This window comes from Neltuma alba, unplaced genomic scaffold (genome assembly GCF_004799145.2).
Source record: "Neltuma alba isolate B1F8T4 unplaced genomic scaffold, ASM479914v2 tig00011573_pilon, whole genome shotgun sequence".
Taxonomy (NCBI): domain Eukaryota; kingdom Viridiplantae; phylum Streptophyta; class Magnoliopsida; order Fabales; family Fabaceae; genus Neltuma; species Neltuma alba.
In genome coordinates this window covers 162,103-234,191 of record NW_021636227.1, presented here as the reverse complement: position 1 = coordinate 234,191, position 72,089 = coordinate 162,103, and the positions used below count along the sequence as shown (strand labels likewise).

General features: G+C 32.6%; 3 protein-coding genes across 3 annotated transcripts; all 3 read left to right on the top strand.

Annotated features, from left to right (window-relative positions):
• The first annotated feature begins 24,002 nt into the window (after window positions 1-24,002).
• Window positions 24,003-27,053, top strand: LOC114715058 (NADPH-dependent aldehyde reductase-like protein, chloroplastic). Its single transcript, XM_028899869.1, is given in 3 exon segments — window positions 24,003-24,426; window positions 26,611-26,901; window positions 26,903-27,053. Coding segments are annotated over 3 exon segments (810 nt in total). The 5' UTR covers window positions 24,003-24,022; the 3' UTR covers window positions 27,018-27,053.
• Window positions 27,054-28,728: 1,675 nt separating this feature from the next.
• LOC114715030 (uncharacterized) lies at window positions 28,729-51,338 on the top strand. The gene is made up of 8 exons (XM_028899836.1): window positions 28,729-28,826; window positions 41,359-41,380; window positions 47,390-47,520; window positions 47,631-47,662; window positions 49,091-49,273; window positions 50,072-50,119; window positions 50,841-50,902; window positions 51,049-51,338. Exons 3-8 carry the CDS (start codon window positions 47,432-47,434, stop codon window positions 51,151-51,153), a joined length of 519 nt encoding a protein of 172 aa, XP_028755669.1. The 5' UTR covers window positions 28,729-28,826; window positions 41,359-41,380; window positions 47,390-47,431; the 3' UTR covers window positions 51,154-51,338.
• Window positions 51,339-56,799: 5,461 nt separating this feature from the next.
• Window positions 56,800-64,924, top strand: LOC114715051 (DEAD-box ATP-dependent RNA helicase 50). The gene is made up of 8 exons (XM_028899856.1): window positions 56,800-57,121; window positions 58,125-58,636; window positions 59,066-59,260; window positions 60,518-60,705; window positions 63,055-63,268; window positions 63,683-63,814; window positions 64,102-64,277; window positions 64,562-64,924. The coding sequence occupies exons 1-8, from the start codon at window positions 56,842-56,844 to the stop codon at window positions 64,797-64,799; spliced, it is 1,935 nt and encodes a 644-aa protein (XP_028755689.1). The 5' UTR covers window positions 56,800-56,841; the 3' UTR covers window positions 64,800-64,924.
• Window positions 64,925-72,089: the final 7,165 nt, after the last annotated feature.

Genomic DNA, 72,089 nt, shown 5'->3' with positions numbered 1-72,089 from the left:
CTCCCTCCCAACTTTCTTATCGAATAACAACAGGTGCCAAGTAATCAAAACAAATCCCAACCGTAAACAATTTTTAACGGCCTTCCTCACACCATACACAAAATAGAGAACTCTCTTTCGTAGAAGGAAATTTCTTTAAATAAATAACACAATTTAGATCCTTTTCAACTCACCTAGAATGTCCTCTACAACTCAGAGCTTGATGAATGAAGCTAATTAATTCAAGAACTATGGCAGTCCAATGAGATTAATTCCAAACAATTGGAGGCCTAACCATCTTTCTAACAAGTATCCTTTGATCATTCCTTCCAATTGCCTCAACCAAGCTGATTACCTTGACTTTTCTCCCTCATCTCATAAAACAAGCTCAACAAAATGTGGCCAGCTGCCTCCCAACTCGTCAAATCACATAGCATTTTGTTTCCTCGCATTGCCTCCTCTATTCACAAAGTCGATGCCCTCCAGTGTCGATGTCTCTATCTCCTTTTTAGATCCATCAAATACAATAGTGCATACTCTCCCCCCTCAAGCTTCTCATAAGAACAGTCATTTGGTTCTTGAATTCCAGGTTGCCATTGCTGGAGGAAGAGAAGACGAACTTATAAAGAGGAGAGAGAGAATTGATTCTGATGTGTTGAGGAAGAGAGGGGGAGAGAGAAATTGACGTAAAGAGAAGGAGGAGGATAGATAAAATTTAAGAGGGTGGTTGTAATGTTTTTAGTGGAAGGATTTTGCTGAGCCAGACCATAACAGGACCCACCTCAGAAAAAGAAACAATCATCTAGACCTGTTAATGGAAGTGATGAAATTGCTATGTATTTTGAAGTTTGTGTATAATTTTGCACCATTTAAAACTTAATAGTGCCAGATGCTCTTAGCAAAAAAATTCATTGTTAAAATTGCACTTTAATCCTAAAATCCAAACTAACTTTTCTTATATCATCTTATTATATTATTATTGTTAAAAATCTTCTTGGGTCTTAAACAAATTTCCAAGATCTCAAATCATGAGATATTTTAAAATTTTTTAGTTTTGTTTATTATATTATATTATATTAAATCCGCCTATGTTGCATAGCCAATCCCAAGCCCGAGTAAAGGAGGAGGGTTGTGTTAGGCCCTCGATGGCTAACGTAAAACTCTGTCGAATCTTTTATGACATAGATCAATGAAGAAATTGTGTTACTACTAGCTCGAGTACAGTGAGAAATGAGTAAGAGCCACTGTATTGTCACCCAAATGTAGTGTTAAATGAGTAAGGGCTACCGCACTCTTATGGACAGAGGTGGCTAAAGAAGTTAGTTCATGAAAACAAGATCAGTTTGGCACTTGGAATGTTGGGACACTGTATGGTAAATCAAGGGAGGTGGTGGAAGTAATGGGCAAAAGGAAGATTAATATTTTATGCCTATAAGAAACTAAATACATTGGAGAGAAGGCCTTCGAATTTTCTAATGGATTTAAACTTTGGTATACGGGAAAGGTAGGCACAAGGAATGGAGCTGGTATTATCATTCATAAGGAATGGAAACAAAATGTGGTGGAAGTCAAAAGGATAGAAGACAGAATCATTTCTTTAAGAATAAGTGTGGAGAGGGATACTATCAATGTGATTAGTGCTTATGCACCTCAAGTAGGAGCAGAAGACCATCTTAAGGAGAAATTTTAGACGGATAAGGAGGGTTTGATTCAAAGTATACCAACCATGGAAAAGATTTTTATTGGCGGTGAACTTAATGGACATGTTGGTAAAGACGCAGGACAATATGCGAGGGCTCACGGGGGTATAGGTGTTAGAGTGCGTAATAATGAAGGGCAAGCTATTATTGATTTCTCTCTCGTGTACAACCTCAAGATTGTTAACACTTGTTTTAAGAAGTGGAATGAGCATTTAATCACTTACAAGAGTGGAACCCATGGGTTGCAGATCGATTTCTTTCTGGTAAGGAATCTTGGTAGAAAACTCCGCATAAATTGTAAATTGATTCCTGGAGATGGCATGACAGCACAACATAGAGTATTGGTCCTTGATGTGCGTATTAAGTGTGTAAAACAAAAGCACCAACAAGTGTTAACCCCAAAGAAATGCTAATCTTATGTGGATAGAAATGACTAAAAAGGTCTAGAAGGTTGCCAAAGCAATCTTGGGTGAATTGAAAGGTTGAGGTTGGCAAGATAAAGAGACGTGGTGGTAGAACAAGAATGTACAAGAGAAAATTAGGTATAAACAAGAGTGTTTTAAAGCGTTACATTTGTGTAATAATACTAAAAATTAGGAAAGGTACTGCGTAGCTAAAAAGGAGACTAGGAGAGCAATGGGAGAAGCTCTTACTAAAGCATTTGAGGAGTTCTATAAGGATCTAGGGACTAAGGCTAGGGAACACAAGATCTACAAGATCACAAAGAATAAAGAAAGAAAAACAAGAGATTTAGACCAAGTAAGATGTATAAAAAACAAAGAAGGTAGAGTTTTAGTTACTGATAGTGATATTATAGATTGTTGGGAAGCTTACTTTTATAAGCTATTTAATGATGGGAGCAAAGGATCGACTCATGAGCTTGAAAATAATAAAGCAGTTGGACCTGATGGTATTCTTATTGAAGTTTGGAAATGTTTGGGTGAAGGTGGGGTGCTGTGGCTTACTAAGTTATTCAATGAGATTTTGCGCTCCAAGAAAATACCTGATGATTGGAGGAAAAGTACCTTAGTACCTATTTACAAAAATAAAAGGGATGTTAAGAACTATGCTAGTTACAAAGAGATTAAACTCATAAGCCATACCATGATATTATGAGAGAAGGTGATGGAACATAGGTTGAGATTGGAGACTTGTATCTCTGAAAATCTATTTGGGTTTATGCCAGGAAGATCGACAATAGAAGCGATCTATTTACTAAGGGGTTTAATGGAAAAGTACCGAAGCCATAAAAGAGATTTGCATATGATTTTTATTGATTTGGAAAAAGCTTACAATCGTATACCTAGAGAAGTGCTCTGGAGAGCCTTAGAGAAAAAAGGGGTGCGTGTCGCTTATATTAAAATCATACAAAACATGTATGAGGGGGTCACAACTAGTGTTAGAACACCAGGCAGTGAGACAAAGGATTTCACTATAAGGATTGGCCTACGTCAGGGATCATCTCTAAGCCCTTATCTGTTTAACCTAGTCCTCGATGTTCTAACTGAGCATATCAAAAAAGAAATCCTAAAATGCATGCTTTTTGCTGATGATATAGTTCTATTGGCTGAGTCAAAAGAAGAGATTATTGCTAAACTTGAGACATGGAGAAGAACCTTGGAATCGAAGGGTTTCCGTTTAAGTAGAAGCAAGACAGAATATATGCATTGCAGTTTTGATAAAAGATAAGTTAGTGCAAGGTCAGAGGTTAGATTGGGAGATCATGTCATTCAAAAAGTAGAAAAGTTTAAATATTTGGGATCAATTATACAAAAAAATAGGGAAATTGATGGAGATGTTAATCACAGAATTCAAGCTGGGTGGTTTAAATGGAGAAAAGTGACAGGAGTTATCTGTGATCGGAAAGTACCAAATAAGGTCAAAGGAAAGTTTTATAGCATTGTTTATAAGAATGGAAATGCTATATGACAGCAAGTGTTGGGCTTTAAAGGAACAACATGAACATAAAGTGGCAGTTGCTAAGATGAGAATGTTAAGATGGATGTGTAGTCATACAAGAAAAGACAAGGAACATATAAGAGGAAAAGTTGGAGTGGTTGCTATTGATGAGAAAATGGTAAAAAACCGATTGAGATGGTTTGGTCACGTGCAAAGACTGCCTTAGGACGCACCGGTAAGAAGGGTTGAGCAAATAGTATGAAGTATTCTAAAAAGGAGTAGAGGAAGGCCGAAGACAGTGCTTAATGAAGTCATTGAGAGAGATCTTTCAATTAACAATCTATCCAAAGATTTGACTTTGGATATGGCTCAATGGCATTGTGCGATCCATGTAACCGGCCCCACCTAGTGGGATAAGGCTTTGTTGTTATTGTTATTGTTGTTTATTATATTATATTATATATGTGTATATATATTTATAATTTACTTTTTTTTATTTACTTATATATATACACACATATATAATATCTTGTGTTATCTTTTGCATGTAAAAGATATTTTCATAATTATTTGTTATTATTTTTTTCTGCTTGCTTCACATTTCTTTTCATCTTTTTTTTTGTTGCCTTTATAATACATTTTATATAATTGATAATTTTTTTATTTATTCCCTAGTCTCTTATTTTTTAACCAAAAAAATCAATGTTTAATCTTAAGTCCTTCTTAATTATAAGGGCACTATTGGTACTAAATTTTAAACTGACCTGGGATGCTACCCTCCTCGCTCCCCTAAGAGGGCCCTCTAATTAAAATAATAACCCTTATCTTAGAATTTTTCTTAAATGACCTGGGATAGACCAAGTCAATAAACCATCTTTTGGAATCATTAAGTATGTCTATGGGTTATTGTCTTTATAGCTGATTGTCAGGAAAAACCTCTTTTTCTAGAACTCTAGATAGAAGCTTTATTTTGTGATTTTCTATTTATGTTTCCATTTGCAAAGCACATTGAAAAACACCCTGGCGAGAGATCCCCTTGCCGCAGTGAAAAACTCAGGTTCATATGTTGGAGCTTTTTTTCCTTGTATGCTTGAGTATGTTTGAGATGAATATGGTGATATAGCATGTTGGCAAATAGTAGAGATGGTAATACAGTCATTTGTGTGATAAAATGTTGATACTACTTTATGAGGAAAACCAGACATACCATAACCATATGTGAATTGTATAACTTAACAAGGAGGTATTGCGATGAGATGTATGATATCAGGTGGTTTGGCTCCATAGAGTGCATTATGGTTGGCATTCTTGGAAAAGGTAGTACACTCTCATTTATGACACTCCTATCCTAAGACAATATACCATAGGGCCGCATACCTAGTACGATAGGAGCCCATTAGGACAGTATACCCCTTTTCTGTAGGAGCCCATGGCCCATAAGTGCATAGCTGCCCATATGTGCACCGCTAACTTTAACTTCCGCATTACATATGAGGGAAGCTAGTAAGGGTCACCGATCACATGATAGGACTAAGCACATGGTTTCAAGTCAGCAAGAATAAGGAGGATATAAGGCGAGAATTGAATTTAATTAATAAACAGTGATCTATAATTATGAATCCTCGCTTGACTTCCTTTTGCTGCTTATTATTCTTGAAGTTAGATATATGTGTCTTGTTGTGGAACTTGATTGTAAATTATAGTCACTTTATCTATTAGTCCTAGATAGCTATCTTGTAGCAACTAGAAATTTCTCCCCCGTGTGATGCATGAATTAACATATATGATTACATCTAAAATTCTAATAAATTATATCATTTAAAGTGGCTCAAGATTCATCTCTTATAGTAGTATGATTTTTTCATTTATTCAAATGGGATTTAAATTAGAAATGCATAATTTAGAAAAAATAGATAAAAATTTGAAATTAATTATTTATTTTTCCATTTAAGCCTATGATTAAATATCATTTAATTATGATGCTTCTTGTTTAATTCAATATATTCAAATCCCAATTGAAATATTATTCAAATTCAAAATTAATTATTAATTTCATTATTTGAGCCCCTAATTGAACTCTCATTTAATTCAATATATTCAAATCCCAATAAAAATGCTATTCAAATCTCATTAATTGAATATATTTGAATCTCATAATATCTGTTTGCCAAATAACTAAACCGCAAGCAGACAAATCGCAAGTAATATAAGAAGTATCGTTCCCTTAGAGACTAAGGCCTAACGAGTTAAAAATCATAATTGTATTCTTGATTAGGTTAAGTAAAGCAAAAGTTGTAAGAGAGTTGTGTAATGAGATCAGAAAACCAAAGATTTAAATTGAAGTGAAATAAACTTGACTTTGAGACAAATAAGGGCCTAGGGTTATTTTTCACTAATATACTTCATAAAACTTGATTAAACAATTCTCAAATAGTAGTTAACAATAAGTTCAATTAGCATGGGGTTCACAAAATAGATTGAGCTTTCTCAAGTCAAAACCAAATTTTTCCAGTGTTAATAAAACATAGCAATCTCTTGCTTTTGTTTGAAAAGGTTGCACTTTGAAAACTAACACCCTTTTTTAGACTATGCTAGGTCAATAGATATATCTCTATTCTATCAACAAACTTTCCATTTAATCGGATAAATTTTCTGGTCTAGCACATTTTTACCCCAGTTCAAGGATTAATTTAACTTTTTCAAGCTTCAACCAATCAACTAATCAATCCAAATAGTGGCTAATCACAAGGAAGCCTTAAGCTCAAGGCAAAAACAACAAAACATTATCATTAACACTAGAGAAAGAGTTAAAACAAGTTTTAATCCATACAATAGATCAAAATAACCCTAAGATTACTATTCTAGCTACACATGTTTAGCAAAAAGCCACAACTATAAGGATAGTTCTCAGACTTTACAGAAACAAAGGAAAGGAGAAGAAGAAAACCAAGAACAATGAAAGAAGAAGCTTTCAATCTCTTGTAACTTCAAGCCCAATGTTCCTAAGCTTCAAAACCTCCAAACCCTAGCAGAGCAAGCCTCCAAATGAACCCAAAGTCGAAGCATATCAAAAACCCATGAGTCTCCCCACATATATGCCCTAATTTTTAAGTTACATAACAAAACGCATAGCTGCGAGGAGGCAGACGCTGCGGCGGATAGGCTTAGGTGCCGTGGCGCCTTACACCAAATAGGAGCTCCTTGAAATAGACCTGGCACCACGACGAACATGAACAAAGGTTGTGACAGATTACACCAAATAGTTGTTTCTTGAGCAAGATTGGCCACCACGGCGGATATGGACAGGCACCGCGGCGCCTCATATTGAATGCTAAGGTTTGTCTCTGTTAGAGCCGCCATGGCGGTTTTCTCCATGCACAGCGGCGTTGGTCTCCTTTTTAGCTTCTCTGCTTCTGGTCTCTCTTCCTTGCTCACTTCGACTCTTTGGTCTTCCCTAATCTCCCAGACTTGGTTGAATCTTTCTTCTTGTCATCCATCTTTCAACTCTTGCACTTACCTACACAAAGAATCATAGAAGTCTTGCACTAATAACCCCCCAATGGCTAGCATGATTCAAAATTCACTCTAGCAGATTATGTTTTCTAACTTTAAGAGAAAAAACCTGCAAAACATGCTTCCAAAAACCCATAAAAGAGTGCTAAAACAAGTTGAATTAGTAGGAATTTTGAGAGGTTATCAATATCATACACGACCCATTTTTTAAACGAATCAGGTATTATAAGTTTTCAAGAATATAGTTGATGATCATATGAAAATCAATTTACTTCATTACCTTGATTTTAATTTATAGGTTTCCTTAATTTTCTCTACCATTCAATTAATTCATACTGTTTGAAATGGGGATGGGGATTTTAATTTCTCTATTTGATCATCCAATTGAATCTTTATTTAATTATAATGCACCATATTTAATTTAATATGTACAAATCTCATATAATTGAATGTTTTTGGATCCATAATGGACATTGAAATCATCTTTTAATTCTATATGCAATAAAATTTACTATTTTAAATGCCCTAATTCCTTAATTTTCTCTATCATTGAATTAATCCACACAATCATATATAATGTCACTCATTTATTGACATTTTAATTCAACGAAAACAATATAGGAAAGGAATGCTAACCAACTAATTTATTGTTTTTGGCATTGTTGTTGGCAATCTCCTTGATTGAAACAAAGTTAAATACATATAGGGGGATTGGTAAATCATGCTCCTGAAAAAAATGTCATTGCATGAAACATAATTCTGCAAGGGTGGTCACAAGTTTTGTAATTGTTGTCATCATTGTCCATGACTTCAAAGTTATCAAATTGGTAAACGCCGCCCTCTACTAAATATTTGACATATCTTTATATCTGTCCTTTATGAGCAACTGAAGTTTCAATCCTATTACCCTGGTTGTATAGAATACAATGAAATGAATTCATTGTAGATATTTTTTTCAATGAACAAAACAATATCATTATTTACTAACCTTTTTGTCGGACAAAATCATACTAACTTTCTAGACATCAAAGGGTGGGGACTTCTTGGTTATTGTCCACTTCCTTAGCACTCTAACAATGATGTACGCCCCTGGTCAGATCGTGAGTAAAGTTCACCACCTATTTTGACATTGGATTATGAAGCTGGGTAAGGACAGGTTCATTGAGCGAAGTGTTAGTGAACAACATGAAAAGAATGATTATTTATAGGAATGTGATTTATTTATTGCTTCAAATGGGATCTCAATCAAAGGACCTTAATTTAGGGGAACAAATGGGAATTTGATTTTCTCATTAATGTACACCATAAAAAATATGACCGCTTTATTGACCCAATTAATGATATCTCGTTATTTTTATCCAAGAAAAATAATCAATTTACTATTTTGTAGTTTGATTGGTTACCTACGGAGGTGAACACGCTTTTTCAGAATATTATATTTTGAATGGTATTAATATAATTAATATAATTTTTAAAATCCATTTCCAATCTAATATAATTAATATACACTATAAAAGATATTATGGTATCAATATCCCAATTAATAAATTCAAAAATTCATTTGTAAAATAATCATTTCATTGCTCGAAGTTTGATTGGTTAATTCTCTAATTAATAAAATCTTATTAATGCATTTGAAAAATGATCAATTTACTGTTTACTTATGGAAAATAACATGTTTTTTCAAAAAAAATTATACTTTGAATGGTGTTAATATAATTAATATAATTTTCAACATCCATTTCCAATCTAATATAATTAATATATGTCATAACAGATATTATGGTGTTAATATCCCAATCAACAAATTCAGAAATCCATTTGAAAAATGATCATTTCATTGTTTTGAAGGTTGATTGGTTAATTCTCCAATTAATAATATCTCATTAATACATTTGAAAAATGATCAATTTACTATTTGCTTATGGAGAATAACATGCTTTTTAGAATATTATATTTTGAATGGTATTAATTATAATTTTAAAATTTATTTCCAATCTAATATAATTAATATACGCCATAAAAGATATTATGGTATCAATATCCCAATCAATAAATTTACAAATCCATTTGAAACATAATCATTTCATTGTTTTGAAGTTTGATTAGTTTATTCTCCAACTAATAATATCTCATTAATGCATTTGAAAAATGATCAATTTACTGCTTGCCTATGAAGAATAACATGTTTTTTCATAATATTATATTTTGAATGGTGATGTGATTTTATCAATAATACACCAAGTAAATTACATTAATTGTGAGATCCGACCTGACCCGACTGAATATCATTTGGGTATTACAAGATTTCTAGTATATAGTTGATTGATAGTTGATACTTGTAGGCAAGGTGGGTAGGGGTTCTTTTAATGGGATGATGTGTTTCACTCTGTTACTTTTTGTAGGTGAGACTAGTAGGGGAGTTATGATGGGGAAAGAACCTAAGGCTAGAGGTTATATGACAAAGCAACCTACATCACACGTCTTTATATTATATTGACTTTTGTTTATTTGTCATTGATGATGCCTCTATCGTTAAAACATTCAATTAAACTAGATCCCAATTAATTTGTAGTTTAAAATTAACCTAGGTCATTACTTTCAAAGAGTAAGTTGTGGGTTTCTTTAGATAAGAATTTAGGTGATGAAAAATGTAATGAAATGGACCTAAACTAAAATACAAAATATTAATTCTAAATGCAAGATGAAAATGTGCTAAAATCTATATGAAAATTAAATTAAACTAAATGAATGCAAATGTAATTTTTGGGGGGGATTTTTTTTAGAAGAAAAAATTAAAATGATAAATAAAAAATTAACCAGAGAGCAAAAAAAGTTTAACAAGTAAAAGTGAGAGGTTTATCTTCAAAAATGGTAGAGGGAATAATTAAGATTTGCATGTAATTAACTTTCATAACCTAAATCAATTAATTGGACCAAAGAAAAGTGATAAGAGAGTTGAATTAATAAGTTTAATTACCTACTTGAAACAAAGGGAACCCTCAATTTTAAAAATCTTTAAACCATTAGAGAACTCACAACGGTATAAGGTTGGTTAATTGAACTCATTAAAACTAATGACAAATAATTCAAGTTAATTTTGAAAATTATCCTTAAAATTATCCAATCAAACAACTAAATAATTTACCAACTAAATTAAACAATTAAGAGGCAAAAGAATCCAAATTTGCAAATTCATACCACATTGATAATTAAATCCATAATGAAAACTCAATTATAAATTCGATTAGCAATGCAAAGGTTCATAAACATAAATTTCAGCAAGTATCTCAGCACAAATAAAATCCAAATATCAATCTAATCCAAGAATAAAAATGATAGCCTAAAACTAAATGGTCTCACAAAATCACAACTTAAAATTATTTAAAACTAAATAATCTCAAGTTCTTGAACTAAAAAGATAAATAGAAGATCACTCTCTTATAGTCTTCAAATGTCAGCTCAAGGCTCAAACTTCTTCTATACTCCTCCCAAGTTGTCTTTCTAACAAGCTTAAGCTTTCATCAAAACAATCTTCCCTCCAAGCTCCATGAAACTCACGACCATAATGACTTGTGAATGATGAGGGAGGGTTTAGGTGGTTAGATGAATGTGTGTCTAAGGAAGGGAATTGATTGGATGGATGGTGACCGAAAATGGTGAGAATGGTTGCTGGGAAAATCCGACGACGTGATACTTCTCTTCTTTTCGACTATGGAATGAGAGGAATATTTTAATGAGAGAAAAGAGATTTTTTTTTATTCAAAACTCAAGCCCATTAGTAATTAATTGACCCACTTGATATTAGTCATTGGATTATACTTGAATTACAAGAAATAATGTTGCACCATTAAATTTCCTCTATGCTCTTTGTTGACCTATAAGAATTTAAATGCATCTATTCATATAGGTTATATTCAAATATAATATAATCTATATCAAAATTAAATATCAGATATGCATTAAAATAAGGCAAGAAATTGCAAAACTTTCTAAAAATCAATCTTTTTAAAATTATGAGACTTATTTCCAAAAAATAGGCAATATTAATTTCAAGCTGAAATAGAAAATTACAAGATATTCATATTTTCAATCCAAATTCTCAATTTTTATGCAAAATCCTAAAATCAATCAATTAATCCAATAATACATAAAAATCCATTTGAACTCAAAATTATCATTTAATTCCTAAATTAATGTGAGATAAAATATATAAAATTTAGGCTTTATCAGTCAGTTAGGACTTTAGCATTCTTTATTCTTTTTGTGGAACTTGTTAACTAAGCTACGGTTTCTATTTGGGTTGCATTTTTAGTTTAAAGTAGATTTTTGTTTAGTGGCTGATCCACAACACCTTTGGCAACTTGTTATGCAGTAAATGAGTGAATCCAATTTGATGGGTTGTTCTATTTAATACTTTTTTTTTCCCCTGTTATCTTAACTATGTTCTTCAAGTACAATGTAAGGTCCTTACAACTATGTTAGTGGTTGAATTTTTTTCTAACATGATTAAGTATTTTGAGATAAGAAGAATTTTTTATAACCACGATATGGTGCATCATTGACAGCTTTACCTTATCCCTTTTTATATTGTGATTATGTGCTAACTAGTGGTTATACCTGAAGTAGGGGTGTTACAGACAACATTCCCATTAGAATATCAATGATCTGAAGTATTAAATTTACAAAAATCCACAAGGATAAGCCCTAAATAGTAATATACAACCTATTAGCATATACACAAAAAGAGGGAGGTTACACAAGTTATGACAGCACCTTAAGCCTGACCATTCCTAAAGTATTAGCACTAGAACTTTCACCTGAAATATAAAAAACTATGAGTTGAAACAAAAACCTCAATAACCAATTTTTTAACTTCTCATCCATATCAATATATGCTAGTGAGGTGTCAAATGAGAGTTAATAATATAATCACAATTATTAATTTAGGGAGGCATCAATGCAATCGCCTAGCCTTATCCCTCGCTATGAGGGACAAAGAGAGAGCTATCCATCATGCATTGATAAAGGCCTTATCATATGATACTAACAAGTAACAAGCTCAACTCACTCGCTAAATTCCCAATCATGTACATCATGCTCAATAATTCAAGAGATAGTCAATCCCATAAAATCACATAATGCTATTCATGTTTTTCATATGTTTCAAAGATTGAATTTTCAAGTCATAAGTCCCACAAGACTATTTTACTTAATATTATATCAACATAATTTTCAAATATATTTAAAAGCATATTGTAAGTTTGATAAACCAAAACTACTAACAAATAACACAATGACATTTATAACAAGTGAAAAATGGTTATCTTTCACTAAAGCAAGGGGAAAAAAATTACTACAATAAGAAACCACATGCTTAAAACACAAATCACAAGCAGTCTAAACAAATAACCACAATTAGTACTAACTAAGTAGTCATTTAAAGCAAATTAGGGATTTTACATTCATCTAACAACCAAAACTCACTAAAAGGGAAACTCAACCAATTCAACCTTAAAGTTAACTTCCAAATATTACAGTTAATTCATCTATACCATTTATTGACCTCAATTTACATAATTAAAAAAAATTCCCAAATTCCATACTTAAGCTTCAACCTCAAAATACCCATTTGGAAAAAAAATCAAGCTCTAATAACAATCTAAATCAATTAGACATCAACTCTAACTCATGATAGCATAACCCAATAATCAAAATCCATTTCCAAACTCAACATTATCATCCATCATCCACTATAAAAAAAAACTCCAAAAATCACAAATCCTAGCTCCAAAACCCTCAAATTCCAAATCCAAGATAACTAAATCTATTAAACACTTAATATACTCCATATAAATATTTAAACTTAACATATTCAGTCAAAAACTCAGCCCATTCAAGAACAGGGAAGAACCATAAATCTCAATTATCTCAATCTTGAAAAATCCAAAAGAAAAGGGGTAGAAAGGATATTAGGATCACTTGCTTGAGACATTGGAACCTTAAAAGCATTTTCCCAGGCTCAAAAAGTCAAACAGTAGTAGAGACAACACCTTCAAAACCTAAGGCAATCAATCACCCCCCCCCCAACGTGTAAGAGTAAACCTACTTAAAATCCCACAATTCTAGCAATAAATGAAAGTTTATGACAATAGAGTGTTTTTCTTTCTTGACAGAGTAAATGTTAAACAATAGATCTCAATAAATTTCTTAGAGATCAATGTTTGCAATTAATTTTTTTCTGTAGCTTTTAATCTCTTATAGTGCTTCCTTTGGTTTTTTTTTTTTTTTTGGCTTTATTCAATACATCTTCTATTCGTAGTCTATCTCTAAAAATGTTCGTTAGGCTCAAAGAATGTTTTCATCAAAGCTTGTGACTGAGATGGCTGAGAGCATTAAATGAAAATTCTCATTGAAACTTGAGTCTGAAACTCTGGTCAAAAAGAAACTTGAGTCTGAAATACTCGGCTCTATTTAGTGTTGTCCAACATCGTCTCTTAATCTTCTCATTGGATATTTGATCTTTCTTTGATGTCCTATAAAGAGTGCTATAAAACATATTCCTAAAAATATTTTTGGACAAGCACTCGTATTAAAATACTTTTATGATTATATTCAAATTTGGTAAAATAATTTTTTCAATATAAAACTTGAATAGAGTCGAAGTTATAAATCACTTGGAATATATCTTCGGTATATTGGAGTTAACCAAAAAAAATACAATGTGAAAAACCTAGTTTGAATCAGGTAAAATCAGAGTCGCTTTTGACTTTATCTTTATTTCAAATACATTTGAGTCTAATACTCAAATTAAAAAGTGAAGCTTTCAAATGAACTTGAATAGACAAAGAGTCAAAAACAACTTTCAGTATATTTTCAATGAACTCCAGTCAAATATTCAAAGAGGCGAAAGACAAACTCGGATAAAGAGCAATGCCGTTTTGACTTGGTTCATACTTTGAACTTATGTGAATTGAATTCCCAGTATTAGTGAAAATATTTAAAACTTATGGACTAATGAAACAACTTCTAGAAAACATTTCATTAATAATTTAGATTAACTCAATTCCCTACAAAAGAATTTTTTCTCTATGTTATCATCAAAATATTGGGTCTAACAACTCCTTTTTTGGACACAACACTCGCCGTGGCGAACATCATTATATGCCACGATGGATTACACAGAAGTTTCCTTCCTCGAAAGCATAGTAACAACCTAGATAAAAGCCCCCCCCCCCCCTTCATCCTCCAGTCCAAATTCCTCTAAACGTCAAAGACTCAAGATTAAACAATTTAATTATCCAAGTTCAAGCTTAGAAAACCTCTAAACTTCAAGATTAAAACTTAAGATGTTACATTACTTCTTTTCAAAATACTCTTTTGGATTTTAAATATAAAAATTAGTAGGAGTTACTTTTAATTTTAAATATAAAATTCTAATATACTCTTTTGTTCTAAATTTTTAATTCTTTTTCTAAACTCTTCTTATTAATTATACATATTATATATTAAGAATTTTTTCTTATTTAAAAATAGTTTTGAATACAAATGATTAAAAAGATACATGAAGACTAAAGAGGTCCAATAAAAATTTTTAGGAACCGCCTTCTCTCTTTTTCTTACTCCTTTTCTTTTCTCATCACCCTTATTATAATTCTAATGATTCATGTATGATGTTTTATAAAAATATTATTATAATTTTATATAAAAATATGTAAATAAATTTAAATTTTAAAAATTTGATTTGAACCGTTCACAACTGAAATGGAAAAAAAAATTATGAAGTTTATTTTTATGTTTACATATAAATAAGAACAGAAAATAAAAAAAAATAAGGAAGACAATTTCAATTTTTTTATGAACATAATAATATCTTCATGGATGTCCATATATCTCCCATCATCTTCTATATCTCCTATCATCTTTAATACCTCCTATTATCTCTATATCCCACGATTATCTTCATTATTATGTAATATGTAGATTTTGTTAAAGATGTAAATATGTGCCTATAAATAAAGTCCATGTATCATGTATTCAGAATCCTTGAATAAATAAGAAATACTCTTTCTTATTGATCCTACCTTCTTCTCCATTATTCTTCTATATTTTTCTTTATTCATAACACGTTATTAGTATGAAACTTTTCAACCCCATCATAACTTTAGAATATCATCTCTATGATTTTTCTAGAGTGTTCTTTACTCTAATCAAATGAAAATATCTCAAGTATCGTATACATGGTGTTTCAGAGTATCCATATCTCTGTTCAATTTATCTAGGATAATCTAAGCCATTATATGGAATTAAAATGATCCCTTACCGTTGTTTTAAACATCAAGTTTCATGGCTAAGATTAAATATCGTTATTACTTTACATTTTTGCGCTATAATTTAATTTTGATATAAGTATTATACCTTTCGAATTCAATGTAATCTGAGGAATTTATTTTTATCTATTCCTTGGGAATCTGACATCACTATTTTTGATGGAACTTGAAGTTTCAATTAATATTTTTATACATCCCTTAGTGACCTGACGTCACTAATTTTGATGGAACCTAGAGTTCTAATCAATACTCATGATTACATACGGCTAATGCCCAAATTGAGAATTTGATGGAGTAATGGTTATAATATGGCTAAAAGTCATATTCAAGCAAATGACAAAATTTGTTATAGAGCCAAAAGGCCACAAGATGTGGGGGTAAGCTCTTAAAATGCTCAAATGCTAGCAATAAATGGCAAAATTGGTTGTGGAACCAAAAGGCCACAAGAAATGAGGGTAAACCCTTAGAAAGCTCGATACTAGCAATAAATATAAATCTAATTAATACTTATGAACTCTCTAAAGGATTATCTTTGAATTCATTATTGAGATCGAAGATAGATTTATCTATATAAATTTGATTCTCTATCTCTTTGAAATTAAATGGCCACTAGCCATGATACTCATGTTGTGGCTAGAAGCCTTACAACTTTGATTTTGGCTAGAAGTCATACTGTCACACCTCTCTTTAATATCCATTATACATCAATTGGAACCATTATAAGTTGTTTCGTAGCATTTTCAGATGATAAATTTTAAATTTCAGGATTTCACTGTTCATCCTGTACGTACACTGTTCATCTGAAAATGGGCTAATTTTGAAAATTCATAACTAATTCTAGAGAAATCGAAACGAGATAGTTCCAATTTTCACACGAAGCTTGATAAGAGTTTTATGAAGAAAAATAATCATTAGGTCTAATTCCATCCAGAATAATTTTGAGAAATTCGTCAAAGTGTATTGTTCATTTGGTAAATTTTCGAATTTCCAGTATTTTTGCCCAACTTTGGAAGGCATAACTCTTAGCACACAACTCCAAATTTAATGAGTTACCACTTGTTTTAAAGCTAAAAACGAGATCTGTTTGATTGTAAAATTTCATGCCAAAATCTAACAATTGCTTATTATTTTATGTACCACAAGTTTGGCACTTTTTAGGAAATTTTTATCCCCTAATTACCATTTTCTTTATTTATTTCCCCTTTTTCCTTCAACCACAATCCTTCCACAATGTCTCAAGCATAATTCCAACATTGGAACATGAAATAGCAATATAAATTACATCAAAATGTCATCCATAACTTATCATAGAATCAACATAAAGTTTGGCATACTTGATACAAATTTCTAACACAACATAATATTCATAGAGTCATTTCATGCCAAGGCCAATTCTTTCCCTTGCTCCATGCTTGGTCCACTTTCTAATTAGGGCATAAAATAACATAGGAGGAATGAGATTTCAAAAAAATCTCAGTAGCATATGAATTATAATTATCATGTAAATCAATACAAGTTTAATTGTAAAATGTCATGCAATCCAAACCATTCCCAACTCATAGGAATTCATATCACATATCATGCAAGGAGAGGAACATTATGTTGTCCACATTGACACCCCACAAAGCATTTGGCCAAAGTATAACCAATGTCAATCAAACAATCAAGGTTACCACAAAGTTCCTCCAATCCAAGCAACAACAATAACAACAAACAAGCAAGATAAACAATTAAATTATAATTCAAAGCTACCTTTGCAAAGCTTGTCCAATTAATTCCTCCAAGGAGCAATGCTTCTTCTTAATTCCTCCTCTTAATGCCTATTAAACCAAGCATAAACATAGGCCATATTAATCACAAGACAACTTAGTTCCAACACTTTAACATTACTTAACAATTTCCCCCATTTTTCTTTGATTTTTAACAAATTTGATTCCTTCTTTAGAATCAATCACCTCATGACTCAATCCTATAAAATTTTTCATGAGGAATCCAATAGTGCAATCAGATTTTTGAAAATCACATTCCTTCCCCATGAACCTGGTTTGGCCGAATAGGGGTCCTTAATTTTCCAAAAATTATATTTTTGATTCCAATGATTTTAAACACTTTCCAACAACATATTCCCACAAAAAAACATATTTTAAAATCTTTGGAATCATCAAATCAAGCAAAATACAATTGGTTCTGCATGAACAGTGCTGGACGAAAATTCTCCCCTTAAACCATAACTTTGATTTCATCCAAAAATCAATCCATACACCACTTAATCTTCCTTATTCCACTTGATCACTAAGGTTTCTATCCTTCCCTAAGTATCACACATCTCAACCGAATTTTTTAGAATTTTTCAGCATTTTTCCAGTATTTTCCTAAGCAAAAATCCTTGTTTAATCAATGTAAAACTTAGGGATATTGATGCTTGGACATACCTTAGTGTTTCCTTGAAGTAAGTTGGATGATTCCTTGCCTAAAACTCCTCAAGAATTTCGTGCAATAGGGCTGTATGAACAGTGGCAGAGTTTCTCCTTATTTTTCCCAATTTTCTAACATTTTCTTTGTATTTTCAAGGGGTATTTATAGACTAAAAATTCTGCCACTTTCCCCCCTAATTAGCATGCCCAAATGACAGATAAGGAGGTGTATTGGCAGCCATCAATGCCTCAAACCTTCAGATCTCACCATGTGGCATTTTCCTAGATTTTTCCACACAAATATCCTTTAATTTTGCATTTTATTTAATAAAAATGGTGGAATCTAGAATGTGCACGAAATTGGGCCTTTAATGGGTCCATTGTGGACCCACAAATGGTTTGGTCTGGCCCACAAACCAAATCACTATCCCAAACCAATTTGAAACTTTATCGGTTACTATTCATTAGTAACATTTCATAATTGTTCCAGACCTCCAAAAATTCATTTCTCTCCATGATAATTCACCTTTTAACATGAGAATATGATCTAGAAATTTTCATAATTTTTCACTACCTCTAGGTATTTATTTTGAATTTTCTTCGATTAGACCTTTATCGGTAGTTCTAAGGGAAAATAAATTCCCTAAAATTAGTTTCTGAGCTTCAAAGGCCTAAAACCAATTTTATAAATTCAAATAAATATTCATATGAGTTTTCCGTCAATCTCCCAAATTTATTGAGGCCTCTAACTCATTAAAATAATTATTTTCCTCCATTTCCCCAATAATTTCCCAAAAAACCTCCGTTTACGGGAAATTCCGTAATAATTCATTTTCATCGAAATTCCACCTTTCGAGCCTTAATAAAGTTTTTAAAACCTCTACTCTACACTTTTTCTGTTTTTCAGGGATTTTCTGGAATTTTTCTCAAATTTTCCAGTTTTGCCCTTCCTAGACCGATAATTACGGAAATGCCAGTCTGGACCTTTTTGAGGTTTCATATCAAAAGTTGTTTCATCTCCCCGTCTAGTTCCTACATTGATCCTCATCCCAATTTTTGATCCTTTATTACCAGATGTAAATTTTTGGGATGTGACAGTTCCTCCTTCTTTTAAACAAATTTTGTCCTCGAAATTTAAAAACATACCTTAATTAAACAATTTTGGGTATCTGGCCTTCATATCGTCCTCCTTTTCCCATGTAGCCTCCTCTTGAGTTAGATCCCTCTAAATGACTTTGACCATCGGAATAATCTTATTCCGTAGCTGCTTAACCTGTTGATCTATCACTTTCACCGATTTCACTTCAAAGGTGAGGTTATCTTGTAGCTCTATGTCCTCGTATTTCAAAACATGCGAGGGATCCAAATGATACTTCTTCAACTGAGAAACATGAAAGACATCATAAATCTGACTCAGATTAAGGGGTAGGGCCAATCTGTAAGCCACCGGGCCAACTCTTGATAAGATCTGGAAGGGTCGATGAACTTTGGCGTCAATTTATGGGCTTTGATCGATCTTCCTATACCCGTAGTTGGAGAAACTTTCAAGTAAACATGATCTCCAACTTCAAACTCTAGAGGCCTTCTCCGTACGTCGGCGTAACTTTTTTGTCTACTCTGTGCTGTAAACAGCCTCTGTCGAATCATCTTAATTTGTTGTGAAGTTTGTTCTACCAAGTCGGGACCAAATATCTTTCTTTCTCCCAATTCAATCCAACACAATGGGGATCTGCATTTCCCCCCGTACAATGCTTCATAAGGAGCCATTTGGATACTGGAATGATAACTATTATTATAGGCGAACTCTGCCAGTGGCAAGTATTCATCCCAGTTCCCTTTGAAATCTAGGACACAAGCTCTCAGCATATCCTCTAATGTTTGAATAGTATGTTCTGTTTGCCCGTCAATTTGAGGATGATAGGCTGTACTGAAACTTATTTTAGTGTCCATGGTTTCCTGTAATGCTCTCCAAAACTTAGAGAGAAATCTCGAGTCCTTATCGGAAATAATCGTTTCCGGTACTCTGTGCAACCTCACAATTTCTCGGATGTATATCTGCGCCAACTTTTCTGGTTGGTACTCTTTCTTAATGGCCAAGAAATGAGCTGACTTTGTCAGGAAATCTACAATCACCCATATCGCGTTGTAACCTGACGATGTACGATGTAATCCCATTATAAAATCCATGGAAATGCTTTCCCATTTCCATTCCAGGATACTCAGGGGTTGTAAGGATCCTGGCAGCTTTTGGTGTTCTGTCTTTGCCTTTTGACAAGTGAGGCACCTCGACACGTAGTCTGTCACATTTATTTTCATACCGGGCCACCAGAATGATTCCTTCAAATCCCGATACATCTTGGTCATGCCTGGATGTATGATGTACCGACTCTTGTGTGTCTCTTCCAAAACTAGCCCCTTAATCTCTGAGTTCGGGGGGATATAAGTTCTTCCTTTATATTTCAGGATCTCTTCCTGAGTTATCTCGAAATCATTTGTCTCATTTCTTAGCACTCTGGATTTCAATATGTCGGCCAGTTGATCTCTCTGTTGGGCTTTCTTGATTTGTTCTATGATTTGCGCTTCTACTTTCACAATACTGATTTGTCCTGCCATCAATTGTATCTGGCCCGTGAGATCCCAATCTCGAATATTCTCGATCAACTCTTGTTCTTTTATCATCAACGATGCCACCTGCATCGTTTTCTGGCTCAACGCATCTGCTACCACATTCGCTTGTCCCGGATAGTATTTGATTTGATAATTGTAATCCTTGAGCAATTCCATCATTCTCCTTTGTCTCATATTGAGTTCTTTCTGGTCTTGCAGGTACTTGAGGCTTTTATAATCACAATACAATTCAATAGTTGCCCCATACAGGTAATGCCTCCAGATCTTCAAGGCATAAACAATCGCTGCCAGCTCAAGATCATGAGTGGGATAGTTCTCCTCATGAGTCTTTAACTGTCGTGAGGCATAAGCAACCACTCGACCCTGCTGCATCAGCACACATCCCAATCCTTGCTTAGTCGCGTCCGTATATACCACATATGGGAATGTAGGATCGGGGATTATTAACACGGGAGTCTAGGTCAGCTTCTGTTTCAGTTCCTGGAAGCTTGCCTCACACTTACTATCCCAATTGAATGGCTGATTCTTTTGGGTGAGCTTAGTCAACAGTAGGGCAATCCGTGAAAGATCTCGTATAAGCCATACATAACAGATTTTTCAAATAAAAAAATTAATTTAAATATTAAAAACTAACAAATGGGTAAACCTAAACCGATTAAAATTAACTACTCATTTACCTTTAAATTTCTATAATCATCTATTACCAAAACTCAATACTTATATCATATATAAGTCTCAAAATTTTCTCTAAATACTATAGTAATACTATCATTAGGAAGCCTAAAATATATAGGAAATATTCATGAAGAAAGTTTGATAAAAAGAAGTATATTTGTGTACCTAAATGATTCTCAAAACTTATATTACTCTTTAAAATGTTAAAACTTCTCTGCTTCTCTCTTATTCTCTCTTTCTTTGATTCTCGTTCTCTCTCTTTCTCTCTGCACTCTCAATTTCTGCCTCCCTCTCTCCCTTTTATTCTTCATTTTTCAATCACCTTTTATTTTTTTCTTCTCTTATTAAATATTCCTCCCCAGTTTCTTCTTCCTCTTAGATGAATGCCACAGCTTTCCACCAAATTCAGTGGAAAAGCTGTTTCACTTTTGTTTAATATATTGAAATATTATTTTTATTATAATAATAAAATTTTATTATTTTATTATTTTTTTTAAAAAAGTCTTTTTTTAAACTAAATCCTAAAACAAAATCTAGGATACTACACATCCAAAGAGGAGTGTTATGAATATAATAATATTTTTATATATGTCCATATATTTTCTATCATCTCCTATATCTCTTATCATCTCTAATATCTCTCACTATCTCTATATCCCACAATTATATCTTATTATTATGTAATATGTAGATTCTGTTAAAGATGTAAAATTGTGCCTATAAATAGAGGCAATGTATCATATATTTAGAACTCTTAAATAGAATGAGAAATACTCTCTCTTGTTGATCCTCTCTTCTTTTATATTATTCTTTTCTATTTTTTCTTTATTTATAACAAGTTTTTGATAAATAACTAGTTTAATTAATTTTTTAATCTACACAACTCTCTCTTAATTTTTATCTCCTATTTATGCGCAAGATTAACATGGATAAGGAATGTTAAAGTTATAGGGTTGATGAAAATTCCTAATCAAAATAAGTTGTAATGTTTTATCCATTCTAAAATTAGTGATGAAAATCTTATTGCATTAACTGATTTCTTTGATGATTTCAAAGGTCCTCATTTGATGTTCATCGTGATGAGCTGTTGAGCCCCTTGTCCTTATTTTCATAATGAAATTTGAATCATTTAAAACTTAGTTTAAATAGTATAGATTTAGTCCCCTGGTTCGACCTTGGAATGCTGTTTGTTGGCAGCCTCTTTTTGTGAGTTGTGTTAAATATAATGTAGATGGGGCGGCGACAAAAGGGGGAGCATTAGCAGCCTGTGCAGGAGCTGCAAGAGACCATGATGGAAGTTGGCTCGACGGCTTCATGTTTCATATTGGGTATGGTAGTAGCTTTCATGCAGAGGCTTGGGCAGTGCTCTGGGGTTTGAAAAGAGCTTGGGATATGCAGTGGAGGTGGGTCGTCATTGAAATTGATTGTAGAAAACTTGTAGATACCCTCACCACCGGCTGGCATGATGAGCATCCAGAGAGAGGGGCTCTTGACGGAGATTCAAGGGTGGATGGAAAAGGATTGGGACGCGAGCATGGCTTGGTGTGGACGGGATGGGAACGTGCTGGTAGATTCCCTAGCTAAGGCTACGTTGAACGTAGTTGAAGGGATTAGCTTTATGTCTTCTCCCCGGCGTTTTCTGAGAAGCTCGTTGATTCAGATTTAATTCAGTAGTTTTCCTTTTCTGCTCGTAATAAAAAAAAATTTAATTTGTAACTTTTTAATAATAAATTTAACTTTTTTAGAAGTATTAATTATAAGATTATTTTTATTATTTTTGACCAAAACAATAATATCTTTATTATAAATTCCATATTTATTAAAATATGAAAAATACTTAAGTTAAATTTGGATCATCCAAAATTAATTTGTATGGTTGAGATTAGTTATCATCATAATTTTTATAAGCATGTACCCATTCATTCTCATTTATAATTTTAAAAAAATTTATATAAATCAAGACAAAACTTCTCTCATATTTTTATCTCGTACTTCTTTATTTACCAACGATGATACCCACATTTTATCACATATTATGGGTTTATTATGTTGTATTTTTTTCATTTTAAATGTGAATTGTTTTTTTATTAAGAAAAACTTATGCCTATAAACTTTCAAGGGTTTTAAACAGCACTTTTATTTCGAGAGTTTTTAAAAAGAAACTGTGGGTGCAAAAACCAGTTTTTGATACAATTTTGTTCCGAAGGTACTGAAATCATTGCAGTCCTGTTCTGATAGACCGAAACAGTCAATGTCACTTTAATAGTGGGAGAAGAGCCCATGCCTTGCGATGCCAACGTCATTTCCGTCTGCTTTCTTGAATGCAGTATACAGATATTTTGAATTGAATATAAAAAATAAAATGAGCTAAAATCTTATATCTAAAAATCAAATCTAATTTTTAATTAATTTTTATATTAAAAATAAAAAGTATTTATCTATATTTTTATTAACTTTTATCATAAATATAATAATTTTTAATTTTATTCTTTTATATAAAAATGAAACATACGTTTATTTTACATATTGCATAAGAAGTCACACCATTGTCGCATTAAAAAAAAAGACTAAAATATATATTTGATTTTTTAATTTTGTTCAAAATTTTAATTTGATCTTTTAATTTTAAAAAACATATTTTTATTTTTTTAATTTTATATAAAATTTCAATTTACTCATTTAAATTTATAAAACATATACTTGGTTTTTTAACTCTGAAACTATTAAGATTCGATAATAATTTTTTATAGCATTTAAAGATATTTTAAAAATTAAATTTAATCGGTTAATATTTGAGAATATCTATTTAACCCAACTTTCAATTCAAAATATCTGCATACTGCGTTCCGGAGAGTAGACGGGAATGGCGCTGGCATGGCAAGGCATGGGTTCTTCTTCCACTATTGAAGTGAACCAGGAAATTCATAATGGGTCAATTCAAGAACGAGTTGCGATTGTCGCTGGTTCGTCCCGCGGAATCGGACGGGAGATTGCGCTTCATCTAGCTTCACTCGGTGCGAGAATCGTGGTCAATTACACCTCCAATTCGGCCCAAGCCGAGTCACTCGCCGCTCAGATCAATTCCTCCTCCGGCCCCGGCGGAAATCCACGAGCCATTGTCGTCAGGGCTGATGTTTCCGATCCGACTCAGGTGAAGTCTCTCTTCGACGGGGCTGAGAAGGCCTTTAACTCGCCGGTTCATATCAGGGTTAACTCGGCGGCGATTGCGGATAGCAAATACTCTTCTATAGCCAATACTTCCTTGGAGGACTTCGATCATACTCTCAGGTACGTGTTTTGTCTCTCTCACCTGCTACCCCGCAGTTTTTGAAATTGCGATAAAAGCAGAGTTGCCTGTAAATTAATTATTTCTCATCAGTTCAATGAAGTGATGATGACCTTACCAATCTATCATAATTGAAGTTTCTGTCCCCGAATTGCTTTTGAGCTAGGAAAAATATGAATCATGTACGAACCAAAAGTTAATGGCCTTTACTGCCCCTTTGTTATGCAAGTTTTTTATTTTATCTCAGAATTTGATGATTTGTCTTCTCGACGCTGAATATCATTCGAAAGTGTTAATGCATTTTTGGATCATGGATTTAGCATCGTATTACGTGGGCATCCGCTCATTGGTCTTCTTTTGACCTTCCTTAGCGGAACCACACTCAGACACAGTCTCTTAGATGAAAACAGAGGGATATGGAAGAGAAAGATAGAAACCTATGAGAGCGACATCTCTGGCAGCTCCACACTGATGTCCTCCGACTGGTGGGTAGCCCTCTCCGCGAATATCGGGCTCTTAATGAAAGAGTCTTTGTTATGAACACAAATTCAAAAAGAGTGCTTAACCTCAAATGACAAGCCTACTGGTAAAGAGGTTTAACTTATAAATCACTCTCCACACTTGTGAGTTCCCTCACACGGAACTCATAACATTAAGAGGGAGAGCGCAGGGAAAGAGGGAACAAACGGAATTTGAAGGGAAAGAGAGACAGATGTAGGGGGAGGAAGAAAGGTCAGGTTCTAAATAAGCAACAAATATCACTAATGAAAAAGGCCTCGTGCATATGGTGCCTAATATCTGTTTAAAGAGCAAGGGTTCCTTCCTTCTCATGAAGGAAACATAATCAGCCCACTTATAAGATTTCCTTCCTATAAAGGAACTAAAAAGGAAAAATATTACAATTTTTCTAATACATAATTAAAATATAAAAGCAAAAAAGCAAGTTCATTTCTTCTAGAATATATTTTCCCTTATTTCACATCCTGTCTGCCTGCATGTCAGAGTTGAAGATAAAGTGACTGTACATAAAGTAGAGAAGTCTCACAAGTCACAATATAAGTGGGAATTATCTCATCCTTGATCAGCCTCCATTTCTTGTTCAGGAGGCGGAAGGGATCGCCGGATCTTTTAACATGTACTTTTTCCCTGTTGTTACAGTAGATTTCATTTTTCATTCCGGGAAAAAAAAAAAAGAAAAGGAGAGAAAAGTCTCCTTATTTGATATGCTCTGTTCTTAACGCATATTAATCTTATGCTTTTTCCTCTCTTCCTATAAAATTCTAATAAAATATGATCTATGATCCTAATTATAAAAGCTAGTTGACTAATTTGAGGAGATTAAAAAAGTAAGTTGAGTTAGTTATTTGTCCTAAATAGGTGTTATCTTTCTTAAAATATCCTTTCTAATCAAGTGTATTGGCTAGAATTATCATTGTTAGAAGGACTATTTTGAAAAAAAAATAAATAAATATGAGAGAAAAAATAGATTAGGATCTTATATTTAGGATCAAAATAAAAATCAAATAAGATCTTATATTAAAGATCGAGGTAGTAATACAACTCATCACGGGAATATACAAAATTAGGCCACACAAAAGGCATATATAGTTGACTTCTATAGTCTTTGCCATCTTTGTTACAAAATCACATGGTTAAACTTCTCTGAAAATTGAATTTTAAATTATTAGTTATTTTTTAATATAAGAGTTGGATAACTAATTTAGGAATTAAGAAAATTAGTTAAATTGGTTAATTGTAACAAATGTGTTGACTTCTCTCAACTGCAATTTTTAATCATATACATTAGAATTATTTTTTAGTAAGAACCTTTAGAATTAATAGGGATATTTGAGATAAAACATTATAGATTTGAGAGAAACAAAGTTGTTTGTGGTCTTATATTTAAATTTAGGACTAAATTCAACTCCCGACTAGTGTTTATATTAAAAACTAGAGATAGTACTAATGAATGTTTTATAATTCTTGTTCATGCAAGAGGCTGCACGTGTTGAGTGCACAAGTTTGGACTTGGCCATATGGTAGCTACAATAATTATGCTCTGTGCTGCTCTGAAAATCACAAAAATCTGTGAATCTGATACTCGGTTAAACGTGCATGTTTTACGGGTTTTCTCCTTGAAAAAAAGTCATATTATTAGGAATATACTTATAATTGATTCATAACAGTGTGAATGTGAGAGGGGCATTTCTGTGCTGTAAAGAGGCCGCAAACAGGTTGAAACGAGGAGGTGGAGGTCGGATCATAATGTTATCATCATCAATGGTGGGTTCACTGAAAACAGGCTACGGGGCATACGCGGCGTCCAAAGCGGCGGTGGAGACGATGGTGAAGATCATAGCGAAAGAGCTAAAGGAGACAGGAATCACGGCGAACTGTGTGGCGCCGGGGCCAATTGCGACGGACATGTTTTTTTCTGGGAAAAGTGAAGAACAAGTGAAGAAGGCGATTGAAGTGTCCTCTGGGTAGGCTTGGTGAGGCCAAGGATGTGGCCCCTCTTGTGGGGTTTTTGGCCTCTGATGCTGGTGAGTGGGTTAATGGTCAGGTTGTTCGTGTTAATGGGGGCCATGTTTGAGGGAGAGAAAACACATTGACCATTTTTACTCCCTTGAGCCTTAAGGCCTACAGCTTCTTTTAATAATCAGTATTTGCGAACCCAAATGTTGGGTTAATTTTTATGATCCAGTTAGCTCATCAGATCTGAAAAGAAAAATTAAAAACTCAGAAAAAATATTTGAAAGATTATTTGAGTTATTTTGAAAAAGTAAAAATAAAAGAAGAAATGATATCTGTGCTTTGGGTTCTAGTCGAAGGGATGAGCATTAAACCCATTCCTTCTTATAGTATATTGTGGATAGATATGTCAGGAAACTGATTGCCTTATTGTTTTCCCCTAAACATGCGTGAAAACCCGCAGAAGATGTATTTCTTTTTCATATAATTCAGATTTTAGTATCCTACACTATACATGGTGGACGAACAATGAATTGAATTATCAAACTATGCTTTTCATTATCACCCCAAAAAAAAAAAAATCCGTTTCACTAAGATTAAAAATGACCCATAAGATAAAATATGAAATTCAACAGTCACCCATTAAAATTATTCTTGTGTAACTATTAGAACAATGTTTTTTAAAAAATTGATAGAACAATATTGGCACCTCTCTCAATAAAAATTTAAATATTAATTCATTCACATTATGAAAGACTATCTTCTCTCAATATGAATTTGAATATTAAATCCAATCCTTATTGATGTGAGAAATTCTAAATTTACATAGCATGGGATTTGATTTGAATATGTGAACTTCTATATTGCGGATGAAATACTTACAAGTTGAATTAATTTTTGTTAACTCTCATAATTATTTTTCATGTGGAAAAATCCTAAAAAAACACCACTTGAATTTTCAAATCTTAATTAAGAATTTCTATAAAAATGTGTTGTATTTGTTTTTCCACATGTAGTCAATTGCTATTAAAGTGTAGCAAAGAAGATTGATTTGGGATTTTGAAATTCAAGTAATTTTATTAGGATTTTCCATTATTATATTAATTATACAACTTTTCATTTTAAAAAAAAAAACTTACATCACATGTGCTTAATAAGTATAAAAATAGAATGTTAATTTCTATTCGGGATCATAAATATAAAATAATATTATTTAAACTAAAGCAACTCTATTGCCTTGACTGTTTTTCGGATTGTATACCCTTTTTTCCCCCATATAGCGAAAGGTGAAGCCCTTGAGTTGCAATTGTAGCGGAAGATACTCAAGGTACTGAAAACCGGACCATTATGAACAGGTCAGGACAGTGGATTAAGGGTTAGTGGGTTAGATCGGAGTCAGACCGAGGTCAGACCAGTCATAATAAAAATAATATAATTCTTAATTATATAATAATAAAACAAAATGATAATATAAATTTTTTTAAATAATATAAATAAATGGCAAAATATAATAACACACAAATTTATAATAAACATAAGTTTTATTTTTTAGAATAAATAATTTTATTTTCCTACACCTACTTTTTTTGAACATCAGTTAGACTTACACATCTCTACCTAGGCACTAATATCCTTACAGCTTAGCCAACAAAAGCCGCATCCGAATATGGACATTTTTGGTCTGCATATAATTTTTTTATTTGACTTTTCAAAACTTTGTTTTCTCCTAATGTAGCAGACTGACTGAACATTACGTCTTCTACAGGTTCGCTCGGCGCTTTTTTCCCCAGGCGTCTACCTCCTTCGCACTTCTTGAGTTCTTCACTTCTTCTTCCTTTCCAGTTCCTCTTCGTTTTCTTCCGTCTTCTGCAGGTTTGCTCGGCGCTTTTTTCCTCCCTCTTATCAACGATTTAGTGTTCTCCTTCTCTCTCTATTAACAACTATATACTATGCTAGGTAATTTTTTTATATTTTTTCCTTTTCTTTAAGTTTCTTTTTTCTTTTTGTATGCTTTTATCTCCGTCTTCTTCAACCTTTCTTCTTTTCTATTAGAGCGTGGTGTCATCCTTGGAACCCAGAAGACAAAAGAAAAAAATTAAGTCGGTGACCCATCTGACCCAGTGAGTTACCCGAGTTGCGTCCGGGTTACACCGGTTTAAAAGGGGTTAGGCCGGGTTGGTTTCTTTCCGGTTTTAGATAAGAACCGGACCGGACAAGTGACCGGTTTGCCGGTTTCCGGTCCGAATCGGCCGGTCCGGTCCAGGTTTTAATACCATGAATACTTGAGCTGTTCGCGGAGTCTCAAATTTAAAATCATGTGAATGCAAAAAATCATTTTTGGAAGAGTTACCTTAATTGAGGGCAATAATACTCATATAACCGCAAGGTGTAAACAATTAATATCAATGAGAGTGAAAAATAAAAATAAAAATTAATCTTTTAATTTTTAACACACTTATCATTTAGGGAAAATTTCATTTAAAGACTACTAAAGACAATTGATTTCCAAAAGCTCCCAAAACAATCCGAAATGTCATTGCAGGACCATGGAGACAAATTGAAATTAACTTCAAAACAAAAAAGACAGTGTTGCCCATCAAACTGTGACTGTGAAATTTGAAGTCTTATTCTCTCTCACTCTCAACTCCGAATATTTAAAGCCCCTCCCTCTCATTCTCTGAAAAATCCCATTCATGCGTTGAAGGAGATCGTTCACCTCGCCATCATTGCTGTTGTGGTAAGGATAGCCTATTGTCGCCATTGTTCTAGTAAAGAGAGCCTCCGTCGTTCCCCCCGCTCTGACAACGAGAGCCTCCATCGCTGCACCTACAAGTGTTAGACAAGAGCCTTCGCTGTCGCCGTGATCTCTCTCTTTGTGTGTATGCGATCTCTTTCACTGCTTTCAATTTTGAAATTCCTTCTCCATTTCTTGTATTGTAGATTTTATGAGTTTGGTTTGGGTTGTCATGGAGTTCTAAACTAGTGAGGAATTTTTTGATTACTCATATTTCAAATAAAACTATTTAGTGGTTGAGTTTAAATTGACATCATTAAGTGTTGAGAGTAAGTCTCCTTCATTTGTGCATTTTTAGTTCCTATCTTGTGTATTCTCAGTTTATCTATACTCACAAGTGTGTGCCGGCTTTTCATACTACGAGTTTATTTCTTCAAAGAGGCACATATTTGACGTTAATTTTGTGATTAGTGTTATCCTTTTTTCTAGTAAGTTCATATGTCTTCCTAATAATATGTTAAATGCATTAAAATACATTATCCTTTAACAAGTTAAGTTAGGATATTTTCAACAAGAATTAGTGTATTTACAAGTAAAGTGGACAAAAACTTGAACCAAATACTCCCACAACACTTGGGCCACAATTTGGATGAATATAAATACATTTTTGCACCAATTCTGTTTGTAATGCATTGGTTTTGCTTTGTCTTTGAACCAAGTACATTAAAGTTTTATGTGTTTGATTCATTACATGGTGAGGAAGATGCAACTAAGAACAAGAAAAAGAAGAAATAAGTTGATTTAGCATACCAAAGGCAGCAAATAATAGCTCAATTTTGTATTAGTTCAACTTTATTATTCTTCTACTTTTCCGGATAATCATAGTGTCCCTTATGTGATCGTCATTTTTAATTGTTCATGAGTTCATTCATTATTTTGAGTTTTCATTGATGACCTATGTTAATCTATTGATAATACTTATTGTTGTGCTATAGGAATGAGTTGTTGTGATGGCTTGTTACTCACTAAAGAAATACGTAGTCAACTGCTGTTGCGAAACTCCTTTAACGGATGAAGACACAATTTAAAACAAAGCAATGATATAGGAATTGTTATATTTCTATTTCAGATGTAATTTAAACTATTTTAGAATATGCTAAAATTTGGGTGAAGAGAATTTGCATAATTTCTATTTTAGGAAATATATTATGAGTAAATTACATGTTAATTAATTATAATTTGTTGTCTTTTCCCACCAACTTGCAAGTATGTGATGTATTATTGACAACTCAAATTAGGAAATTTGCAACAAGGATATGTTGATTAACAACTTGATGTCATGGGTATTTGGCTGTCATGTTTGTAACGTCGCTGCTTACCTAACTAGAACTAACTATGATAGAAAAGAATAAAACCAACAAACATACCCTATTGTGGTTATTTAGAAACAATCACATCTTTAAGGAGCTAACCATAATATAAAGGCATTCAACCTCAATTAAGGCTATCATGGTTAGAAAAAAGAAATACCTTATCATTTGTAATCAACATACACTATCATGTAATACATTCACATGCAAATCATGTTAGAAAAGATTAATCATAGCAAACCTGGTTATAAAACAACACATCTCTGATTAATAAATTATAACAACAATTCATATTTGACTATCTCAATCGATATTAATAATGACTAAACTTGCAAAAATTACCATTATCACATCGTGGGTCCACAAATAATCCGATCACATACAACCTAAAGGCCTCTGACCCACTACCAGCACTCCAAGCCAATGTCCAGACAAAATAAACCAAAGATAGAAGATACAATGTGTTCATCAAGACAAAAATATAAGAATATGAGAAAGTAAAATAAGTTCCAAATAAGTACAGTCCTGATGCCTGACAATATACTAAAAGATTACATAAAGTAAGGCTCAAAAGCTTTACACTGTCAGTTTTCAGCTATTGAGCCACAAAAGTCTTCCTCCAAGGTTCTGCTGATGTATTGTTCCCTGAAAATGGTAAAGTAATGCGAGGAAGACAATGTCTCAATAACTAAATTTCTATCTATCATACATACTTGCATGGGCTAATATGGTGTTTGGGGAATATACTTTTTGAAACAAATATATTTTCACTCCACAACTAGAATATATTTACCATATTAATTAGCCAGTCTCAAAACATCTTGATCAATCTCAAAAATAATATAACTATTATCTTATCTATAAGATAGTAACTCAGGAATTGATCAATCTCAAAAATAATGTAACTGTTGTGTATAAAAAAAAAATAATATAACTGTTATCTTATCCACAAGATGGTAACTCGAGAATCATTCAAATTAAACATGCAAGTATAATTTCCAAATCCAACCTTATCTCCTCCTTATTTTCATCGACTGAACCCATGGGCTAAGTCTTGTCATATGATTGGCTACTCTTACAAGCTCATCACATGAGTGGCATAGACAAGGCAAAGTTCATAAAGCACTTAGTGGACCATGGGTTCACCTTCAAAGAACTACTGAGGTGTTGCAGTCTCTCGAAGAACTAGTGGGACAAGAATAGAGGCCAATTATAGAGCTTCCTGTGGAGGTCAATCATCTCCTTCCCCCCACCCAAACTAGATGCATAGTGTTTACAATAACATATTTATATGCATAATCAACCAAATTTCATAATAATACCTCATAATCATAATCATTAATTTCTACCAACATAAACGATTTCAATCATTTTCAAAATAGCATCCCCAAGACAGTTCATACAAAACATAATATATGTATACAAGAATTGGTTATAAAACCACTCATCAACCTCATATCAGAGCATGCAACAGATAGAAATTTAGTTACCAGTCTCATAGCTAACAGTCAAATACAACTAAAACCCAACCTTGAAAACACCACAGTAGGGTTTATATTTACAAACAAAATTAAAATGTTATCTCTATAGTATTAGAGTAAGCTACTCACAAAGTCCTAGCCTCTAACTCCTCCTTTAAAAGCTTCAACTTTTACTTAGAATTCTAGCTCAAAAGGCCTTTTTTTAAAGGTTTCAAGTAAGAACATATATATCTGAGTTAGACTCGATTTCTTGATTTTTCTTAACTTAAATATCATTTAATTATTAGGTTATATCATTAGAATCATCAAATTCATAATATAAATAGAAAAACTCCAATTTATAACTTATGTTCTATCTTTGAAAGACTTAGATAAATAGATTTAATACGAGTTAGGTTATTCTCACTACAGAAGTTAAACTATTAATCTAATTGTTGAATTTAATTTTCTATCTATCATGATTCTATTTTCAAAATTATAGCTCAATCGAATGATAAACGAACTTAAAAAAACTAATTTAATATTCAAAACTCTACTTACCAAATTTGAAAAAAAGAGAGAGTTGAAAATGACCTAATAACTTGTAACTTAGACATCGGATTGATGATCCAACCATTGAAATTGACGATTTGGATGTCCCAAATGAGCTGACCAAATGGTACTCTAATCCAACGGTTAAAAAACTCAAAACTAGTATTTTTCTAAAACTGCCTTAGATATGTGTGAAAATTGTTTACTTACTCCAAACTTCACTTACCACCTCTTATATATAGGCTCCTTAAACTCCTTTATTCTAGTAATTAGTCGATGTGGAATTTCTATACCATGCTATACTTATTTATTCTTATAATATCACACACACACACACATTTTCACACATATACACAGTCATGATTAATTCAAAAATAATTTACCTATATTTAAATTTCCATTAACTTGATAGTAAAAGATATTTAGTTATAAATTTAATTAAATTCTACGTATGAAAATAAGGATGTTACAATGTTGACAATTAGAATTAGGAAATTTGCAATAAGAATATGTTGAGTGACTGTTCATAAGTGGAATTAGGCAATTTGTAAGAAGAATACATACAATAACAACAAAAATATGTCCATATGCAAGTCAATTAATTTATTCATACATTTATATAGTTGCCAACCAATTTTAGTTCAGTACTTGTAACAGCTTACCTCCAAGTACCATCATGAAATTTTCCATCTATTCATTGCATTATACAAAATAGATTTCAACTCACCCTAAAAAATCTAAATAGGTTGTCACAGCTACTTTCTAAACCATTCCAAAAATGCATATTGAGATTCATATATATGCAAAAATAGGTATATATTAAACCAAAAACAGATTATATTCATCAATAAAGTCACGCAGGGTTTGAGTTCCTGCAAGTCTTTCTAGTTTAACCAGCTTCACACACACACACACACACACACACACACACACACACACACACACACACACACCACACACACACACACACACACACACACACACACACACACACACACACACACACACACACACACACACACACACACACACACACACACACACACACACACACACACACACACACACACACACACACACACACACACAGCTCTCGTCCAACACTTGCATGGCTGGTGATGGAGGCTCTCATTGCCAGGGCAAGGGTGACGATGAAGGCTCTCCTTATCAGAATAATGGCAACGACGAAGTCTCTCCTTACCATAACAGCGGCAATGGCGAGGCGAACGATCTCCTTCAATGCATGAATGGGATTTTTCAGAGAATAAGAGGGAGGGGCTTCAAATATCGGGAGTTGAGAGTGAGAGAGAAAAGACTTCAAATTTCAGAGTCACGATTTGAGGGGCAACACTGTCTTTTTTTGTTTTGAAGTTAATTTCAATCTGTTCCTATAGTCCAGCAGTGACATTTCAGATTGTTTTAGGGGATTTTGAAAATTAATTTCCTTCAACAGTCCTTAAATGAAATTTTTTCAATGATTTAGTTCCTCAGCTTTGATTTAGCACTCCTCAGTCCCTCAACTATTGATTCATCTATGACTCTGTAACATTCCAAATTTTATTTGCGCTTTATATTGAAATGGCTATTTAAAGAAGAATTAGGAGGATTTAATAATCAGCTATTTAAAGTTTATCATAAAAGATTAAAGAAGAGATTTAAAGTTTGAACCTAGCTGAAGGAAGTAATCACAAATAGTTATCATGTGTGTAAATATATACATCAATAACCGCACTGAAAGATAAAATAAAAAATATAAATAAGTGAATAGTTATATTGAAAATAAAAGTGGAAATTATAACGACAACAATAATAATTTGCAACGGATTGAAATTTCAAAAGATTTTCAAATCTGTTATGTGAGGTTTAATTTAATAGGAAGTGAAAAGCGAAGAAGAAGAAACTGGGTTTAACTTTTAAAATGTTGCGAATGATTTCGGTAGATTTCACATAATTAATTATATGTTTAAGTTTAATAGGATTTAAAATAATAATAACAAGAAGACACGATGATGATGATAGTGAATGAATTAAATGAAGATTTATTAATTTTAAAGATATAGTAACCTAACCTTGTTTCTTTCTCATACTCATTCTTTACCTTTTAGTCACCACTCAATTTCTTATTTAGGGTATTTGGATATCCTAAAAAGTGCTTCTCAAAAGCACTTTTTCGTAAATCGAGATAAACTTCTCTACATATTTATCTCGTAGACTGTGAAATTACTTCTGAAACCATGGTTTGGTTTCCATCCAAACACCCCCTTAACCTTCTCCACTATTGTGGACCGGTGGCTTTGAAAAATTGTTTCCCCTCCTTCTACTCTCTAAACGTTCCATCCTCACAAATTAATATACTTTCAAGGTAAAATATGCCATTCTTGTCTTCTTTTTTCTTTTTTCTTTTTTTACTTCTCTTCTCATAATCCATCTTTCCTTTTTTCTTTTAGTCCTTTTCTCTTGGTTCAGCCGTAAGTCTCCTTGTCATCACCAGACATACATATATTTATTAAGGTGTGCACCTATTTTTCCCATTCTTTTCTCTCTCTCCTTCCTCACATTTAACAGCTACCATTCATGAGTATACGCCCATATGCATTAATAGGAAAAAGGATAAGAATGATTAGACACCATTAACTACTGTTTTATTTCTTAATGTCCTTCTTCATTGATTCCTTTTTCTACCCTTGACCTCTTCCTCGTATCATGTTTTTTTTTTTTCAAATTACCATTTGCCTCTTCGTACGTCCGTCTGTACACACACACACACTTGATTAGAAAATATATACAATCACCCCTTCGTTTTGCTTTCGGTGCCCCTCCCTTCCAGCAACAGGTGTCTACAAAAGAAATTCTGCAATATATATATATATATAAAAGAAATCCAGCATTTGTTAGGAATAAAGACCAAAAAAAAAAAAGAGTCTTTCAACTTTACGCAGGGTCAGGATTCCATATAAGTTATTATGAAATGTTAAAATTTTAATAATACTTACAAAAAGTTAATTAGAAGAAATTAATAATATGTATTGTGGACTCTCTAGGATAACTTTGAAGTTTTAGAGTAATTTTGTTGTAACCTTAACATAGGCATAGAATATAATTTTTAGTCTTGATAAATTAATATCTTATTATGTTGATTTTGTAGACTCTCTTTGAGAGTCTTGTTGATTGGAATTGTTGTAATTGCTGGAGAGCTAGAAAAAACTAGGTAATTTGGGTTTTTATTCTCATGTGTGTGCAAACCTTATTTGTTGTGATTAAATATTGATGGTAATATATATAACTCTAATCTATTTAAATGATGCAAATAAATTGATAAGATTTCTTAAAAAAAGGGGGCAAAGGGATAGGATTGTATTATATTGTGTTATTTGAATTCTCTTTTGAGCATAATTATATCATAATTATTGTGGTAGAAATTTATGGTGACTTATTTTCTTTCAAACATGCTTGCATGTATTAGATTTGTTGCGTATTCATGACATGTATTGATTGTTAGACCGGAGAGTTTATGATATTGATATGTATGATATATTGTAACAACATAGTTTGCCTCCACTTAGGACAAAGTGGTTGGCCTTTTTAAGGCCTCATTTCTTAATATTTACCGGGCCAATTTTGTAAAAAGGGAAAGTAGGACAATGACACCTCCCGGTTTTGTTCTGTAAGGAGGGAAGCTATAGTCTAGGTTTGGACTCTGTAACTTTAGCCGAGTACGTCCTAAGCACTGGAGTAGCTTGAGTTAGTCCAGTGTGTGAGCTAGACTTAGAGGTGGAAACAAGCCAGGCCAGACTGTAACATCCCAAATTTTATTTGGGTTTATAAGTAGTTATTTATAAAAAGTTTGGATTAAATCATTGATCAAGCAAATAAAATATATAGATAATAATAAATTTAAGAAAATAAGACATTTAAAAGAGAGTCAAATAAAATAAAACAAAATTGTAAATAAGTGCATAGGTTTTAAAAAAAAAATAGAAAAAATGGCTATGGATGATGATAATCATAGTAGTAATAATAATATGAAATAGATTGAAATTCAAATTTCAAATATGTTATATGAAGTTTAAATATACACACACACCAATATTTATATTTAAAAAAAAAAGAATTGAGTTTAACATTAAAAAAAACGGGGGTATTATCCTCGTCAAATAAAACCATTATATTGGGTTACTTTTAAATATATATATATATATATATATATAAAGATCTGATTCGAATTTGATATATATGAATACCTATACTTTTGAAGACCCTCCTCTGCTCCGTTTTCAGTAACCATGCCGCTGCAATTCTTCGCATACTCCAGAGGTATTGACTTCCCTTTCTTCCTATCTTCTTCCTATAGTTTGGCTCCATACATGAGTTTTGTCCTTTTCCCCATTAATTTACGTTAGTATATCTTATGGTTTAAAGTCTATCTTGGCCTTTAAATTTTGTCTTTTCTCACCTATGAGCATGTGCGCCCTTTTCAATCCTCCCTATCCAATATACATGTATGTATATAATACCAAATGTACTCTCTTCTTGGTTTAAGCAAACGACCAGTTTTATTGGTGGGTATATATATTTATATATACTAAGATACACACGCCAATTTATAAACAGTGGGGCAGATATAAAACAAAATTTATAGCCCAGCCTAGCTCCAAGGTTTTTTTTTTTTTTTTGATCAGAAGCTCCAAGGTTGTTGAGTGGCCTCCAAATTTCTTAGTGTGTGCGCGTGCGTATACGGATATATATATATATATATATCTATGAGAGAGAGTGTGTGTGTGTTATGTTACGAGTTTAGTTAACTTATTTATCTGAAACTGATGCTCCTTTTTGAAATTTAGGATTCAAGCTTTCTCTTTCATTAGATATGTCGAACCTTTATAATGGCTCAGTGTTTTCTTCACAGATGTAAAACCCGTACATACTTAGCCTTATCTATATACCCACATGTAAAATATAGATTTAAATTATAACAATTTAAAATTTTGTAAACCGGGGAATCTGCTATTAAAAAAAATTTGAATAAATTTTCACTACGAGGAACTTTAAGGTTCTATAAATATGCTAGGATAAATTTAATAATAGTATTTACCTAAATGAAAAATGAGATTTTTATGAGTGTCATTATATCTATTTTTTTAGCTGACGTTAGGGCCCCTAGATAGCTTAGGAAAATTTTAGAATAATAGGGGTAAATTTTTGATAGATAAATTTTTTTTTTAATTAATAGTTTGGTACATGTGTGTGACTTTTGTAGACTCTCACTGAGAGGCTTGTTGCTTGGGATTTGCTGCTTGACTACTTGTGATCTTGAGGAAAACTAGGTAACTTGGGGTTTTTCTATGTGTGTGCAATCTTTATCTGTCATGATTAAATTGGTATCAACAGTAGAAGATACACATAACTCTATCAGCTTAATGGATACAAATAAATAAATAAGACTAAAAAGGTGAAGGAATAAAATTGTATTATCTTTTATGTTATTTGAATTTTCCTTTAAGTATGAATGTGTTTTGGTTATTTTTGTGAAAATTTATGGTAATTCGTTTTCTTTCAAGCATGCTTGCATATACTAGATTTGTTATATATTCATGACATGCATAGATAGTTGGACTTGGGAGTTTATGATATTGATATATGTGACAAATTATGACCACGTGGTTTGCCTCCACTTAGCGCAAAGTGGTTGGCTTTTTTAGGGCCCCATTCCTTAATACTTACCTGACCAGGTTTGTAGAGGGCGAACGTGGAATAGTGACACCTCCTGGTTCTTTTAAGGAGGGGAGCCATAGTTTAGGCTTGGGTTCTGTATCTTTGGCCAGATACATCCTGAGTACTGGAATAAGGTTAGATGAAGCAATAAGGGAGGAAACATCCATTGCATATGAACATAATATATTATTAAATTAGTTACATATTTTGCTAATGATTATTTAAGCCGTTGCAATATCTGTTTGCCTAGCTAATATGAAAATATTTGGGTAATAGTTGTATATCTACATGGTTGAACTCTGGGTTATTGAGATTTTTGTACTCACCCCAATTATTTAACATTTTCCAGGTGACAATCCTTATAGGGAGCAAGGGAAGGTACTAGAGGAGTGAGCTAGTGGTTCTTACACTTCTCTAGCACATGCTGAGTTAATTTGATTCTTTACTATTTGTCATGACCCTAGGACACCAAAATCATTATTTTGTTAATTCCTTGAATTGATGGACTTTACCGCTTTATTTCAAGCTTTCTCCACGATTTATGTTATGTTAGACTTTGAGACTGCAGACTTGGATATTTATGGTCGAATTATATTATGGGTTTTATCGCTCATGTTTATTTGATGTGGTAGTTAAAAGGCTGAGTCTTTAAGTGTTAACTTTATTATTGAGACCTTAAGATCAAACTAGTTTTTATATGGTGTTTTGAGTAGCTTAGAAAATTGGGTGTTACACAGGCTAGACCTGTTTAGTAACTTGCTGACCTGGGTCTGGCCTGTGGCTTGTAACAGGCCTTTTTTTCCAGCCTGAGCCTGGCCTGTATAAAGACCTGGCTTAACCTAAGCCTATTAAAAAAAACTATAATTTTAAAATTTTCAAAATGCATAGTAAAAAAATACATAGGCTAATAAAAAAATGTAAAATATACATACTATATAATAATTATTTTTTATTATTATCTTTTCTTTAAATTTTAATGTCATAAGTAATATTTTAAATCTTAATTACAGTTAACATTATTGAAAACAAGTTGTAATTATATATCAAAATTTAAAATAAGACTAGATATAAGTACAAAATGAAAATTAAAAATAAGATAAAAAACAGGCCAGGTTAGGCCTAACAGGCTTTCCAAAAAGTCTAGGCCTGGCTTATTAGGTTAAAGAGGCCATCAAAAAGGCCTAAGCCTTTTTATATTTTGAAACAGGCCAGGCCAAACCAAACCAAATACAGGCCAGGTTGCAGGCCCCTGACAGGCCGCTGGCCTATTTCCACCCCCAACTAGGCTGTGGATAAGCCTATAGTCCAGTCAACGGAATAAGGTTGGACAAAGCAATAAGGGAAGAAACATCTATTGCATATAAACATGATATGCTATGAAATTAGTTATATCATCTGCTAATGATTATTTAAACTGTTGCAATACTTGGTCATATAGCCAATATATCGCTTATGTGTAATGGTTTGTCTGTGTATGGTTGAACTCTGGGTTATGGAGACATTAGTACTCACCCCATTTATTTAACATTTCCCAGGTGACAGATCTTATAGGGAGCAAGGGTAGATACCAGAGGAACAAGCTAGTAGCTCTTACACTTCTCAAATACATGCCGAGTTAATTTGATTATTTACTGTTTGCAATGACCCTGGGACGTTAAACCCTTATTTTTTTGTTAATTCCTTGATTGATGGATTATAGTGCTTTATTTAAAGTTTTATCTGTTGCTTGTGGTAATTTGGATTTTGAGATTATTGACTTGGATATTTAGACTTGAACTATATTATGAATTTTATTTTCTTATTACTCGACATTATGTGTTGCATTGATTAATGAAATGAGTCTTCTTGATTGAAAGGATATTATCGGATGCTAAAAGGATAGTGACAGGACAGGTGTTATAGACTCAATTCCTTAACTTTTCACTTTTTATATGATAATCCTTGTCATCTACAATTAACTCCCAACTCATTTTATATGGCTGCCAACTCAGGCCCCATGTGGATTTTCTTAATAAAATTTGAACAAAAGAAGGTAGTGTGGGGAGGAGTGGAAGCGGAGGAACTAAACGAGATATGGGGCGAGATCCATGAATTTGTGTCTGAGCCCCGTGAAAAGCTCCAGGTTGCCACAAGCAGGACTTCATCCATCCTTGATCCTCACATTGCTCAATATGGCGAGTCAGCTCATAGAGAAAGAAAAGCTCCAGAGATTCTTATGAGTAACGTGACGGAGCCATATTTCTTAGTGAGTTTCTGGAGAGTTCGATGAACGGGTGGCTCTGTTGACACCGGAGTGTGGGTATTTGACAAGAAAAGAGGGACCAAACTCATCTCCAACACGACGAGAGAATCTTTTAAGCAAAAAGAGCCACCACATGCTAGCGCCAGCATGGCCATCACTCCCGGTGCTTGACCCGAATTGCTCGTCTACCTCCCAACCAACCACTTCATATACCCACTCTCTGATCTGGAGCCACATCTCCCTGAACCGGGCTGGGACTCGCCACCGTAACACCATCAATGGCACCTTGGCTATATCTCGTTCATTTCCACCGCTCTCTCTCCTCCCTCACACCTCCTTCTTTTGTTCAAATTTTATTTAAAAATCCACATGGGAGTTGAGTTGGCAGCCACATGGGATGAGTTAGAAGTGAGTTGCAGATGACAAGGATAATACTATAAAGAAGGAAAAGTTGAAGCACTGAGTCACAAATGAGTCAAAAGTTGAAAGTAAAAAATGAGAGACTGAGTTATAAACAAATTAAAAGCTGAAAGATAAAAAAAGATTAATTTTTTTAACATAAAAAATAGTAATAGTAAATATTTTAGATAGGCTCCTAACATCTTTTATAACGGAAACATAATAATTCTCTTATACATAAGAAGAAAGGGAGTAATATAAGTCTTATTACCTTTTTTTTCATTTTGTATGTATTTTTAGATGTATTACCATCGTTTCTATTTTTTTTGCCTGTTACCATTGTTTCTATTACAAGCTTACTCCTGAGCAATGTAAAAATTTTTGCCTCTACAATTCAAAAGTAACCTTTAAAAAAAATATATACAAAACGACAAAACTTATGTAAAGCTCCTTGTATGTCAAATTCTCCGATGATCATATGTTCCTTTTTGTTTCATATAGATTTATGATCAAATACTATTAAATATTAATATTTTATAAATAAGATATATAATTATGTGTAATTGAAAAACTTGATATAATAAATATAAAGAACTTGACGTAAATATTGTCCTACACAAAAATATCTAATAAAATTTCTAAAACAAAACAAACATAAAAAGAACTTTGAAAATACTAAATTCTAATTCAAAGAGCTAACAATTCATAGTGCCAAAAAGAAAAGGAGAATCTAGAAGGCATTTTAAAATTAAAGCAAAATGACAAAAATGCTTTTTTCTTTTTTTTTTTTTTTGACCAAGAGCTTTTTTCTTAATTTCTATTTTGAAATTGGTAAAATAAATTGAAATTTTGTTATTACCAACTAAAATTTAGTAATTGAGTATTTCCTCAATATATGATTTTCCCCCTCATTTTCTCATATATTTACGTTAAAATTGTGGCATGTTAATTTCTGTTTCAAAGTTATTAATAACTATTAAAATGTAGTCAATACTCGTATAAAAATTATAAATGACTGGAAAAAGAAGCTTTGTTTCTTGCTAAACGAAAGTTGTTAATACCAGTTGAAATATAGTTAATATCTTGATAAAAGTTGTGAATGATCTGAAAGAGTGATTTTATAATAAGAAGTTGTTAATATCTATTAAAATATAGTTAATATCTATATAAAAGTTGTGAATGATCAGTAGTCAAAACTAAGTAGTTACTTACACATCAAGAAAGATATATGTGTGCGCGCGCGTGCATAAGATGATATCAATGCATTGGTGATTTAATGGTTATCCTTAACTTTGGCATAACCATCCAAATAGTGGTGGGATCAAATCTCACTTCCATTCATTTATTTTTTAAAAAGTAAAGGGTATTTTTGTTACTTCTTTTAATTTCAATATGCCATTTTAGTTTCCTTAATATTTGTCATTAACAAGTTTTAGGTGTTCATTTTAGGATTTAGTATTTTCACACTTTTTTTGTTTCATTATTCCAATTTCTAACAACATGCGTTAATGTCTGGTTCAGAAGTCCGAACATACGATTTATTTGCCATGTAAAAACTAAATTATTACTCCCTCTGTGTTTATTTATAAGAAATATTTGACCAAACTACGTAGAAAAAATTTTGTTAAAACTAGTTAAAGATAGTAAATATGTAAAAACTAGAAATTTTTCTTTAAAAATATCTTTATTTATGAGTAGAGATAATATATGAAAAAAGAAAATTATTAAAATAAAAAAAGATGATTTGGAAAATAAAATAATAAAATATTGAGTACTTCCTCACGTTGTTATTATAAGAAAGTCATCAACAAATTCACATAGATCAAGAAATGATAGTTATACCATTAAACGTATTTCAAAATTATAAAAAATTTTAAATTTACCCTTATTTACATAAATGTTTTCTAATAATAATAATAATAATAATAATAATAATAATAATTTTTTGTAATCAAGGGTCACCCTATTGACTTTTATAATAAGAATTAGAGAGAGTATTAAAATAAATAATTAATAGAAGTAAAATAGAAAACCAATCCAAAAAAATTTAAAACATCATATAAATGTTTCTTATAAGGAAAAATGACCAAAAAAATATCCACTGAAATTGAAAAGGACAAAAAGATCATCCAAGTAAGTAAATTGATTAGAAGAGCATGTGGTATGAATCTAGAATATTCAAATTTTGATAGAAAGACTAAAATACCCCTTAAATGTTTTGAAAAGGGAAGTGTTCACTGCCCTAGTTCTTCCAAATTTCATACTCATCCAAACTCATCTTTTTCAAATTTGTCAAAGTCATCGTTTCACCAAAACCACAAAACTGTCAATCTCCTAACTTTTCCACTCACCCAAACTGTGAAGCTCTCGTTATCCCAAGTCATTGACTCACCCAAACTACAAAGTCACTGTTCTCTGAAGTCGTCTACTTGCATTGCCATTGTCAAGGATGGTTTCAATGAGAAATGTGCATAGCATCTGTGAGAAGCTTTAAAACCATTGAGCCATCATCACAAAAAGGGAAACTTTTTTTTGTTCCTATTTTTCCTAAATGTTGTTTATACTAAGTGCATGTACTAATGCATCTCCTTGAAGTTCATTACTTTCAATTTTTTTTATTGTTTTTAATGTAATAAAATAAGGAACCAATCTTTTAGTTCTATGAGATTTTACTATGACTTTTTATCTCTATAATGTGGTTCATTTATATTGGTTAACTTTCTGCTATCTTCTAATGAAGTTTATTTTTTAAAGTATGCTATTTTGTTATTTTGCGTTTTCTGCTCTGTTCTAATAATTCAAGAATAAGTAATAAATTTTATTACCTGAGCAGTAAATTTTGTTATTTAAGTAGTAAGTAGTTCTGGTTGGTATATGGTGAAATGACGATATTTGGGATGTGAATGACCATATTTGTATTGATATTTTTCTGCAAAGTCAAGAAAATTGACTTGTTATTGGAATTGAATTAATTTGGTAATAGAACTTACTGGATTTGTTATGTTAATAACTACATTGTTGTAAAGCAAATTAAGCTGAGTGGGTTATGGAATTTACTACATTTCTTAATAGAACTGATTATATTTCTTTTGATAATGACCAGATTATTGTCAAGAAAATATAGCATAGTGAATGACTATAAGGTTATGTTTTTTGTAGGAAGGAAAAATACTACTAGAAAGAGAGTCAAGCGAAGAAGTGAAGAATGTGTACATGTTGTTTCGAAAAGAATTTCTTGGATTGGGAAAGAAGTTGAGAATAGCATTTGTACAAACAAATGCATTATCCAACTATTGTTATAATATTTCACTTAAGATTGCAGGTGGAATTTGTTTACAGAAAACATATTGAATTATTATTATTGCACAGTTATTAATAACATGTGCTAATTGTGTTTACCTTTGGGCGTTATATAATGAAGGTAGCTTTTTATAACATTTGCAAAGTGATTGATAACTTTTGAAATGAATATAACAATTTCCATAATGTGTTTTGCAACCTCTCTATTTGCAACTATTTCTAAATCATTTGCACACAATTTTACTAAACATGTAACAAGAATAACAACTTACAAAATGAAAAATGACTATTTGTATAAAGAGTGTTGCAACATGTTTTTAAGCTATTTACAGACAATTTTACAAAACAAGTAATATGAATGACAATTTGCGTAATAAACGTTACCATTTACATTAGAGAATTTGCAACCTGTTTATTTGCAAAAAATTTTAATCATTTTGCACACAATTTTACTAAATATGTAATGGGAATAATAACTTGCAAAATGAAAATGACTGTTTGCGTAACAAATTTTGTAATATGTTTTAAGCTATTTACAGACAATTTTACAAAACAAGTAATAGGAATAAATTATTACATAATGAAATTTACCATTTGTGTCAGGAGATTTGCAACTTATTTATTTGCAACCATTTTTAATCCTTTTACACATAATTTTATTGACTATATAACGGGAATAGCAACTTGTAAACTGAAAGTGACCATTTGCATATTGAGTTTTGCAACATGTTTTAGTTAGTGTATTGATATGTGAAACCCTAGCCTACTTGTTTCCTTTCACTTCAGGGGCATTGCAGTCATTCCACCAAAACTTGCAAATCCCAAATTCACACCTCATGCCTTTCACTTATTTAGATGATCTTTTTGTCTTTTTCAATTTTAATGAGTATTTTTTTGGTCATTTTCCCTTCTTATAATAAGTATTAGGGTCTGTTTGGGTGCCATCCCAAACCATAGTTCGGGTGCCATCCCAAACCATAGTTCGGGAAAGAGACTGCTGGGGTGTTTAGATGAAATCAAACCATGGTTTGAAGAATAGTTTATGGAGAATAAATTCTTTTTTTTTGGACCAAAATGGAGAATAAATTCTTGGGAGAATAGATTTTGTGAAAAAGTGATTTTGATAAAGTGAGAGTATTTGGGTAGTTGTTATTAGAAGTACTTTTTATATGTACAAATTACTAAAAAAGTATAAGTTATATAATAATTATATAAAAGATAGATTTTATAATATATTTTAATTTGAAGGAATAAAATTGTTAATAATATATTTTTTACCAAGATAATTATACTCCCTCCGTTCCTTATATAAGAACATTTGATGCTTATGGCATGTTCCTATATAAAGAGACACTTACAAGTTGTCTCTACTTTGTTTGATTTACTATTTACCCATTTATTATCTCCAACTCACTCTCTCTCCCTCCACTTCTCTTCTTAATAATTTAATTATTTCTGATCTCTCTTCCTTATTAATGAGGGCATTTTTGAAAAAAAGTTTATATATTTTTAATTTTAATATATTTTAATTTGATCAAACTTCGGTTATATTTTCTTTAATAAGGAACGGAGGGATAATATATAAGATAATGTAATTAATAATAATTAATATGTATATATATATTTATAAAATATAAGATTAAATATGTTTATAAAAAAATAATTGAGGGGTGTTAAAGTCATATTATCATTGAGATTTACTCTGACAGGTACAATCATACTTTCCAATTTGACCCAAAAACAGAATGGATTTACTTCTTTTGAAATTATAGTTCTGAATCCAAAACTATGGTTTTAATCCAAAACTATAGTTTTTGTTTTTTTTGAGTGTTTGGCAATCTCTTTCTCCAAATCATGGTTTGGGATGATACCCAAACAGCCCCGTAAATAGAGAGAAATATGGAGAAACCATAGTTTGGCCTAAAATCATGGTTTTAGAGCCTAAAACCATGGTATTTTGCTTTTTGGCTCAAATTTTATTAAGTAGAAAAGGGTCACCGATACATGACAAAACAACTCTCAATTATTCATTCTTTTTTTCACTCTTTATTTTGCCTTCGGTCTTCGCTCTACATGACAAAGCTACCTCAATTATTCATTCCTTTTTTTTTAAAATCTTTAAAGAAAATTAATCTATTTATGTTAGCTAAAAAAATCATTTTTCTATAAACATATTTAATCTAATGTTTTATAAATATATATACACATATTAATTATTAATTATATTTTCTGATATATTATTAATTATATGGGTAAAAAATATATTATTAACAGTTTTATTCTTTCAAATTAAAATATATTATAAAAATATATTTTTTTATATAATTATCATATTAACTTATGTCTTTTTTAGTAATTTGTACATATAAAAAGTGTTTTTTATAATAAATATCCAAACAGTCACTTTATAAGAATCACTTTTTCACAAAATCTATTCTTTATAAAGTTTATTCTCCTAAAAATCTATTTTGCAGAAATTATTTTTCAGATCATAGTTTGCTTTTATTCAAACACTTTTTGAGGCGGAAATGATTAGTTGCATTATTAAAAGAGTGAGGGAGACTGGGAGTATGTAAAAAGTGGAGAGAGAATCTGCACCGAGGATGGTCTTCCGACCAGGCCTCATCCGGGGAGGCTTAATTTCTCAGAATCTGGTCAAAAAGTCAATCCCCACTGATTTCTCTCTCCTCGCTTCCAGCTCATCCCACAGAGAGAGGAGAGAGAGAGGGAGAGCCCACCCAGAGAGAGAGAGAGAGAGACGAAGAAATGCTAGAAAACCCTCCTCCCGCACCATTACAATCGGCAGCAACGGATTCGCCAGCGCCTGTCAAGCGCTATGCTCCTCCGAATCAGAGGTAAACATGGCGTCGTAACCATCTTCTTTGTAAATGAATCACAACTGTGTCCCTCTGTTTCTGATTGTCTTTTCTTTGCATTTCGCCCCGATTCTGCAACTGGATTGCAGGAACCGTTCTAACAACAGGCGCAAGTCTTCTGGTCAGTCTATTTGTGATTCCCTTTCTTTTGAATGATTTCAACTTCCGCACGTGTTTCTTATTACTAAACTTTCTATATGGTGTGCTATTCATGTTGGAATATGCTGCTGAATCTGTCTGAATTAAGTTGTCTTTCAAGGGTAGGAAAAAGGAAGAAGGCTAGGAAAAAGGAAGATATATTTGTTCTCTTTATTTCAAGGCAATGCGTGCCCTTAAGTATTTTTGCTTCGAACTCAAACGGATCGCTCGAAATGGGGGTCAGAAGACCACATCTTAGGACTGGGCAAGCTGGTGATTTAGCAATGCCTCAAACATATAGACCCTTTTGTTTAGTGAGCGGGGAGTCATAATTTTGTATTTTTGGGGTTAAAAACGTTGGAGTTTTGTTTGGTGAGCTATTTATTAATAGTCACTCAATTATGGAATATTTATTACCTATTTTCGTCTATTTAGTTGCTCCTCCTAGGACCTATAATGTTTGTCTGGTTTAAAGAGAAGGCAGTGACCAGAGAGATGTTTATCAGTAAAAGCCTCACCGAAGCAACTCCTGGTGGGGTTGTATTACTGTTTACGGAAGGTCAAGTATAGGGGAAAAAATATATTTTTGGACCAAATGATATGGCCAAAATAAGTGTGATTCCTGATCAAAGTATAGCAATTTTTGAGGATTTAATAACTCTATGATCAGTCTGTTCTTTAGTCTTCTGCTGCGTGCTGCATGATGTAAGTTTGCAACAACAACAACAAGCCTTGTCCCGCTAGGTGGGGATGGACTTGCTGCATGATAAACAAACAAATAAATGGATAAACTTTGTCACTGTACTTCCAAATCTTTTGTTACTGAAAAAACAGCTATGACAAGTTTGAAGCTTGAAGCTCCCGGAGTTGATGTGATCTAACTATAATGATTTTATATTCTTGTGTTGCTGGAGTTTCTTATGTACAGTTCAAGCAATTTCTTTTAAAAATGTTCAGGGACGTAGACCCATGAAGTGGAATTGACCAGAGGGAGAAATCGAACTCTTTTAAAAGCAATTAAAATTGCAGAGAGATGAATATATGTTTTTATCATTCCCTGATTATTAGTCTATTTCGTTGTCTAGTCTGGTCACATGTAATGATAATTTATGCATTGGTTTTGCTTGATTGATCACTAATTTTGTGGGATTAGATCGGCGGTTTGTTTCCTTATGTTCCCTGTCATTCAATAAAATCTGATTTCAGAGTTCAAATTCTTTGAAATTTCCCAAAATTCTGTGTTTCATCAAGATTACAGCGTTAAAATTGACCACATATTTGCTTACAACAGTCTGGGGCAAATGGCAGAGCTGGTGGTGCATTTGTTGTCGATTTCTGTTCTGAATTATGACTGTTCTTTGCTGCTCATTCCTGGCTATTGATTATTGATAGTTTCTATAAAAATGTCTAGATGGGCTTGATCAAGCAAACAGTCTTGGGAATGATTTGGAAAAGAATCAACATGCTTTAAGAAGTGTTCCTGTTCCTGATCATGGAGATGCTGGTGGCGGTAATCATAAAGAGAATCAGTATTCAGGACTCGTGGGATTAGAAGGGTGCAGTAATAGCAGAGCTTCGCAGCTTATGAATGATCGTATGTATCTCCAACTACTGCTTGAGAAGAGATTTGTAAATGTTAATTACATACTTTTTATTCTATTATTCAATAGGCTTCCTATCATAGAAAAATTGTGACAATGACTTTGTTAGAACCGGTTTATTTGGGCTGAAGTATTCAAAGTTGTTTAGCTTGCAACCCATATAGGCTTTTAACTTTTAAGTTCTCTGTAGAATACTTTGTTGGTAATTTGATATACGTTGACCTCTAATATGCTAATTTTTCGGCAGTATAAGGATCAAGTGGCTTTTGTTAGATTGTAAGGTGTACTGAGGTAGCTCAGAATCGGCGTTTAAATTGTTTTTTATCCATGTTCTGTTTCCAAAATACGGGGTAACCAATTCCAAGTCTAACAATTGTCAACACCATTAGTTTTTTTTTTTGGCTCTTGCTTTATGTTAATGGATATTAATGTTTAACAGGCATGTCGAGTTTACTTGCTTATGTTAGAGCGATTTGCGTATGTCAACACCAAAATTGTACAGGAACAAAACGGTATTAGGGGATTTGGTTTATATATATTGATCTTATACTCACTACTTGTTAGTTGCATGAGTGTGTAACTTTCATGTGAGTAGAAAAGTGTCAAGTCTTTTGACTCTTCAACTGTCCATGACGCGGAATTTGCATTTATTGGTCTACTGAGAGGAGGGGAGGTTAAAAAAAGGAAAATCAAGTGATGATTGTTGTTCACCTACTTTAATGACTTCATATGCTAGTGCTTTTCTATATCTGTTATGTATTTTATTGGCCGTTCATATATTTATATTTCAGGTTGGACCGCTGCTATGCAGTCCTACAATAATTCCAAGGATTCATCTGGTCAGTGGATATCCTTGAACTATGATAAACTTCTTCATCCTTTGAAAATTTTACACTTTATTAATTTGTTTGTTAATCTTTTGATGATGATGGAACTTGGACTGGACTGATCTTGTTATAAGCTGAAATCAGGTCATCAATGAAACAGTGAATTGAGACAGACAAATTATTTAGACAGACTAATTCTTCATGTGTTGGTAGGCATTTTCTGTGAGTCAAGTTGATTTTATGCTGACTTTCTAGTGGAATTGGGAGGAAGGAAAAAGTACTGTCAACTCAAAAATCTGAGATCTAGCTTAGTTATTTGTGTTGAATTCGATAACCTTCTTTTTCTTCTTGTATCCAGTAGGAAAATGATCTTGCTCATTTAATAAAACATTAATTATCAGGTGATGTTAAACCATCCAATAGATAATGCTTGCGACTTTCATGATTACGGCTGATAAAAATTTTAGAGTTAGTAGTGTTGTGGTCTTGGATAGGTTAAACCATTAAAAACACAAGGAAGGAGTTTGTTGTGCCATTCCTCTTTACTTCAATATTTTCTTTTTGGTCCAAATGTGGGTTTGACAATATCCAACGGATTTCCAAACGCAAAAAAATTATAAGAGATAGGATACTATAGTATTTTATTATGTGCCATATGTTGGCTTGTCCTTGATGCTGGACTACACTCTCTCTCTCTCACACAAACACATTTGCTTTATACTTCAAATTTCAGAAAAGCCAGTTATTTATTCAGGAGGGACAGCAGCATGGACTCATTTAAGACTTCCTCATCAGGTAAAAGCTTGAATATGGTCAATTTCTCTTCTCCCAATCTCTTGGACAGAAATATCACTCTGATCTCTGATGAAAAATGCCCAAGCTATGAGCTTGGGAGAATTTGATCTTATGCTTAAATTTTAAAATTCTTTGCACTCTTTCAGGTTGTGTCTTCAGCACCAGGTAATGCAGCTTCTGCTTCACATATGGACTTCCTGGGAGAACTTCGCCGCCAAATGAACAGTTCTAATTCTGAATTTAACCCCTGATCACATGACATGTTTTTCTTAAACAAGTTCTTGACTGAACCTGGTTTTGCTGATGTTCAATTACTTGTCTTGTCTGAGACTCGTGCTGGTTTTTGTGGCATGTCAGTATATATAATGTATGTAACTGGGGATCCGATCAATATTCTTCCATGCCCATATATGCAATGGGTATACTATTTTGCTCATGTCTGATTGCTAGTGTGGTTCCAGTTATCTAAACAGTTTAGATATTGGAGCTTGCTCCTTCGCTGTCTTTGAAACAGGAAAATGCCCGGGGTAGAAGCAACTTTCGTGCTTCTATAGTGAGAAAAATCACAATTGAAAGATTTTTTAGCGGGCCACTTTACTATTTTTCTCTTAAATTATTCTTTCTATTTTAGTCATTAACAATTTAAATTATCAAAAATTGGTTAATACCAATAAAAAATGTGAACTTTAAATTTATTTTTTTAAAACTTTTAGAATATGTTTTAGAAAATTGTAAGTTTATTACGTTATGATTCTACGTAAATATGTTTATTATTTGAATTAAACATTTTTATTAATGAAATATGAAAAATATGATAATTTAGACTTCTTTATTATTAAAAAAAAAAAAGAGTTAACTTGAGACATAACAAACAGATTATAAATAATCATAGAGCAAAATGAATCTAAATCAAAGAAGTATGTTATAATCTTTAGCATATTATATAAATTATAAATAAATTTATAAAACAAGCTTTGAAATATTTCATCCTTAATTAGATGACGTGTGTAGTCTCACGTGTTTAATTAGATAACATACAAAGTTTTGTGTAAAAAATAAAATTGAATTAAAGTAGGTATATATGGACACGCATATCAATGAATTTGGTGATTGATAATATCATTTTAATAGATCTCAACTATTTAAACTCATATAGACCAATAAAGAATAGATTTATACTGAACAAATGAATAAAAAAAACTAATAATATTGATAAGATGAATGAAGTGGGGGTCAGGCAAGAGGAAAAGATGAAAAAGATTAATAGCGAAAAGCGTGGGGACTGATGAAATTGAAAAAAAAGAAAATATGCAAAAAAAAAACATTTGAGGAGTAAAAAAAAAAAAAGAACATCTGCAGAAGAATAGTAGGGGCTGAGAAAAAAATAAAAAAAGATTTTTACTGAAAATGATAAACTTAAAATACTTAAAAACTAGCATGTGTAATTTAGTCAGGATGAGAAATAATATTTCTCTCTTCTCTAAAAAAATTCAAATTTGGAGAGGAGTAAAAAAAACAGAGAGAGAAGCACTAAAAGATAAAAAAAATTTCTTCCCTCCTTTCTATTTTTCCGAACCAAATACAGTTTCTCCTCTCTTTTTCTCCCCTCCCTCCAAAAACCTTCCAACCAAACATTACGTAATGAAGAAGTAAAGAGGGAAAGAGAGAGGAGGAGTTTTAATGAAACCGAAGGAAGGGGAGATATTTTATGGCTATTCTTGTTTGGTTCAAAAGAGAAAGAGAGGAGGGGAAGAGAGAAACTATTATATCAACGACTTTGTCCTTATTTTATTTTTATATGATAAAATATTTTTGTATGTATTTTCATATGCTTATTAACTTCATTAGTTGGTCAAAATCTCAAAAATCTATTATAACTCTTATACTACTCTATGATAAAAATGTTTTTATATGCAATTTAAAAAATGGTTTTATTAATAGACTATGCATATATAACTTTATTAGAAATAATGCAAATATCATTCAACTTATAATTTTGCATTTGTTCTTCGATTTTTGTTTTTTTTGGCATAGTTTTCAGAGGACACTTAACGTAAACTTGTTACATGTGATTGATTGATTCATGTAAGTTTTACTGTATCTTAAATGACCAAAGTAATTAAAATAGAAAGTAAGAATGATGTGCCACATTGTGATTAGTTAATTAATGTGATCCCGTTTTACTTCTTTACATCAAATCAAGGATGGAAGGTAGATAATTTCCTAAATTCACATTCTAATTTAATTTTTCTAAAAGACCATGGTCTTAGTACATAAGTATCCAAATTCGTGGTCGTTTTTAGCAAATTTGTGTTTCATTTGGTCTATTTTAACAAATTTTCCAAAGTGACTTTTCTAATTGCAATGAGTGCAGGCTAATTTTGAAAGCATTTTACTCACCATAAAGAATATTAATTTTTTTTAGTCACCACCATAAAGAGTATTAATTACATGTATGTAGTACATGCAATAATTATTCTTACCCTTGCTTATTAACTCATTTTGGCCGGGAAAAAAAGATCAAATTAACTCATGAATAGTAGTGTACTGTTTATGGCTTCATGCATGAAATCTCTCATCCTTGCACTACTTAGGATCTGTTGGGATCAACGATTGAAAAAGTAGCTTATTGTCAATTTAGCTTATAGAAAAGTGAAGTTGAATAAAAGCTAAATTGGATAAGATGAACTGTGTTTGGGTTAGAGTTTAGAAAGTTAGTTTGCAAAAGTGAGACTAATAAAGGGTTGTTTGGATTATGGTTGAATAAAAGTAAGTTTAATTGTATAATGATACAAATGGGTATGAGTTTTAATAAATAATAAAACATGATTAAAAAAATGATTTCACATCAAAATTAAAATAATTTAATATGAAGAAGTCAAATTTAATGAGTGAATTAAATTTTAAAACTCTAGAGAAATCATAAAAAATATTTTTAAATATAAAGTGAAACATGAAAAAATAAAAGTATATTTCTAGGAGCATATTTAAAAACAAAAGTATATTTCTAACTTATTTATTACTTTCAACTAATTTTAACTGATTTTTTGTTATCTACAAATTAGTTATTTAAGATTTATAATAAGAATCAAAGGAGGTAAATTTTTTTTAACTTCTTCTCTCTCCATGTTTCAAAAGCTACAAGTCATAAGCTATAAGTCATAAGTTGTTAATTTTAGCTTATAGCTTATTGTAGCTTTTCATACAAAAACCAAATTGTCCAATCACTCATCAAAATAGCATCCAAATTTTCAATCGGGCTTCTGCCCAATTTAAGCTATTTTTCACCATTGAAAAACCCAACCAAACAGGCACTTATAGTTACTCTCGAGTTGAAACAATAACCCTAAAAATCATAATCAGATTATTTTATTATTTTTATATTTTTCATAGTCCTTTATTGAAAATCCCTAAAAAAGAAGTATGAATATATAAAATTTCAATTCAACCAGCTAACAGTTGAAATAACAGTGAAGGAAGTGAAATTTGAATTGACATTTTAAAACTATTATGAAATTACCCATATACTCTTCCGTGATATAAATGATATTAATAGAACTGGAAATGATAAGTGTCGAGTTGGTAATGAAAAGTGTTGAACGAAAATGACAAGTTTCATAATTTTTTTTGTTCTCCATTATTTTAGCTAGTTAGTTAATTAACAAGTTGTGAACTAAAAATAATAAGTAGTAAACTGCTAATGACAAGTATTTAACTTGAAATTACAATTTCATAATATTTTTGGTCCTTTTTCATTATTTTAGTTAGTTAATTAATTAACAAGTTGTGAATTAAAAATGACAAGTGTTGAATTGACAATGACAATTATTAAATAGGAAATGACAAATTCATAACTTTTTTTTTCCCACAAAAAGACATATGGGTAATTTCACAAGATTTTCAAAATACCAATTTAGGTCTTACTTCTTTTCCAGTTATTTGCAAGTGTTACTTGCCTGAATTAGAATTTCATATGTTCACATTCTTTTTTAAGGTTTTTCCTTCTTTGTTTTAATGGATGCATAATATAAATAAAAATAAAGATAATTTTTTAGCAACATCTTGTCAAAATTTATAAATAAAAACCCTTTTAAATCAGATATTAGTGAAGCTTAACAAACGGAGATCAATGGTCATGGGATGCTTTCTTTTCTAAACAAGGAGCTGGTCACTTGGAATCTTACCCATGAAGCAGGGCATCGTCACTTGTACTTTTTAGTTATATTTGTTGGGAGATTTGGGTAGCTAGATGTCATCATCTTTTTGGCACCCCTGACACGGATTATCACATGACTGCCCCACTAGTCTTTTCAGAGTTTGCTTAGATCAGGATTTGAAAAACAGTTGTAATTTTTTTCACAAATGCAAACCTTTTAATGCAGAACATGCACAAAGAACATTAGAGAATGTGGTCAAGCTTGAGGTTGACAGCTTAGTGCTTCAAGATGGAAGGAGTGACTGTGGTGGTGCCACTAAGGATGTGGCTAACAACTGGATTAGTGGTTTTAGTTGCAAACTTACAAATGATCCCCTTTTCATAGCGGAATTGATTGGTACAATTCATGATCTTAACATTTGTCGGAATAAAGGTTTGAAGAAAATAGCTATTTACTCTAAGTTTCTGTTTGGTATGATGAAGTATTGAAAATAAGATGTAGGGATTAGGATTAAAATTTTAAAAAAAATGTTAAAAGAGTTTTTTTAATGAGTGATTGCTTATTACTTGGGATTAGGCAAATCCATATATGTGGGATTGAAAAATACCATGTGGAAAAGTAGTATTCTCCAATCTTGTCTACATGGGATTAGATAATCCCATGTAACATGAGATTACTCATACTATATACTTTTTAATAGTTTTTCCCAATCCCAACCCTAATTCTTATTCTTCCTTTTTAATGTTTCATGCCAAACTGGATCTAATTGTTTGGAAGCTATTGATCTGATCACGAGGGGATCCCTTTAAAAAGATTATTGATCAAGCTCCATTATGTGTCCATAGAAATGAGCATGTCATGTTTCATTATGTCTATAGGGATGAAAACCATATTGCTAAATATTTCGCTAAGTTTGCGCATAGTCTAAATACATCTTGAGCTTTTTGATCAACCTTCTCCTTTTTACGAGAGGAGGAAGGTGATGAAGGAGATTGAGAGATTGTTGCTATTTGTTCTGTTTTTGTTGACGTGACTTTGTACGCATTTTTTTATTCATTTTGTTTTTGGTCCCAAAAATTCAAACTAAAGTTTTTTGTCCTTGAAATTTGATTAGTTGGAAATTTTAGTCCTTATAAGTTAAAAATTGTTGAATATTACTGATCTGGCACAAATATGGTTAATTTTGATAATGTGGCCTGATAACTAAGTAAAATGAGTTGGCATCTTTGTAGCTTAAATTAAAATTTAAAAGCTAAAAATTGTATTACTCTCGATGCTCCTTTTTTATATTACTATGAATAAATTTGTCTCTTCACCTCATATACAAATAAAATATTCTGACATTATTACCCTATTATTTAATTTTTATCTATTGAGGAGTATTTTATCAGCGTATCATGTCAAAAAAAAAGTATTTAATTGTATTTTTTTGAAAAATACTTATCTCCTGTAATAAGAAAATTTTTAAATCTTATTAACTATTTTAAAATTTAATAATTTTTTAATTTTATTCTTAAATTTCATTTATATATATGTTATTTAAAAAATTACATAATAATAAAAAATGTAAAATTATATATTTAATAAAAAATTCAGTGATATGAGTTATAAATTGAAAATGGTAAAGAATTATTGAAAAAAAATATGGTAAAGAATCTACTTGTAAATAAAAAGAGTAATTTGAATATCAATAACGAGAGAAACTATTTATCTGTATCTCGGGAGGGAAATTGAGAATATCTCCCCGGCTGTCCTATCCCATCTCACTGCGGGCACAGGACAATGCTGCTGGGGCAAGCTCCTCCTGTGAGCTTCAGAACCAAACCCAATTGCTTGGAATTGCAGATTCAAAGCCATGTGCGTCTCTTGTCCTTTGCTCAGATTTGTTTCTGTGACACTCCATGTACGAAAATGCTGCGCTCAACTGTTGGAAATGCATTTCTCGTTAGAGCTGGGCATTCTCCCACACCCAAAGACGTTCTTTCTTGGAACCCTAACACTGCCAACGATGGTTTGAGTTCGAATGTAGAGAATTCACCAGATATTAGCATTGTAACTGAAGGTGCAGATTCTTGGTGCTTCTGTTCTTTCAAGTTGTCGCGACTTTGGACTTCTGTGTTTTCAAATAGAGGAACTTATCAGTGACCTTGATAGTTAGTTATTATGTGTATTTTGTGACAAGGAGAACTTCTTTGATTTACTGAACTTAAATGTTGTCTTCCTTCGGTTCTGTTTATCATAACATCTAAGATGTATTTAGATTGACAGAGTGCTTTCTTTCTTATAGTGCACCGTTTTTTCATTCCTCAGCAAGAAGTTTACTGTTCTGTTTATATAGTCATGCTGAAGTTGTGATTTTGCTTATTCCCTAAATTAGGATACAAGTTCCAGATTTTTTTTTTTTTGGGCCAAAAGAAGTTACAGATCTTTTGAAAACGAATGATGATTGGAATACGAAATACTTTCTTTATATATTAAATATGATATATCGTGCATAATTTTTTTATGAAACCATGCAAGAGCTCATCAAATAATATATGTAAGCTGGAATTAGATAATCGGGCATCATGTATGTTCTGGAGATTCAAGGGTGCTCTGGTCTTTGATAATATAGTTATCTCAAATAATCTTTAGCATTTCACGTTTTCCGATCTATTTCTAAAGGCATGGATCTTGTTCATAGCTTGGAATGTACTTTTTTTTTTTTTTTTTTGTAAATAAATTCTTTTAGGCTGCAGGCATGTCATGATGCATGTTACATAATCAAGACAGGCACAATCCTAATTCACAAGTGCTATGGCCTATCATTTATATGGTTTTCTTAAACATTGATAAGCATTCCCTGTTTTCCCTTTCTTTTTTTTCCTTTTTTTTTTTTTTTTTGGGACCAAAGTTGGCAAAGCCCTAAATGTTTTCCCCTCTATTTCTTAAGGCAGGCGCCTTCCTTATCTATGAATCAAAATTTTTTATCCTTTCAGGACACAAATTATGTCTTATTAGCCCGTGTCTCATAGCTATGCTTTTTCATTCACTCTGTGCTCACCCAAATTTTTGTGGTTTGTCAGGCTTTGAGCGTGATTCGGTTATTACAAATAGTGATTCTATGATAAAATCTAGGGGCAGGTTATCTGGAAGTTTTGACAAACTGAATGCGCAGAAAGTCAAGGGCCTCATTCACAGAACTATTCATAAGAAGCAGGAAAGAAGCATTAATGATGATAACCTGGTTGTGGAACATCCAGAATTAGGAATAGAAGATGACTGGGAACAATCTGAGGAATCAAATTCTCACGTAGGTTATCAGAACACACCCAATAAATCTCAAAACAATGACAACAGAACAGAGAGTTCAGGTATATTAGTTGAAAGACATTCTGCCTCGCGTTTAAAAGGATGGGGTGGTGGAGGATCTTCACGTACTTTTAAGACTGAATCAAAAAAACTGCTAAAGGAACAGAGAAAACGATTGTCTGACAGTGACTTTTTCAGTCGAAAGTCCTTCAAAGATCTAGGATGCAGTGAATATATGATTGAATCTCTGGCAAAGCAATTTTATCTACGGCCTTCACATATACAGGTAACTTTAAGCTTTGTTGCTGAGGAGAAATTATTTAGCTATTGAACATTTGTGTGTTTTCATATATGACATAAGCTGATATGCTTTATGGAAAATAATGTGGTTGTGGGAAAGTATTTTCAATATATGATAGTTTGCATTTCTGAGAAAATGGTTTGTCCATCCATTACATGTGATGCTTGACCACGTGTTTGAAACTGACTTTCAATTCTTTAGAAAGGAAGGTCCTCCTTTTTAAGGACTTTCTTTTACTCTTTTGTTGGATTGGAAATAATTATTACTGCATGCTGCTTGAACACATAAAAAAATGTTTTTTAGGCCGATTACTGCCCATCCTTGGTTAGAAATTCTACACTTCTCAAGTCACTACGTGCTGCTTATTTCTTCACAACAGCTAAGCTCCCCTGTTAATATTTTGGTTAATTGTAGGCCATGGCATTTGAACCAGTATATACTGGAAAGAGTTGTATGATAGCTGATCAAAGTGGTTCTGGAAAGACTGTAGCATATCTTGCACCAATAATTCAGAAGCTTAGACAAGAAGAATTGGAAGGACTTTCCAATTGCTCTTCACAAGCTCCTCGAGTGGTTATATTGGCACCAACTGCTGAGTTAGCTTCTCAGGTTAATTACTTTACTTATATATTCCGCATGACTGTTAGTTTCTTTTTCATTATTGCTCAATGCCCATCATGTTCAAAATGATTGTTATCTTGCTTTCACTGTCTTTTGCTTCTTTCTAAGGAAGCCTATTATGTTTGAAGGTTTTCACTCCCTTGCCCCCCATTTTTTGAAATTTGTTTGCAAAAGGAAAATAATTATTGGATACTCCAATGGCAAGATTAACTTAATGCTAAACATATCTTGATTAAAATAGGACACTTGAGACAAATTGCATTCTAATAAAAAGAGATGATCTATTTAATTCCAAGTTCATGGAAGCGTAATCCAAAAATAACTAAAACAAATAAGTTAATTAAAATAAAGTAAATAAAACGACTAAAAAGAATTTGATTAAAATAGATGTGATTCTCAACGCTCCCCCAAAGATGTTCCTAACTTGGAGCTATCCCTCCATAGCCAGTTTTCTTCTCTAAGATCAATTTCTGTAGTCTTTTATTCCTTTTCTCCGGATATGTGTTAGCTGACTACCAGTTATGAGGACAATGATTTCCTTTTCCATGTGAAAGTTTCATGTCAGCACTATTTCTGTTATAGGTAATGTCCTTTTTTTCCTTACATCTCTTTAAACAAAGAGTAATTGTACATTTTCTTTTATTACATTCCAAACATATGGAGTAGATGTTTGGAAAAATTATTCTAAATGTGCAGTGTCAATGGTGTTGAGGTTTCTCAATAGTGATAATGGTTCTGTTTCATAAATTTTACAGCCAGCTGGTTCTTTCATTGGCTTTCCTTTGTAGTTTTCTATATGTGAAAATTATATAGATGTTTGCAACAATTGAATTTTGATGTCATGGATAACCTGGTGCTGTGTAGGCCAACTACCTGACCGCTTATTTCAGATAACAAAAAGATGTTTTGCATTTTCATCCTACTAATCGATGTAGGGCCAGATAATAAAGAGAAAAGAGGAAAAAAGGGTAGAAAGAAAATGGGAATAAGAAAGTGACATTTTCACCCACTGGTAAAACCTAACTGTCAAGTCTACAGTTAGGTTCTTGTATAGGAAACCAAGAAAATAACCACATGGATTAAAATAAGCACAAGAAATATAACTAAGGCAACATCCATAGTTCAGGCCTTGCTATTAAAAGTCTTATACTATATTCTACAGCATGTGTTTAAATTATTATTCTATTCTTTTATTATGCTTTTCATTAGTAGTATAAATGCTGGTGTCAATTGTTTCTGTGGCAGGTGTTAGCTAATTGTCGATCGATGTCAAAATCTGGTGTTCCATTCAAATCTATGGTGGTAACAGGTGGCTTTCGACAGAGAACTCAATTGGAGAATTTAGAGCAGGGTGTTGATGTTTTAATAGCAACTCCCGGCCGTTTTATGTTCCTCATCAAGGAAGGCTTCTTGCAGTTAACAAATTTAAGATGGTAAATGTGAAGTTCAGGCTTTTTTCCTCTATTACATAAACAACTTTATATTTGTTAACGGTAAAGGGAGAACAAACTTTTACTCTATCTGGAACATGTAACTTTAAACAATAAAGATAGTTGTGTCCTATCAAAATAGGAAAATAACTTAATTAAACTTAACAATAAGCTTGGCCCTTTAGTATTATATGACTGTTGGTTCACAAATTTCATTTTCTACTTTCAAATTCTGGCATTTATTTATTTATTTTACTTTTTTACTCTGAAGTAGGCAGTGATACTATAATTATCTTGCTATTTTCTCTTTAAAATTAAAATAATGATGGACCAAGAGTAAACCATTGCACTGTGGGAGGGTCCAAGTGTGTTATGGCAGTTGGTGAGGTGTCCAAAAGGGTGAAAATTGCCCCATACATGTTGTGAGATGTGGGAGACAAACGTGGAGAGAGGGAGAAAAGGGTGTTATGGTTGAATATTTATTGGAGAGTGGAGGTTCTTTGGTGAATTAAGGAATAAATTAGCTATTCTGTAAGGAGAGAGCCCAAGCTTGCTGTTTGGGCTTTTGTGTGTCTATATCTTGCAAGTGTTGCTGTATCAGACATCTGTCACTGTTCATTGAGCTAAATATCCAGTAGAGGGATATTTCAGTTTCATTTTGGCTTGTGTTCCATTAAAAGAAAAAAATGAAAATAACTTAAGATGATTAACGGTAACTGTAAGCTCGCCCCTTTACTATTATATGACTGTTAATGGCTTACAAGTTTCATTTCATGTTCCACATTCAAATTTTATCTTCTATTTTTTCTCTGGAAGCAGGCAGTGATATGACAATGATCTTTTTAATTTTTATTAGAAAATCATCATCAACTCCCATAGTTCAGCTGACTTAGGACATTATGAACTAACAACATGAAGTTGTGAGAAAAAGTTATTGAACATAGGTTGAAGTTGAAGACTTCTATTTCGAAGAACTAATTTAGATTTATGTCGGGGAGATCCGCAACTGAAGCAACAATCTATTTACTAAGGGGGTTAATGAAAAAATATGGGATTAAAAGAAGGGATTTACATATGGTTTTTATTGACTTAGAAAAAACTTATGATCGTGTGCTAAGAAAAGTACTTTGGAAGTTTTGGAAAAAAAGGCGTACGGGTCGCTTATATCAAAGCCATACAAGATATGTATAAGGGGGTAACTACTAGTGTAAGAATGCCTGGAGTTGAGGCAAAGGACTTCCCCATTAAGATTGGCCTATATCAGGGATCTTCTTTAAGCTTTTATTTGTTTTAATATTGTTTTGGATGTTCTAATCGAGCTTATCCAAGAAAGAATCCCTAAGTCCATACTCTTCGCGGATGACATAGTTCTCATGGCAGAGTCAAAAGAAGAGATTAACTCTATATTGGAGTTATGGAGAAGGACTTTGGAGTCAAAAAGTTTTCGCTTGAGTAGAAACAAAACAGAATATATGCATTGCAATTTTGGGAGGAGGCAAAGCAATAGAGATTTGACGGTGAAGATGGGGAATCAAATCATTCCTTAAGTATCAAAGTTTAAATATCTTGGATCCATTATACATGAGGATGGTGAAATTGATGGAAACGTTTCTTATAGTATACAAGCTGATTGGTTAAAGTGGAGGAAGGCTACCGAGTTATTTGCGATAAGAAGGTACCTAAGAAGCTTAAGAGAAAATTTTATTGGACTGCTCTATAAGACAAGCTATGTTGTATGGTAGTGAATGTTGGGTGATCAAGGGAAAACAAGAGCACAAAGTTGGGGTAGCAGAAATAAGGATGTTGAGATGGATGTGCGGTCATACAAGAAAAGATAAGATTCGAAATGAAAATATCAGAGCAAGAGTTGGTGTGCCGCCTATCCAAGAGAAAATGGTTGAAAATCGTTTAAGATGGTTTGGACATGTACAGAGAAGGCCATTGGAGGCCTCGGTAAGGAGGGTAGATAAGATAATATGGAGTCTCATAAAAAGGAGCAAAGGAAGATCGAGAAGAACGCTCAATAAGGTCGTTGAGCGAAACTTCCTAGTCAATAACATATCTGAAGATTGAGTTGTTGACAGAGTATGATGGCGTCATGTGATTCATGTAGCTGACCTCACCTAGTGAGATAAAACTTCTTGTTGTTGTTAAGTTTTATCTAGGTTTTCCTTTGTAAGCAGATAGGATAAATGTGATTTCTTATTGTCTTAAATACTCCGTGGGACCTAGCAAACCTACTAACCTATTTTCCTAGCTTCTTTCTCCTTGTGTATTAATTGCAATAATATACATTAGCATTTTCATGTTTATTTTTAAAATCTTGTTTAACATAAGAAACTTTTGTTGCAGTGCTGTGTTGGATGAGGTAGATATACTTTTTGGTGATGAGGATTTTGAAGTGTCGCTTCAGTGCTTGATTAATTCTTCACCAGTTGCCACACAATATTTATTTGTGACCGCAACTTTACCAAAAGACATTTACAATAAACTAGTTGAAGTTTTTCCTGATTGCGAAGTGATCATGGGACCTAGCATGCACCGGATAAGCTCTCGACTTGAGGAGGTTGGTAATGGGTTGCAAACTTCGTTTTGGTGTTCTTTGTTTATCTTTATTGAGCAGAAGATAGTATATTTTAATGAGAAATATAAAGTGTATATTTGCTGGTTGAAATATTTGAACTGAAATGCCAGAAGGTTTGAAATTTATTTGTAATTTTTTGCCCTAATAACTTTTTCGCAATGTTTTTGAGCATTCTTCATCACCATCCTACTTGGAACTTCAGCTTGATGAAGTTATAAACCTATTATGCTAGATCTCCTTTTATATATTTTAGAGTACTGGACTGCTTTGGATTTTGGCTTGTATTTATACAAATAACTCTATTTTCATGTTATTTGCGTTACATGCACATTTTATTTGTTCTTCGTTGATTGTTTTCATCAGCTTCTCTGAACTTCTCCTTTGCCCTATATTCAGGTTCTGGTTGATTGCAGTGGAGCTGATGGGGAAGAAAAATCCCCCGATACAGCATTTCTTAATAAGAAAACAGCTCTTCTACAGATTGCAGAAGGAAGTCCCGTCCCAAAAACCATTGTCTTCTGCAACAAAGTAAGCTCCAATAGAACTTTTGGGTGCTCACTCTTAGGGCCAACGAAATGGAAAAAGTGATTTTGAGAATATGAAAAGATTCTGACGTTCCTAAAAGTTTAATGAGGGAAAAAGATATTGTTGAGTGATGATTACAGATATGCACTAAACGTTATCCCTTCTTACCTTTATTTCCAAGCGGGGCATTTTAGTTTCTTTACCTCATTCATTGAGCTGTTAGCATTATGGTATAATTCCCCAAACATAATGAATAATGGAGTTTCTACTTTTTATCACACAAATTGCAGATTGAAACCTGCAGAAAAGTTGAGAATGCATTGAAGCGATTTGATAGGAAAGAGGCGCGCGTACAAGTTCTACCTTTCCATGCTGCCATGACACAGGAATTACGGCTTGCTAACATGGAAAAGTTTACACATTCTCAATCAAAGGAAGTCTCCCAGTTTCTGGTTTGCACTGATAGGTATGTCGCATGTCATGCATAATGATGCTGTTGTTCCCCCCTTTTAATCTAAAATTCGAGCTGTTTCAAGCCCCAAATGAGAGAGGAAGGTCACCCAACTTGCCTCTTTGTTTTTTAATCCATTTATGGCTTGAATTTGAAATTCCTTTTTGATTAATCCATTGTTATCAGCGACTTTGTGACATTTTAGAATCGTAAGGTTTGAATTGTGACTTGTTATGGAGTATTTGAGATATAAACCATGGATCATATGATTTTGATTACTATGCTGTAACCTGATGCAGAGCGTCACGAGGTATCGACTTTACCGGAGTGGATCATGTTATACTTTTTGACTTCCCACGTGACCCGAGCGAATATGTCCGCCGTGTTGGAAGAACTGCAAGGGGTGCTGCTGGAAAGGGCAAGGCATATATCTTTGTGGTTGGCAAGCAAGTATCACTTGCACGTAAAATCATGGATAGAAATAGGAAGGGTCACCCTCTACATCATGTGCCTTCTGCCTATGAGCTCATGAAGTAGAAACCTTAAAGCTGCACACATTTATAGGTTTCTCTAAGGAAACTTTCACCTTTGTGAGCCATATTCAACTTGTATAAATATTATATATCTTTTTGATCAAAACGTATTTCTGACTGCTTCCTCTATCCATCATAAAGTTTATTTTGTAGGCATGTGGTTTTTGCGTTGAGAAAAAAACTGAATATGGGCAAGAATAGATGGGATATGCTTTATTGAATGATCAAATAAATTCTAATTTTTTTCCATTAGATTAGGCAAGACTTTTCTAAACTCGGAATCGTTTGCATACTAAATCTTTAGTTTTAAAAACTCAACGATAGACCTCCTTAGATTTTCACGCCTATGCAGATAAGCTCAAACTATTAATTTTATGTTCATTTCAGTTTTACTTGCGACGTATATAATTCTATCAAACTTTGAACTGTGTGAATAAACTTTTCAAATATTGAAGATATTTGCAAATAAATAATGAATAAAATTAATAGTATATGAGACATTTTCATAAATGCAAAAGTTTTGGGAGGTTTATGGTGAAGTTTTAAAGGATAAGGATGTCATATGATCTGAAATTTATGAAGTTTTTTGTACAATTGAGTTTTTTTTTAATAATAAATGGAAATCAAACTTTTGCTTTTATTTTATGTCAATTTTTGTAAAAAGGTGTCTGTCTTGCGAGAATCATGAATATGAAAATTTGGCTTTTACTTTAGTGCAACATTTGTAGAAGAATGCGTACTATTGGAGTCTTGTAACTTACTATTCAGGTCTCTTCCATTGTAAATACAAGTTGAAACCTCTAATAATAATAGCAGTGTGTTCCTTATGAATTGTCTCTAGGTTTTTTCTTCGTGAAAACTTGACTCGTTAATATTCTATTTTTATTTTTAGATATTTAAATATATTTTGCACTTGCTTCTCATAGAACATCCTGTGCATTAGAAAGAATTTGACCATGATGTATGTGAAATAGTTTTCTTATTGAAACTTAGTTATGATGTTATGAGATTGAGGTCTTAATATGGCCCCTACGAGTAGATTGAGTCTTGTAGAATAAGCTAATCCTTTATAACATGACAAATTAAAATTCCAATCTTTAGTAAAAAAAGTACCCACTTTTAATACCCAATAGCGTTTCAAATAGAATTACTTTCAATAAAATGACCTTAGCTAGTGAGATCTCATGACTCTTGGAAGTGAGTTTGTTTGATCTAGACAACAAAAGTTATTTTTTGTCTTGAAGTATAAAAAGACATTTTACATGTGAATTTTCGTAGACCTAATGTGATTTCATTTTCTTAAGATTTCATTTTCATGTGGTATGCCAAAATAAATTTTGAGCTTCTTTTTCTTGGCAACTTGAACACATCTTCATTTCTTAGTGTGTATATATAAAATATGATACTCCCGCACTCTTTAATATAGAACTTGGTTATTAAATTGATTTTGGTCCTAAATATAAGATCTATTTATCATATTTATTGATTTTTCTTAAATTATTTCTATGAATACTCCCTCAACTATAATCAAGTAGAAAAAGAAGAAAGGACACTAAAGAAGATGATTATGGTGTTTTAAGAAAAATATGTTATATTTCTTATAATTAACTAACTTACTTAACTTTCTTAATCTAATCAAATTAATTAAATAATTCTTATATTAAGGACTGGAGGAGTACTTGATTTATATTTATATATATGTATATACATAGTTTTGTTTTTGATTTGGCAAGCGTTTTTAGGCACGGCTTGAATCCGCAGCATGGGCTGGTGCAACTTGAGGCAAAAACTTATGACGATGTATTTTAATTTTGTTGGTTTTGTTGGGTAATTTCCAACTGAATGCGTTAATAAAAAACAGTAACTACTCCTATAAAACTTAAAAACTAGCAACTCAATATAGCGTTGAAATGCAACGCGCAAAGGCGGGAGTTTCTTCATCGGTACGGAGAGTTAAATTATCCGACCGGACCCGATCCGAACGTAAAAATTTTCACTTCGCTTTCTGCGTTGGGTTTAGTCTCTTGTTCTTCTTCTATGCACGTTCATCGCTGCGTGATTCGCTTCTCTTTTCGCTTTCTTATCTAAAACCAACTATAGCGGTTCTGTCGGATGCTACCCAGCTATTTGGTTTGTGAGACCATATTTAGCTGTTAGTTGGCGGCTATCGTCGGTGTGATGCCGACACCTGTAATTAATTACGTGAAGTTGAGTGCCTTCCGTTGTCTCAGGACAAATTTAAAGGCGGAATTTTGTCGTGGGTACGTATTCTCATTTGCTAAGAGGTCAAATTTCATGAACTTGTGCCTCTTAATTACATAATTAGGAACATGGATAAGGGCATTATCTAGTCGTAGCTGAACGGGTGATCATTTGTTTGATTCTTATAAGCTGTGAATTTAATCAGGACTGAAGCTTTATGCAAATTATTATCGTCATTTCTAGCCTAATGGAATTTCAATTTTCCACTTTCTGCATAATTGGTTGTACATTAGCTGTCTAGTTATGTTGTGGGGATATGATTGAATTACTTAATTTTAGAATACGTGGTTGGTGTCAAACTACTCAATATATCTATTTGTGTACTGACAGCAGAGGCACTGGTGTTAATTCATTTTTTTCATATACAAGCATCCAGATTCAATCTTATAATTGTATTAAAAATTTAAAGAAAAATCTTAAGTAATCGAAATGTGAATCGATTACTTACAAGCTATCTTGTCATAGGTATTTTATTTTATCTTATCTGTTAGCCTGAGGAAGAGTACAAGCCTTGAAAAGTTATATGTTACTAGCTACTTGTGAAGTTCTTATGATTATTACAAATTTCTTGATGGTATTAGGCCATACTGAATTCGGTAGTATGTTTGCCTTTGATAAGGTTCTGCATTCTTATTTTTATAATTTTATTTCAGGTATTTTTAAATGGCTAACATTTTCAATTAAATACTGAAAATTTATCCATGGAGATAGATCTTGAGCTGCCCACATATCATCAGGGGAAGTCAGAATTTGGATCCTTTAGAAACGATGTGGCTGATTCTGCTTGCGATATGCGCGTTGAGGAGCAAAGTACTAATTTTCCAACAGTAACTGAACACTGTAAGGAAGTCTTTTGTGAAAATGTGTTGTTTTGTCAGGAGCAGGTGCATGCTGTTAATCAAAATCCTATAAAAGAGCCTCAGAATGGCCTGGAATTTGAATCAAAGGAGGCTGCTTATTTTTTCTACAGAGAATAGGCTCGCTCTGTGGGATTTGATATCACAATAAAAGCCAGTTGGCGCTCAAAAAAGTCTGGTAAGTTTGTTGACATTAAAATTGCTTGTTCAGATTTGGAAGCAAGCGTGAATCTGGTGCAACTGCTAATCCACGACCATGCATGAAAACAAACTGTAAGGCTGGCATGCATTTGAAAAAGAAGCCAGATGGCAAATGGATCATATTTAGTATGGTGAAGGTGATAGCATACCAAAAAGTGTTCAATATGGAGGTCTTGAAGCCCAAGAAATACTCATCCAATTAGAGGCCCAATCAGCTCTCCAAAGTGCTCAAAGGATTTATAACTTTAGAATGCTTACATGGAGGATGATATGGATTATTGCTTAGACGATGACATGGATACATGTGGAGCTTGACGTAACATATGGAAAGCCACCCCGAAAGCCACCATGGCATGTGAGTCATTAGAGTGTAAACACTTGGACCTTAAGAAAGACAAGAGCGCGTTCTCAGAGCCTAAAAGGAGAGATGATTTTGAATAATTAATAAAATGAGAATTTTATTTCTCTTTGTGTGAGCCTTGCTTGCATCCTCGTATTCTCGTGAGAATACTCGACAGTATCAAGGGATTGATCAGCCTTGTGATGTCTTCATGACTAAGGTTATAAGAAACAGGTTCTCTTAAGGTCTTATTTAAATCAACCGTCCGTCCGTTACTTGATTCTAGCTGGTCCGTACGTCCTCTCATATCAAGTGGCATCAAAGTTAAGGTTTGCTAGCTTTCAAGTTCTATCCTTTTGATGTTTTCATTTCTTTTTTTTTTTGCTTTCTCTATTGCTTCCGTTTTCCTTTCGTTTCCATTCTTCTCATTTTGTCTTCTCTTTCTTCTTTATTTCTATCTTTTTATTATTTTTTTTCATTTTTTTCCTTTTCATCTCCTTCCCACCCATTATTTTCCTTTGTTCATTTGACTTGCTTTGTTCTTTTGAGTGGCAAAAACAAAAAAAGCAACAAAAAAAATTCGTGAAAAAAAGTGCTGTTGTGTTGAAACAAAAAAAAAAAAAAGGCTACAGAATTGCTGAAAAAAAAATTCGAAAATTGAAAAAAAAAAAAGAGAAAGAGTTTCAGATTTTGAAGATTGCAACATAAAAGGCAAGTTTCCTAATTTGAAAGAGCTTCCATTGCAAGTCATAATTAATTTCCTAAATCTTTATTCTTGGACGGTAAGACTCATTCTTTCCTTTTTCTACTTCCCTTTCTTTTGCCTAGTTTCTATTTTGAATTCCTTTCATTTTCATACTACTTTCCTATTCTTTTTCTTCAATTTTTCTTCTTTCTTTTGTTTCCTATTCCTTTTCCTTTCTTTTCATACTACTTGCCTAATTTTAGTTCTTTTCTTGTAAGGTACTCACTTTCCTAAATACTTTGTTCATACTTTCCTTTCTTTCCACACCCATATTTGTGTCTATAATTTTCCTGTCAATTTTCTATACGTTTTTTTCCCTTTCCTATCCCTCTCTATATAATTTTTTTTATCATATACTTCTATCTCATATTTTTCTTTATTCCCCACTTTCATCCCATATCCTTTTCTTTTCTCTCATGGTTTCTTACCAATTTTGGTTGTGAAGAATACCACAAACTAATATTGTCTCTTGATTTTGTTGAGTTTCAATCAAGAATATTATAGGAGGCAAGCTTGAGTGGTAAAAGGCAAGAGTGTTTTGTGTCAATTTAAAAGCCAAATTTGAGAGAAACATGAGTGGCATAAATTGTTTTGAGCAAAACACATGAGTAGAGTGGTAAGGTCCATTCTTCTCTCTATTTCTAACCTTTCAGGTACCAAATATGTATGGTCATAAAGAGCTTAGGGAAGATCTCAACTCCTTCCTAAAAAAAGTCCAAAAGCTAAATGCTGAAGTAGACCATTTGAAGTCTAATCGCAACTCCAAATCTAAAAGAGACTTACATAGACGATTGCAGGAGTTAAAACAAGTCTCCATGACTGTTGAGGGTTATTAAAATGAGATGGAGTTAGCAATGATTAGAGCTAGGATAAAGGAGACTCTAGAAGCCACTATGGATCGTTTTATACATGGGCTTAATCCTAGATTAGCTCGTGTTGCAGAAATGTGCAGCTTCATGAAGATTGAAGATTTGGTTTCTCTACTTAGCAAGCGTGAGCAAGAACTCAAGAGAGAGAAATATTTAGAAAGACAATGCTCCTCTTCAAAGAAGAACAATCAAGAGAAAGATGTCCTCTCCACGTACAATTCAAATGACATTAACTCTAGTGTTGTGGATAATTGTGAAAAAGAAGAGAACTTGAGTAAAGAAACAAGTGAAGTATCTCAATGTTGTCAAAATAATGAGAGGAAAAAAGAGAGTGTTGAGTTGAGTGAAAAGAAAGATGAAAAGAATTTTGAGAAAAAAGAGGTTAAGAGTGATTGTAAGGATATTTCTTTGATTACTAACCATCTTAATCATTCCTTGCCTTGTGATTCCAGTGTGTTGTAGGTAGTTAATTTGATTCCTAAAGAGCCATCTAATGGATTCTCATTTCATTCAAGCAACACTGAAAAACATTCTGATGGCCTAAATTTTGTTGTCCCTGATGACTTGTTGTCTTTAAGATGTCATGAACTTCACACATTGGATTTTAATTGTCACATGAATTTTATTGTTCATAGGTGTTCTCATCATATGCATATTGTGGTTAAGAGGCTTTCTTGTTACTTGGATATTGCTGTTGCTTTAGGTCATCTTGTAGGTGCACAAGGGATACATATGATCATTTATATTTGGGTGCATGTGAGAAAGAAAAGATTTCTAATCCAAAGCAATTTTGACTAGCTTCCAATATTAGAGTATCCTCACATGATTTCAAGGAATCATGATCCTTTTCAAGATCTTGCCAGGATCCATCACATAACTTGCATGATTCTTCTACTCAGTAAATATCATTTTCAAATTATTTTTGCAAATTCTAACTTCTTCCCTTTTGATCCAGGTCAAGATTCAAGGACGAATCTTTTCGAAGAGGGAGGGAATGATAACATACCAAGAAGTGTTCAATATGGAGGTCTTGAAGCCCAAGAAATACTCATCCAATTAGAGGCCCAACCAGCCCTCCAAAGTGCTCAAAGGATTTATAGCTTCAAAATGCTTACATGGAGGATGATATGGATTATTACTTGGACGATGACATGGACACATGTGGAGCTTGACGTGACATATGGAAGGCCACCTCGAAAGCCACCATGGCATGTGAGTCATTAGAGTGTAAACACTTGGACCTTAAGAAAGACAAGAGCGCGTTCTCAGAGCCTAAAAGGAGAGATGATTTTGAATAATTAATAAAATGAGAATTTTATTTCTCTTTGTGTGAGCCTTGCTTGCATCCTCGTATTCTCGTGAGAATACTCGACAGTATCAAGGGATTGATCAACCTTGTGATGTTTCATGGCTAGGGTTATAAGAGACAGGTTCTCTTAAGGTCTTATTTAGATCAATCGTCCGTCCGTTACTTGACTCTAGCCGGTCCGTGCGTCCCCTCATATCATGCTCTGTTGCTCTTCAGGGTCCATTGCATTCGGTGCCAAGCCGTAGTCACCATTACAGGATGCAGCAGATGCAGAGCATGCAAGGACTGGTACTAATTTACATTATTTGACTCCATATGGCTTTACGGTGGACAGTGGGGCCAGGTGGTTGAGGCTTTTAAGCATCTGTTGCCATCCTTTTCTTCCTTATTTGATCTCATACTCTTCTCATATTCTACTGGTTTTTTTGATTCTATCTTCTGTTGTACTCTGCCAAGCTGGCCCATCCTTAAACACACCAAATAATAACAATTGTTATCTCCTAATAAAATATTTTTCAAATAGATCTATATACAACTAATTCTTTAGCTTTTTGGCCAAAACAAAAACTAATTCTTTAGTTGAAAATAAACATTTAATTTTATAAATATGAATTTATATTTTTTGTTGATTTATATTGCATAGGGATACGGGATGGGCTAATGGCAAGACACAACTCAAAGTTTTTGTCCTCGATATCGTTCCAAATCCCA

Coding starts and splice junctions, on each gene's coding strand:
- LOC114715051 (XM_028899856.1), top strand. CDS start 56,842: ATGCTGCTGGGGCAAGCTCCTCCTGTGAGCTTCAGAACCAAACCCAAT. Junction 59,261..60,517: donor CTGCTGAGTTAGCTTCTCAG/GTTAATTACTTT, acceptor TTTCTGTGGCAG/GTGTTAGCTAATTGTCGATC. Junction 64,278..64,561: donor TTTCTGGTTTGCACTGATAG/GTATGTCGCATG, acceptor AACCTGATGCAG/AGCGTCACGAGGTATCGACT.
- LOC114715030 (XM_028899836.1), top strand. CDS start 47,432: ATGCTAGAAAACCCTCCTCCCGCACCATTACAATCGGCAGCAACGGAT. Junction 47,521..47,630: donor TATGCTCCTCCGAATCAGAG/GTAAACATGGCG, acceptor ACTGGATTGCAG/GAACCGTTCTAACAACAGGC. Junction 50,903..51,048: donor ATTTAAGACTTCCTCATCAG/GTAAAAGCTTGA, acceptor GCACTCTTTCAG/GTTGTGTCTTCAGCACCAGG.